Source organism: Mauremys reevesii, linkage group 1 (genome assembly GCF_016161935.1).
Source record: "Mauremys reevesii isolate NIE-2019 linkage group 1, ASM1616193v1, whole genome shotgun sequence".
Lineage (NCBI taxonomy): Eukaryota > Metazoa > Chordata > Testudines > Geoemydidae > Mauremys > Mauremys reevesii.
The window spans coordinates 13,129,461-13,196,444 of NC_052623.1; the positions used below are offsets into that span (position 1 = coordinate 13,129,461).

General features: G+C 56.2%; 6 protein-coding genes across 12 annotated transcripts in view; 4 read left to right on the plus strand and 2 right to left on the minus strand.

The window, feature by feature from the left end:
* Window positions 1-1,556: 1,556 nt before the first annotated feature.
* Window positions 1,557-10,656, plus strand: LOC120395298 (secreted frizzled-related protein 2-like). Of its 6 annotated transcripts, none has more exons than XM_039519595.1 (6): window positions 1,557-3,941; window positions 4,171-4,282; window positions 4,695-4,863; window positions 6,179-6,691; window positions 8,800-8,877; window positions 10,018-10,656. In XM_039519595.1, exons 4-6 carry the CDS (start codon window positions 6,199-6,201, stop codon window positions 10,320-10,322), a joined length of 876 nt encoding a protein of 291 aa, XP_039375529.1. In that variant the 5' UTR covers window positions 1,557-3,941; window positions 4,171-4,282; window positions 4,695-4,863; window positions 6,179-6,198; the 3' UTR covers window positions 10,323-10,656. The 6 variants fall into 6 exon arrangements, with proteins under 6 accessions (XP_039375529.1, XP_039375542.1, XP_039375551.1 ...); XM_039519608.1 differs by having other exon boundaries at window positions 4,833-4,863; XM_039519617.1 differs by lacking the exon at window positions 4,695-4,863.
* Window positions 10,657-12,486: 1,830 nt separating this feature from the next.
* Window positions 12,487-18,653, plus strand: LOC120401985 (protein mono-ADP-ribosyltransferase TIPARP-like). Its single transcript, XM_039532315.1, has 6 exons — window positions 12,487-12,537; window positions 14,679-15,052; window positions 15,600-15,771; window positions 16,010-16,203; window positions 16,292-16,564; window positions 17,622-18,653. Exons 1-6 carry the CDS (start codon window positions 12,487-12,489, stop codon window positions 18,136-18,138), a joined length of 1,581 nt encoding a protein of 526 aa, XP_039388249.1. The 3' UTR covers window positions 18,139-18,653.
* Window positions 18,654-24,725: 6,072 nt separating this feature from the next.
* LOC120402049 (transmembrane O-methyltransferase homolog) lies at window positions 24,726-30,388 on the plus strand. Its single transcript, XM_039532437.1, has 3 exons — window positions 24,726-24,987; window positions 29,358-29,554; window positions 30,068-30,388. Exons 1-3 carry the CDS (start codon window positions 24,726-24,728, stop codon window positions 30,386-30,388), a joined length of 780 nt encoding a protein of 259 aa, XP_039388371.1.
* A 3,794-nt stretch (window positions 30,389-34,182) lies between these two features.
* On the minus strand, window positions 34,183-39,870 carry ANAPC15 (anaphase promoting complex subunit 15). 2 transcript variants are annotated; one of them, XM_039519541.1, is made up of 4 exons: window positions 39,678-39,870; window positions 37,661-37,720; window positions 36,142-36,279; window positions 34,183-34,666 (listed from the first exon to the last, which is right to left on the minus strand). In XM_039519541.1, the coding sequence occupies exons 1-4, from the start codon at window positions 39,792-39,794 to the stop codon at window positions 34,619-34,621; spliced, it is 363 nt and encodes a 120-aa protein (XP_039375475.1). In that variant the 5' UTR covers window positions 39,795-39,870; the 3' UTR covers window positions 34,183-34,618. The 2 variants fall into 2 exon arrangements, with proteins under 2 accessions (XP_039375475.1, XP_039375467.1); XM_039519533.1 differs by lacking the exon at window positions 39,678-39,870 and adding an exon at window positions 39,378-39,645.
* A 7,193-nt stretch (window positions 39,871-47,063) lies between these two features.
* Window positions 47,064-56,917, plus strand: FOLR3 (folate receptor gamma). Its single transcript, XM_039487753.1, has 5 exons — window positions 47,064-47,298; window positions 51,356-51,497; window positions 52,042-52,230; window positions 52,965-53,100; window positions 55,100-56,917. Exons 2-5 carry the CDS (start codon window positions 51,360-51,362, stop codon window positions 55,372-55,374), a joined length of 738 nt encoding a protein of 245 aa, XP_039343687.1. The 5' UTR covers window positions 47,064-47,298; window positions 51,356-51,359; the 3' UTR covers window positions 55,375-56,917.
* A 6,768-nt stretch (window positions 56,918-63,685) lies between these two features.
* The window catches only part of LOC120372186 (folate receptor alpha-like), a 10,039-nt gene continuing 6,740 nt past the window's right edge, over window positions 63,686-66,984 (minus strand). Inside the window, exon 5 of the mRNA XM_039489075.1 lies at window positions 63,686-64,963. Coding sequence (XP_039345009.1) covers window positions 64,689-64,963 — 275 coding nt within the window. The 3' untranslated portion in view covers window positions 63,686-64,688. The remainder of the gene's footprint in view (window positions 64,964-66,984) is intronic.

The following is a 66,984-nucleotide window of genomic DNA, read 5'->3' on the forward strand; positions in this document are numbered from 1 at the left end:
GCATGCCCATCCCCTCTACTGGCTGCCGTGGAGAAGCTGCTTCTTCAGACCTTCCACCCCGCAATGGCTACACGTGCAAGACGCGCAGCCGCATTTGCAAATCCAGGATCGGACTCGTGAGAAGCCAGAAACACAAATAAACCCAGAACTCAAGTCAAGGCCGGCCGAACGCTCGTCCGTCGAAGCGACGGGCGACTGCAACGAATCGGACAGTCTCACAGCCGCAGGTTGCAAGTTCTGTTCCCCAAGGCTATGTGCATGCAGTCAGCTGACCACCTTGTACTGCAGTTACCTCAGTAGTTGTGCGTTGTTATGATACTAGGAGGTGGTTCCAGGCAGTAACTTGCTGTCGCAGCTGCCCGAGGCTGGGCAGTGGTGGTCAGAAAATGGCGACAAGATTGTCAACTAAGTTCCAGCGGAAGGGTCTTTACTTCCTGGGGATGGAGTAAACGACAGAAAGAGCCGCAGGGAGGTTTGATGTCAGCAGGAGCAGAACTGGAACCAAAGTGCGGGCTGTTTGAAAAGCTAGTGGTGCGATTTCCCCGCACGCAGGTCCTGCGCCTGAGCAGACAAGGGGGTTTATTGTTTGCAGGGGCATCCCCTCCCCGTTTGTGTGTGTAACCGGGGTGCAGGACAGGCTCTGTAGCTGGCAGCCTTGTGCTGAGGCCAATGTCTGACGAGGCCGTGGAGACTTCAAGCTCATTAGAACGGTGGGTACTTCTGAACACCCGGCCCAAAGCGTCTCACGCTGGGCTCCCCAAATCAATGGCTGCTTCTGAAAATATGGCCTCAGATGACTGGCCCGAGGCAACACGGTGCGTCAGTGTCAGAGCCTGGCACCATACACAGATCTCCTGACTCGGTGGCTCACCCTCAGGGCCATGGATACTTCTAGAAGCTCACGCCCTAAAGAGGCAGATGGATTTTTTACCCAGCAGTGCAACCCCCGTCCCTTGTTAAGCCCACCGCAGAGAGCCATTCCTGGCCCCCTTGTCTCAGAGGAGCAGCCGTGTTAGTCTGTATCCGCAAAAAGAACAGGAGCACGTGTGGCACCTTAGAGACTAACCCCGGGTGACCTGCTAGTCCCGCTCTGTCTCTAAGGTCTGTGATTGGCCGAAGCCGTTACCCAAAGGCTCTCCCTGGTTCCCAAGCGAGTCTCGGGGAGTGAGAGATTTGGACGAGGGGAAGCTCTCCCCCGCCTGGAGTTTCAGATTCACGATGCCTAAGCGGAGGGGAGTGTAACTGATGGCTTGGCTCAAGTTCATGACGAATTCTATAGCTGGCTTGGTCAGCCCTACTCCTCCAGCAGCCCTTTCCGTCAACTTCCCTTTCTGTCCCCGAGCCACCCCCTGGGCTGTTCCAGGTCACGGGGCAGGGGCACCACCGTGCTAAACTTCCCCTTCTCTCGGGTGGCGGCCGGCGTTCAGTGCGCTGGCCTGGTCGGCTCTGCACGGCCGGGCTCTCTCGTCCTGAATAAATTCCCAGTAAATGACATCTCTGGGCAATGGCACTTTCCTGCAGGTCCCCGTCTGTCCCTAAATGACTGTGTAATGAGGAGGCTCAGCTCAGGACAGGCTCCCAGCGAGGGGCTGAGTCAGGCTTGAGGTGCCGTGGCAGAACTGGGGTGGGGAGTCACAGCCTGGAGTAGCAGGGGGTGCCGCAGATGGGCAGGCAGGACAGGAACAGCTGGGGAGCCTGTTAGGAGAGAGAGGCCTTTTCAGAGCCCTGTGTGCATTCTACTGGTCCTAGTGGGCGGAGAGCAGGCGCAGGCAGATCTCCTGGGACTATGGGCTTCGTGCACTGGAGACGTGGTCCCTGCCCTGAGGAGTTTAAACAATCTAACCAGGCGACACACCTGTGAGGGAGACGGGAAAGGAGGCAGCTGCTCACAAGCCGAGGGATTCATTGGTGCCTAGGTGATACGGCCAGATCTAGCCTGACCCGCTGCACATCCCAGACCAGACAGTGTCAGCCAGTGACTCCTGCCTCCCACCCAGTAACCTGTAGCTGAACTAGAGCGGCTCTTGGAGAAAGAGCCAGGCAGTCGGGATTAAAGACCCAAGTGATGGAGAACTGACCGCATCCTGTGGCAATCTGCTCCCGTGGTTAATTACCCTCCCCATTCAAAACGCGCTCCTGATTTCCAGTCTGCAGCGGGCTGACTTCAGCCTCCAGCTAGTGGATTTAATACGCCTCTATCAGCCAAAGTAAGGAGCCCTCTGGCATCAGATAGCTCCTTCCCACCGCGGTACTTCCAGAGCAGGATTAAATGACCTCGTAATCTTCCCATCGAAAAACCAATCAGATTAATCTCCTTTATCTCCCTCCACAGCTGGTTTTCCAACCCACCCGTCAGTCTCGTAGTCCTTTGAGCCCGAGCAATTCCATTCTGACGAGTTCCTTTTCTGTTCCCTTTCAAACTAGAATCAGGGTTAAATGAGAAGCTGCTGAGGTTGGGGGAAGAGGGGAGTCAGTGGCCGGAAGGGAATGAGGCTGTTTGTTGCAGGCACAGGGAGAAAGAAATGGAGCTTTACTCATTGGAGTCTCTTGGTCGACCTAGCATTGCTGGGCTCTTTCAAGGGCTCTTTCTGCTCACTGGGGATATTACTCTTGTAATGAACTGCCTAGGGTGTCTACATCAACACTGCCCTCTACCAAATAGAATCGGAACTGCTCGGCTGTGTGCCATAGACTCTATACTGCAAGCAGTTGATGGAGATTCTCCTTTAGAACGAGTGGGAGAGGCCTGGGCTGTTGGAGCAGTAGGATCCGAGTTTCAGATGGTTCCAGCCTGGTGACAACAGTAAAGTTCCTAGCTGACCCTGCAGTTGTTACTCCAGCGCATCTCTGGACAGAGTATCGCTATAGTTGTAGAACTGTAGATTGTCTACTCTATCAAGTATAGCTTGGGGGGAGGGATAGTTCAGTGATTTGAGCATTGGCCTGCTAAACCCAGGGTTGTGAGTTCAATCCTTGAGGGGCCATTTAGGGAACTGGGGTAAAAATCTGTCTGGGGATTGGTCCTGCTTTGAACAGGGGGTTGGACTAGATACCTCCTGAGGTCCCTTCCAACCCTGATAGTCTGTGAAATAAATATTAGAAACAACTGAGTTCTGCTGCCTGTTTCCAAGCCCATAAATGAATCACATTCCAGCAAATCTGCAAAAAAAATCCCCATTGGCTGACATTCTGAGCACCTCCCCACTGTGTATAGATTTACCTGCTCAACATCCCTGTGAAGAAGGGGAGGAGCCCCATTTTTCAGATGGGGAAACTGAGGCACAGAGACACAAAGTGACTAGCTCAAGGTCACCCAAGGAGCCTGTGGCGGAGCCAGGAACAGAGCCCAGACTCCCTCCCCCCAATCCAGTGACTTCACGACAAGCCCATCCCCTCTTCCTTGCCTATGTCACTTCATGGGCCAAATTCATCCCCTGGTGGACATCCACTGACCTCAGTGGTGTGACCCCCTCCCAGGGGTGATTCCGACTCTCTTTTTATTTTTAAAGTGCTTGGAGATCACTTGGCTGAAGGATGCTGTAGAAATGCAAAATATATTCTAGATACCTCAGCAGCCTCGGGGGTCACCACCACCAGTTGGTTCTGAATTTCCTTGCGGCTACTTGCTTACAAACCATTATACAAAAATCCCCCTGCCCCCTTACAAACAATTCGTCTCGGTCCCTTTCTTTGCTGATTTCCTTTGCTGGCGAGGGGCCTTCGGCCCAGTGCTGTTGGTTGTTCTCTGGCCTCTCTTTGCAGCTCTGGATGGTGGTAACCCCCCCTCGCTGATGCCTGAGAAGATAAGGGTTTGGTTCGAACATCGGAACCATTGAACATTGCGGTGGCTCTTCGCCAGGGCAGCTGGAGCAATGAGGCAGGCGGGCGGCTTGGAGAAAGCAGTGCCTGCAGCGCTGCTTTTATTGTGCTGGAGAAAAGAGGTATAATTACATGGTAGGATTTTACAGCCCCTTCCTAGGCCTTGGATTTCCTGCAGTTAAATTCATGCACTTGTGTGGTCATGACCAAACACATCCCTGTGGTCTATGCTCCTGTTACCGAAACCTATAATTTTCGGAGGATAAACATCCTGGTTTCAGGCTCACAAAGCCAGCCGGAGCTCCCAGGTAAAGGTTTGTGGGTCTTATAAGAGGGTCGGAATTCCTGCAGGAGACGCGTAGAACGTCCAGCCCTGCAAGCCCAGGAGGGGAAGGATCTAAAGCAAGAGGCTAACGGTGCTGATCCGCTTCCAGATTGTCTTGCCTGGATCCCAGCAGAGAAGGTACCGTCAGGGCTGGAAACGGCTTTGCCCTGGGTTAGTCTCTTTCTGCTGCATGCGTGAAACCTCCAGAAGGGAACAGGGCTGCGGGGTTGAGGTCAGGACTCCCCTCCGTTGATGCTGGGCGGGAGAGCAGAGTGGAGATCAGGCAGCCAGGCGAGGTGCATTGCTCTCCGCAGGGAAACAATCCCCCTCGGGAATCAGCTGTGGGAGCTGAGAATAGAACAGGGTTGGGAGAAGCGAAAAGCCGGGCAGGCGGGATTTCTGTCCTTGCTCAGAACAATAAGAAGTGGCCTTTCTCCAGCCACTTGACCCGAGGATCTCAAAGCTCTTTACAAACATGAGCTAGTTATTCCTGGCAGATCCCCAGGGAGGGAGGTGGGGGGTTCAATATAATCTCCCTCTTGTTATAAAGGGGGAAACCGAGGCACAGGGAGGGGCCAGGCCATGGCCATGGTCTCACAGGGAGTCGGTGGCAGAGCTAGGATCAGACCTGGGAGTCCACGTCTTGACGCTCTCCCTCTTTCACGCCCACATCATTCCTGGTTGAAAGGAGACGAACAAAGAGACGGGCCATTCTGCAGGTACGAGGGAGGGAGGTGAAGAGGGAACGAGGTCCTTGTCAGAGCATGTTGCTGCACAGCCCAGGTTTGCTGGGGAACCAGTTCCCTTCGGCCTCGCCTAGGAGGCAAGTGTCCCTGTCCCAGCCCTGGTGCAGCTGGGCTCAGGTGTCCTTCCCACCCTGTCACGCAGGGCCTGAGGCCAGGCTCTGCTGGCACTTGCGCCACGGGGAGCACCAGTGCGGCTGCCCCTGGCTGAGGACATGTGTTCGTTTTCCTAGCACAGACAAGGCCTTTGTGAAGGGAGATTTGCTTCACGAGCGGTGGCGAGAACCACCAGCGTGCGGCAACCAGTCAGTCTGGTGGGTCAGGAGATGGCCCTCCGAGTCAGGACTGAAGCGGGGTGCGGGGCGGGGGGGGGCTAGGAGGAGCTGTGATACTGGAAGCGCTGGATGGGCAGTAAAACTGAGCTACTGGCTACCACTAATGGTGGTTAAAAGCCCAGAACATTTTTTGCAAGAGTCAGGGCGGTTAAACCCAGGGGTCCTGGCCAGATTGCAATTTGGGTGATTGGATTTAGCCTCCAGGTGCTCCTGGCTGGATCGTGTGGATCCAAGGCTACTCTTCCCTCCCCTTCCTGAATGTCAACGTAGTGCCAGTCTTTGCTGATAAACGGCTGGCGCGTTCCACCCCAGAGGTGACTGCATTTCAGTGGGGAGCAAAGTTAAAAGTGTTGATGAAACAAACTGCTTTGCCGCTCACCTGCCACGCCAGCACCTCCGTGCCAGTGCAGGAGGCCATGGGAGCTTCCACAATGCCATGAGTTACCGGAGGTGGCGTTTGATTCACATACTCCCCAGGCATGACAGCAGCAGGGGTGAAATCCTGGCTCCACTGAAGTCAATGCCAAAACCCCCATAGACTTCAGTAGGGCCAGGATTTCACCCTTAGTATCTAGGAGAAGCTTCCCCTAGGGTTGTCCCATCTATTATTGTTATTATTTGTATTGCAATCACGCCTGGAACCCCAGGCCAGGACCCCCCTGCGCTAGGCGCTGTACGTGTCCCATCGGGGGGAAGGGGGCGGAGTCACTATTCCAGCCTTGCTGAGATTGCCAGCAGTGGTGGGGCTGGAGGGAGCCGGTTGTGGGGATGGGCACCAGGCTGGACTGAAGCCTCCCGACACATTTCGCACGACGGTGGTGACTTTGGGCCACTAGTGACCCAAGCTGGGGCTGGGGCTCTAGGGAGGACGGTCCCATCTCACTGGCCGCCCAGATGTAGCAGCTCCAGTGAACTGCAATTGTCCTCAGTGACGAGGCCTCCTCTTGCTCCTACAGAGTCCCCGTCCCGGCTCCCGATGGACGTCCTGCCGCTCCTCGTCCTCCTGGCGTGCACGTGGCGCCCCCCTTCTCTGGCTGCTCCTTTCACCTACCAGCTGGCCCGGCTCAGCTCCCAGCGGAGCAGCTGCAAGGCCGTCCCCAGCAGCATGACTCTCTGCCACGGGGTCGGGTACAACGAGATGCGGCTGCCCAACCTGCTGGGCCACGAGAGCATGAAGGAAGCTCTGCAGCAAGCCGCCTCCTGGGTGCCGCTGCTCACCAAGCAGTGCCACGGGGACACCAAGAAATTTCTGTGCTCGCTCTTTGCCCCCGTGTGCATCAGCGACCTGGAGGATCCCGTCTACCCCTGCAGGTCCCTCTGCGAGGCGGTGAGAGACGGCTGCACCCCTGTCATGGCTGCCTTTGGCTTCCCCTGGCCAGAGATGTTCAACTGCAGCAGGTTCCCTCGGGGGAACGAACTGTGCGTCCCGCCGGCCGGCCCGGACGACCAACTCCAGCTCGCGAAGGAAGGTGAGGCCAAGCAGCCAGGTGGCACTCGGTGGTTAGCCCGGAGATCCTGGCAAAGGGACCAAAGGTTCAATGTCAGGTCATCACAATCAAGCTTTGGCTCCGGTTCAGGGTCACTGGATGCCTGTTCCTGTTTAACTGTGCGGCCTGCAGCTGTTTGCATGCTTGTGTATCATGTTACCTCCCCCCCACAGCCCCCCGCAAAGTTCAAGCATTTGATTAAATCTGTCTCCAAACGCCAGGGGCCAGACAGAGCGCAGTGGCCTGGAAGCGTAGTGCGTCTGTAAGAAATGCCCTGGTCTCTCGGTCTAGATATTTATACAGCCCTCGTCGCCAGAGCAGATTATAGATTTTAAGGTTAGCCGGGATCCCGTCGCAGCTCCTGCAGGCTATGGAATTTCATCCAGCGATTCCCAGATAGGACCAAATGCCTTGCGGTTGAATGAGAGCTTAGCTTGTAGGCTCGATGTCACAGCTCCAAGAATGGACCCTGTCCCATGAAAACCGGTTCCAGTGGTTAATGACCCTCACAGTTAAAAATCTGCGTCTCCTTTCCAGTTTGACCTTTGCTGACTTCAGCGTCCAGCCAGAGACTCTGCTGTAGCTTTGCTAGATTAAAGAGTCCTCCCGCATGGGCAGCCTTCTCCGCATGTAGGTACTTATAGACCATGATCAACTCACCCTTCTACCTTCTCATTCCTCTTCTCCTCACATTGCCCTGGTTGGGGCTGGCGGCTTTTATAGCCTTTCTCTAAACCTCCTGGTCACACGCCGGGCCAATGAGCATATCTCCTGGGCGAGCAGGACAGGTCAGCTGGCCACACCTGAGCCTCTGGTTTGAAATGGGGGTTTTCCTTCTCCCTGCCGAGGCTGTCCCGACAAGCCTTATTTGAAACCCCCCAGGCCTCGCTGAGAGATGTGGGTCTGCGACTGAGATTCACAGCTGAGCTGTCCCACATATCAAGCTTCTCACGGAGAAGCTGAACAGAGTGCGCTGGGAGGGGTGTTTTTCAGAGCATGACTCGTGCTTGGAGCTTTCCTCCCGACTCTGAACGCCAGTGTTTCCAGGCTTCATTCAGTGACGGGGGACCGACAAAAGGGAAAGCCTGGTTTCTTGCTGCCAGTTTTTGTTTCTCCGGGATGTACAAAGAAGGCCTGAGAGGTGGCTTTTAAAAACGATTGATTTCTCTCTTTGCGTTTTACCATAAAGTATCAGGAACGTTGTCAAGGTGTCCTCCCCCGCTCTGAACTTTCGGGGGACCCGCACACACTGAAGGGCTGGGGAATGTGGCTTGTGAGCTGTCTCAAGCTGTGTCTGAAAGCCCTGAGGTGCCGGATCCTTAACAAAGAGAAGTTTCCTCCAAGTGTTTTCCGGCAGTTGAGACACTTAGGTAGGGTGACCAGATGGCCTGGTTTTAAAGGGACAGTCCCGTTTTTTGGGACTTTTTCTTATATAGGCGCCTATTACCCCCCACCCCTCGTCCCGTTTTTTCACAGTTGCTGTCTGGTCACCCCACAATTAGGTGTTAGCAGAAGCAGGTTTACAATGGCACCAGTGGCACCTGGCCCATGCTCAGAAGGGGCCCCGGTGCCCGGACTGTGGCCACGCCCACTTCTCCGCCTGTGCTCCGCCCCCACCTGGCCTCTTCCCCATGAGGCCCCGCCCCCACTCTCTCCTCTCCGCCCCTTCCCTGCCTTGCCCACCACTTGCTCCTCTCTACCTCCTCCCCCCCAACTGCTGCCTGCGCCTCCCTGCCTTCTCCTCCCCGTGTGAGCAGTGGGCGGGGCCTTGGGGCAGGGCATGGGGCATGGCCACGGCCCGGGCTGACAGGGCCCACGAAAGGTTCATCCGGCCCTGGTTGTTAGCGAAACCAAAATAAAAGAAAAAGATTTACAAAATCTGAGTTAAAATCCCTGTGCCTCTCCGTTAATCAGGTTGAACTGCACCGAGCCCAGCTCTCCAGTCATCCACAGAGTCTTCCAGGAGAGGCAGATGTGATTTCTGCTCAGTGTAAAACCAGAGAAACGTTCTTCAGCCTTGATCTGGGCTGTGCCGTCACAGACGGCTCCTTGCTCGCGGCTCTCACTGCGGCTCTTTCTTTCCCTGCCAGACGCAGTGTGCGCAGCCTGTATCAGCCGAGGGCACAGCGAAAAGGAGTTCCTGGAAAACTTCTGCAGCCAAGGTTTTGGTGAGTCGAAAACGTCAGGGCTCCCCCGCAGCTGCCAGCTGGAAAATCAGACTCGTCAGCCGAGAGGAGAGGGGGCTGCTGGGGGCGAGGGGTGAAAAACAACTTGTCCCCTCCTAGAACAGACCCGTGTCTGCCTAGAGCAGCGGCTGGGCCCCAGACTGGCCATCGTAAGGCAGGCGTCCCTGCGATGTGCCTGATTCTGCGTCTCCCCCAGGGGTGGGGAGAGCTCCTTCCTGATCCCTGCCCATGGTCACGTTACGCCCAGAGGCACGCGGGATGGTCGCTGTAAATGAGTGGTCTCCTCCCGGGCACCTCATGGCCTCGGGGCAGCTTTTCAAGCGGCCCCTCGCCTCAGTTTCCCTGTTTGACCCCAGTAACTCCAGTACAAGCCTGCCCTCCAGTCCATCACGGGTTATTAGCAAAAGGCACTGCCTAAGTCCACAGCCAGCATCGTCCATGTCACCCCCCGTGCATGTGGGCTTTAAAACCTATCTTCCTTCTCCGTCCTGGTGTCTCCCACCAGACCTGGACCCTCACCAGTCCTCTTCTGCTGGGACAGCCACCCCAGTCCTTCCTTCTGGGGTACAGCCCTGCTCTTCCCAGCAGAAACCCCCACAGCTTCTCTGCTGGGAGCCTCCCAGGGTTCCCTGGCCCCCAGCCCCCCAACAAGGAGACCCAGCGGGTAAGCCCCTCTGCTGCTCCCCTACCTCCAGCCTTCTCTGGCCCTTGGTTCCAGCTCTCCGGCTTAGAGCCAGAGGGCATCTCCCTCTGCCGCCCTCCTGCCTCCACCCTCTCCCAGGACCCACCTTCTGTCTCTAGCAGCTCTCCCTGAGGCCTCATATAGCCCCCAGGTGCAGCCCTGCCCTCTTCATTAGCCCAGCTGGGCGCACACTGAGCCCTGCTTCATTAAATGGGCCGACGACAGTCGCCTTTATAGTTACATCCTAAGCTCATGTCACTGCAGAGTCAGACGCTCCTCTTAGTAACATCTCACTGCGCTGGCTGCCGCTGTACTTTCCTGCAGCAGCGAGTTCCACAGATGAGCTTTTGTCATTCCTTTGAGCCGCTTCTGTTTGGCCAAGCGCCCCCTTTGTTTCCCTGCATTCTGTTCAATGCCCACTGACTCCCTCTCTCCCGCAGCCCTGAAAATGAGCATCAAAGCGCTGTCCAGCGCGGACGGAGACTTGAAAGTGACCCCGGAGCTCAAGAGCCGGACCCTCTACAAGCAGGGAGGCTGGTCGGAAGAAGAGCTGAAGAAGCCAGTCCTGTGGCTGACGCACGGCGAGAGCTGCGCCTGCGAAGAACTCCGCGGGCAGGGCACCGTGGTCTTGGCCATGGGCCACAAGGCAGCTGGCCGCTTGGTCATCTCCTGGGTGAGGAGGTGGCAGCGAGGGGAGAGGGAGCTGAAGAAATTCACCCGGGCTGTGCGGAAGATCCAGTGCTAAAGGGAAGGGACGCGGCTTTGCGCTGAGGTCGTCTCCCTCCCGCACTCCAGCCGGAAAACATATTAGATTTAGCCAGGCTCTTACTGTGAAAACAGCCCCCCCTTCCCCCAGTCACTGACAGACCCATACGGCGTTCAGAGGGAATCCATAAACTCAGCCAGGAAGCAGCTGAATCAAGCATCCTCCGGAGGGTGTGTGCAGACCAAGGAGACCAGAGGCACAGACAAGCCAGCCCCCCTACCTCAGACCCATGCGGTTAGCTGTAGGGCAGGGGTGGCCAACCGGAGCCTGAGAAAGAGCCAGAATTTACCAATGTACATTGCCAAAGAGCCACCATAACACATCAGCAGCCCCCCCCTCAGCTCCCCTCCCCATCCCAAAACCTCCTGCCCACCGGCAGCCCCACCGATCAGCACCTCCCCATCCCTCCTCACACCTCCCGATCAGCTGCTTCCTGGTGCAGGAGGCTGTGGGGGGGAGGGAGGAGCGAGGACATGTCAGGCTCAGGGGAGGGAGCAGGAAGGGGTGGAGTGGGGGCAGGGCCTGTGGCAGAGCCAGGGGTTGAGCAGTGAGCCCCCCCCCCCCCCGCGGCACATTGGAAAGTTGGCGCCTGTAGTTCTAGCCCCAGAGTCGGTGCCTGTACAAGGAGCCGCATAGTAACTTCTGAGGAGCCGCATGTGGCTCTGGAGCCACAGGTTGGTCACCCCTGGTCTAGGGAGAAGATGCTGGTGGCCAGGAGAGAGGTGAGATCCCAATAAACTTCATCCCTGTGTCAGAGAAGGGCGAGCTTGTGGGGGGGACATGGGAGAAAGGGGGTGAGGGGTGCCAGCCAGGGACTGAAAACAGCAGCAGTCACGTGGGGGAATGGGTGCCTAAACCGACCTCCCAAGAGAGTCTGCAAATGCTCCGTCTCCACCTCCATCTCCTCGCCCTCCTGCAAATCTGAGGCCAGGTTTTTGTACCTCCAAGCGTTCCAATGTGTGTAGATAACGTCTGTGACTCTGTGCCAACTGACCAATTGCACGTCCAGTTAGTTACCAGCATGCACAGTTACTGCGGCTGTGCGTGCAACACTAATAACGGCCTGTGCAAACACCTGCATGCCTTGATGGCAAGTATACTGCCAGTTTGGGCTCAGCTTTGGAATTTGCTTTAATAAAAATATTCTGCTCATTAATCAGCGGCTTGTTGATCTTAGGCCACATGAGCCCAACAAAGGACTCCCCAGTGAACTGTCAAGCAAACAGTGTAAATGGAAAAGACCCGAATCAATGCCTAGTCCAGGGGTGGGCAAAGTACGGCCCGTGGGCCAGATCCGGCCCACGAGCTGTTTTAAGCTGGCCTGCGAGCTCCCGCTGGGGCACTGGGTCGGGGCCAGAACACGCGGCTCCCAGAAGCCACGGCATGGCCCCCTCCAGCACTCCAATGGGAGCTACAGGGGCAGTGCCTGCAAACAGGGCAGCGTGCAGAGCCTCCTGGCAATGCTTCTGTGTAGGAGCCAGAGCAGGGACATGCCACTGCTTCCGGGAGCCACTTGAGGTAAGCGCCGCTTGGAGCCTGCACACCTGAGCCTCTCCCCACACCCCAACCCTCTGCCCCAGTCCTGATTCCCCTCCAGCTCACTAAACCCCTCAATCCCACCCTCCTGCACCCCAAACCTCTCATCCCCAGCCCCACCCCTGAGCCCAAACCCCCAGCCAGAACCTGTACCCCTTCGTGTACCCCTGCCCCAGCCCTGATTCCCCTTCTGCCTGCAAACCCCCTGGTCCCAGCCCAGAGCACCCTCCTACACTCCAAACTCCTCATCCCCAGCCCCACTCCAGAGCCCCGCACCCCCAACCAGAGCCCTCACCCCCTCCCGCAGCCTAACCCCAATTTTGTGAGCATTCCTGGCCCGCCATACAATTTCTATTCCCCAATGTAGCCCTCAGGCCAAAAAGTTTGCCCACCCCTGGCCTATTCCACCTCTTCCAGTGCAGAACTGCCCCCTCCTGGGAGGTATTCTCCGCTGCTCTGGCCAGCGCAGCCAGTTTTAAATAAGTTCGAGTCCTGATTTTCTCACAACCCCATTCCCCTAGCCTGCAGCCTAGCAAACCTCCCTAGCAGGAAACACTTATGTAATCTCACGCCCGTTCTCAGATACGGCTTGAGACACGGTTTTGCAATGCGCACCGAGCCAGGCAATTTCTGGGGTCTCCGGTTTTCCGGCTGTCAGGTAGGTTAATAATAGGAGTGGGATGCAATGGGTTAAGTCTTGTTCCAGGTCGAGTCCGGCTGCAGCTTTACAGTCAGGCTCCAAGTAAAGACCCCCACAGTATCCAGGGGCTGAAGCAGTTAAGCAGGCCCATATCCCTGGCCAAAACAAAGCGGCATGCAAGGCCACTCAGCATCCAGGGATTGGAACTATGGGGGCAGGGGTTGGCTGGGCATCGTTTGGGTGGGGGAGTCAAAAGCAGGACAGTGAGTGGCAAGCAGTAAGAAAGCCAAGTAGCCAGAAGTGCCAGTAACACGGGCCTGAGAGAAAGCAAAGAGAGAGAGAGCTTTTTGGGCACAGTGCAGGCAGGAAGGGCAGGCGTGGAACAGCGAGCAAAGGAACCAGCGTCTCCTGCTGTTCAATTCCCACTGTGTTCAGGCAAACAGAACTCTCTGTATCATCTCTGTAAATAAACAAGGTAGAGGCAGGTGTTTCTGATGCTATCCTTGATTTCTCCTCCTGCCCGCACTACCCCAAATTTGGCTAACTGCTCAGTTCCAAAGGGGTGACATTTGCCCGGGGTCATCTCTGGAGCTCACGGCCCTTTACCAAGCTGGATTTCCATGTGTCGCCCCGTTGTACAGATGGGGGAACCGAGCACAGAGAGAAGGGGCGACTTGCCCAATGTCCTATTACAAACATGGGTCAGAAGAATCTGTGGCATTTCTAGGGCCCACGTCACCCTGACATCTGAGCGCCAGCGGCTGCGGGGGAGTGGCGACATTTGCCACATTGTTTCTGAAACAAATAGTTTACGTGGAAAGAGCTGTTAAAAAAAAAAGGTGCTTGACGCCAGTGGCAAAAAGCAGCCCCGGCAGTGCCTGGCCGCCTGGGGCGCTTGTGGGGTGACTGGGGGTGCTCGGCCGGAGGTGGCTTCGTGCGGCAGGACAGACCCACCAATCAGCGTCATGGGACACCCCGACGTTCTAAGAACTCTCCTGTTCAAAGAGAAACAGACGGCGGGTGTGGGAGGGGATGGGCCAGAGGATCTCCATAGGGATCTTCAGCCAATTCGGGGGTAGCCCCCAAAGGAAAATCTCCCCGGCTGATCCTGAGCAGGAGCCCGTTGCTAAGGGGACCCCCGCAATCCACCGCCAGCCCCAGCAGGTAAACGGTCCTCGTGAGCGACAGAAATGGCGGGAATTCCCCTCTCGGGGCCCAGGAGAACGGGTCCCTCCAGGGCAAGGCTGGGAGATGGGTTGGAGCCCAGGAGAGCTGGTTCTGACGGGGGGAGCCGCGCGGGTCTGTATTCGTAGAGGGGGGATGAAGACACGTGCTGATGGGGAGGGTGCAGTGGATAAGGGGGTAGGTGTGGCCTGAGCCCCAGCACCCAAGTCCCAGAGCAGCTTCGCATCTCCTTAAACCAGAGGTGGGCAAACTATGGCCCGTGGGCCACATCCGGCCTGCGGGACCCTCCTGCCCGGCCCCTGAGCTCCTGGCCTGGGAGGCTAGTCCCCAGCCCCTCCCCCGCTGTTCCCCCTCCCCCGCAGCCTCAGCTCACCCCGCCGCCGGCGCAATGCTCTGGGCGATGGCGCTGTGAGCCCCGGGGCAGCCCAGCTGCAGAGCCGCGGCTGGACCCGGTCTCTGAGCTGCGCCGTGGTGACGGCCTGGCTGGCTCCAGCCATCGGTGCTCCAGGCAGCACGGTAAGGGGGCAGGGAGCAGGGGGGGTTGGAGAGAGGGCAGGGGAGTTTGAGGGGGGGTGTCGGGGGCGGAGGTGTGGATAGGGGTCAGGATGGTCAGAGGGTGAGGAATAGGGGGGTTGAATCGGGGCAGAGGTCCCAGGGAGGCAGTCAGCAAGGAGGGGGTGTTGGATGGGGCGGCAGGGGGCAGTCAGGGGTGCGGGTTCTGGGGGCTGTCAGGGGACAGGGAACGGGGGGGTTGTATAGGGCAGGAGTCCCGGGGGAGGCTGTCAGGGGGGTGAGAAGCGGGGGGGTCGGCTAGGGGGTGGGAGCCAGGCCACACCCGGCTGTTTGGGGAGGCACAACCTCTCCTAACCGGCCCTCCATACAATTTCCGAAACTCAACATGGCCCTCAGGCCAAAAAGTTTGCCCGCCCCTGCCTTAAAGTGTCTCCATCTCTCCCTCTCCCCAAACTATCCAGGGTCTGAGGTCTTCCGACACTGTGAGCCCTGGCTCCCCTACGTCACCCAGGGCAGATGCAGCCCCCCAGAGTCCGTCCCCCCTGCCTGCCAAACGCTGGTGCAGCTTCCCACCCTCCACGGAGCGATGGGTCAGCGAGGATGGGGTCCCCTTCCACGTGCACCAGGAAGACGGCATCTGGATCTGTGACGGCTTCCTGCTCGGGCACTGCCCCCAGAAGGAGAACTGCCCGCTCCACCACACCCGCTACCCCTTCCACTGGCAGATCATGGGGAGCAGAAGGGTGGCATGGCAGAGTCTGAGCGACTCATCTCAGCGTCACTTGGAGAAACTCTACAGCGACGCTAAAAATGGCCTTGTGCGGTTCTTGGACAGGTACGGGATGGGAACGCTCCCGCTCCATCTGTCCCCCGATCTCCCAGCTGCTCCCATTCTGGCCAGGGCAGGAGCAGGGGTGGCTCTAGCTTTTTTGCCACCCCAACCACGGCAGTCAGGCAGCCTTCGGTGGCGCACCTGCGGGAGGTCCCCAGTCCCGTGGCTTCGGCGTACCTGTCGTTGAATTGCCGCCGAAACCGCAGGACCGGCGGACCTCCCGCAGGCAAGCTGCCGAAGGCTGCCTGACTGCCGCCCTCACAGGGACCGGCAGGGCACCCCCCGCGGCTTGCCGCCCCAGGCACGCGCTTGGAGCACTGGTGCCTGGAGCCGCCGCCAGCCAGGAGTGCTGGCAAGGCAGGTTCCCCGAAGTCTCCTGTCTCAGCTGCTCCCGGTCAGAGGCTCTAGGAAAAAGCGGAAGTAGCAGCGTACAGGGAGTGCCTCAGATTTTCCCCACTGGAGGTGTTTTGGGGAACAGCTACCCCGGTTCCGACCCCTCCCAGAAAAGGGCCCCCTAGGGCCGACGGGTGAGATTATTTTCCCCTCTTAGGAACCGCTTGTTTGGGATCCTGGACCTGGACACCATGGAGCTGGGCTATTGGGACGCAGTTAACAGAGTGAGGCGGCTGGGCAGCGCCTCGGACTGGAAGCAGAATCCCCGCTTCCACACCAGGTGGCAGGTGTACTGGAAGCACAGAGACACGTGGCAACGTTACAAGGAGGTGAGGGGAGGAGGGTGGATCCCAAGGGGGGTCGGGAGGAGCTCTCTAAAGTAGGGCTGGCGCATCCCGGGGAGATGGGATGGCCAGCCCAGGGTTGGATGAAGATGGAGACTGATTTCCCAGGATGGGACGGTTCCTCCAGGGAAGGTCTAGGTTCTGTGGCAAGGAACAATGCGTGTACGGGTCTTCCTCTTTCAGCCATGCTAAGGGTTCGACTCCCCTTCCTCTCTCTGCTCAGCCTGTCCCCCGCGACCTCCTCGCAGCCTTTGAGAGGGGCTCCCAGGAACCCACCTTTCGGTTCCAGGGCCAGCTCTACACCCTGGATCTGAGGCCCCCTCTGCAGAGCCCTGAAGGGCAGGGATCTGTCCAACCCATCCAGATTCAGCGCCGACCTGCCTACCGCTCCCTGAGCTGCATGGCACGGTATCTGCGGTAAGTGACTCCCTGGGCAGTTCCATGGCTGGAGGGATCTGAGCTACGTTCTGACTGGCCAGCATCTCCCATCTCCTTATCTCCTTAGAACAGTCCCTAGGGGCTCCCGGGGACTCTTCCATCCTTCCACATCCATCATCCCCGGGGAGAGACCCACAGACGGGTACTGTGGCCCATACCCAGCCGCCTGGGTTCCCCAGCCGCCCCGTGGCCAGGCCTTCCTTCATGCGGAGCTGGCCCCGTCGGAAGCGGTGTACCGCGAGATCTGTGAGCTCTTCCACGCGTCTCTACCCGAGAACGCGGTGCTGGTGCTGAGGATTTACAGGATCCGGAACGATGCCCTCTGGAAAAAATACAGCAGGTAGGAAGAGGAACGGCTGCTGTGAGAGATGGGGCAGGGGTCAGACCAGGCCACCGGCTTTAACCCCGCCATTAAGCCATTGACGCCGGTGCTGTGGGCATGACTAGATGGGTTATCTTCTCTGGGTGGGCCTAAGGGAGGTGTATCTAAGGGTTGGTTCAGGAGACCCATTCCAGGGATACAATCATCTGGCCTCAGAATTTTCCTCAGCAACGCCCACCCTGTTGTCTTGTGGCTGACCTGGAGCGTGTCCTTTCGGACTGTCTCTGGCTGGACAGAAAGACTTCAGAGGGCTTCAGGAAACAGGCGTGCTGTGAGGAGGGGCATGAAGGCCGAGGGGCTGGGAGCCGGGACAGCACAGCATCATGGGATGCCCAGGGGAGAGAGACCCCAGGGAAGGGAGAGATGCATCAAGGAGGATGAGGAGGGGCCCCTCGCCCGGGCCTGAAGGAGCCACCTGGGACCAGTCTCAGGGGCAGATTGGGGGGACTGAGGGCGGGATGAGAGGAAGAGGCACTGAGGAGTTTGGAGGCAAAGAGGAACGGGGCCAATCGCTGGAGAGCAGGTCGGGATGAAGGAACGTTCTGTGGTGAATTGGGGAGGGCTGAAGGCCGAGGGAAAGGAGGTGGAGGGTAGAGAGGCTGACGATGATGAGCGAGGGGGTGAGGGAGACAAGTGAGTGATGGGGTTGGAGGCTGAGAGAAGAAGAGACACGTCCCAGCCAGAGCCTGGGGTGGAGGAGAGGAAGCGGGGTGGGATGGACCAGGAGAGGAGAGGGAGCTGGGAGAATCCTGAGCAGAGAGAGGAGTGGGGCTGAGGGACTGAGTCCCTGAGGCTGGAGGTGCAGGATCTGACTGGGCAGGAGATGTCGAGCTGTTTAGTGAGGAAGACGCAGGATGGCAGGAAGAGAGAATGTCCGCGTCGTAGAGGGAATTGGGCTCGTGTCTGGATCCCCCGCTGAGGTGCTCAGTGGCCAGGGGAGCAGATACTGGGGGTGCACCAGGATTGGGGAGCAGTGACTCTAAACCCCCTTATTTCTCCTCTGCACCCACCTCAGCCAGAAGGAGCGAATGTCCCGAGGACTCTCGGCCCAGGAGAAGCGGCTCCTAGAGAGGCACCTCTTCCACGGGACCTCAGCCGACAACGTGGAGCCCATCTGCCGGCTGAACTTTAACCCCCGTCTCTCCGGAAAGCACGGCGCCCATTACGGCCGCGGCAGCTACTTCTCCTTCTACGCCAACTGCTCCCACAACTTCGCTCTGGCCAACCACGCCGGCCGCCGCCACATGTTCCTGGCCAAGGTCCTGGTGGGCAAGTGGGTGTTAGGGAGACCCGGGTACACCCAGCCGCCGGCGAGGGAGCCTGGCAGGCGGCGCTACGACTCCTGCAGCGATGACGCCCGAGAGCCCACCGTCTACGTGATCTTCGACAACTCCCAGTGCTACCCCTACTTCATGATCTGCTACAAACTGCTCAGCGACCCCGTGACGCTGGACGGCGTCAGAGCCGGTCCGTTGGCGGGGAACAGCTCCCCAGCGGGTAGGCTCATGCAGCCCGGCGTTTCCACGCTCTAACCACTGTCTCTGTAGGGTTCGCACAGCACGGTAACGAGAGAATGCGGAGCCCGTCCAGCATCCGTGATAAGAACAAGCAACCCAGTTCATGGAGGCTTCACCCCCTCCACTCCCCCATCATCCTAGTGGAATGTGATCTGTCCCCACGACCCCATTCCCTCCACCCCACTCTTACTGCCTGCCTGCCCCGAGACCATCCACCAAAGACTGCTCATGACTCCAGCGCCTGGGCAAACACCATTTGCTTCGCTGCCCTGACGGAGGCACCTCTCAGCTCCATACAACTGTCCCTCTCCTCCTGGTCTCGCAGAAGTGTCAGAAAGTGGAAACCCCATCTGGAAATCCCCCCCACCCCAAGTTCACTAATGCTGGGAATAGGCAGTGCTGGGGTGTGAAATTCATTTTGTTCTCACCCATCCCATCCAAACTTCCCCGTGGAATACCCCCGTCTCCTTGCCTAATGGCAGTAGTGGTATTGTCTAGGGATTAAATAGTGGGTGAACACAAATCCTCTCGTCTGTGACTCTGGGCGCTGCATTTGCTTGTGGGAAGTCACGGTTTAAGGGGCTGAGAATGACACCCCGAGTGGCTGGGGGCCGAGGTGTCTTGTTCAAAAAGCTTTTGAAATAATAAATAGAGTATCCCCCGCTCCATCGGAAGAGCCTGCGTCAGAGCCAATGAGCAGGGGTGTGTGCGCGACAGAGAGGGCCTGAGTGAGTCGGCGTGTGCGGCGGTAGCAGGGCTGCCTGGTTTAGTTTTCCTCCAGGAGGATGTGAGGTGTGGGCTGAAGTGGGAAAGCTGCAGGGGTTGCAGAGAGACCAGCAGGGCAATAATTTCCCATATTTGGGGGGAAGAGGCTGCATGGGGGGCCCCAGTTCATTTTTCACGGGGGGGGGGGAGGGAGTTTTATGCATCCCTACGTGTGACAGTCTCTAAGCTCCCCTCACCCCCCAGCAGCGAGAGCGGGGGTGGCCCAGTGTGGGGGCTCAGACATGGACGGCTCCCGCGTAAGGTGACCAGAACACAAGTGTGAAAAACGGGGACACTTTTTTCTGGGGGGAGGGGGCATGGTTGCCTATATAAGACAATGCCCCTAATACCGGGTGTGATGGGTTTGGCCCCTTTGGGGTGTCACCTGATGTGCAGGGGTGCCACTGAGTCAGCCTATTCTGCCAGCCTGGGTCCCCTTTACCCGGCCTTGCTGGGTTAGGCTCACCAACCTCTTCCAGCCAAGCGCCCGGCTGCACAGAGAGAGACAGACCCCGCTCGCCCCGACACTGCCCACTCCCTTTAAGGGGGACAAGCCCAAAGCTTTTATGAAATTCACCCCCTCCCTCAGTGTGGAGGGAGATAGGCACAACTTCCCCCCCCCCAGTTAGAAATGACATAAACTGGGTTACATGATAAAGAAGAAACACGTTTATTAACTGCAAAAGGTGACTTCTAAGTGAATATACGAGACAACAGGCAGAACGAAGCAGATTACTGACCAGATAAAGCAAAACACGCAAACTAAGCTTGATACACTTAAGAACCAGGTTACAAAATGGAAATTCTCACCCTGAATGTTATTTTAGGCAGGTTGCAAGGTTTCTGTGGTTCAGAGTTCCAGTTATATTCCTTTTCAGACCCCTGCCTCACTCTGGACTCCCCCCTGCCTTCCCTTCAGGTGGCTTTTGCAGTCTTTTTTCTTGGGCAGACAGGCCATGGAGAAGAGGAGTCCCGTTTGCCGTCCTTCCCACCCTTAAATAGGATTTGCACAAGGCGGGAATCCTTTGTTTCCCAACCTCCCCCCTCCCTTCCAGTGGAAAGTTACAAGAAGTGCCAGGTAATGTGCAGTATCAGGTGACAAGCCCTCCTGACTCTGCAGGATTACAGCGTCCATGAGTCAGTGGCAGTAGGGAGCCCTCAGGAAGGCCAAGTCTTTGCACAGTCCATTGTCCTCGCTGATGGGCCATCAGACCTGTCTGGCTTTTCCATTGTTGTACCTGCAGTGTGAGCAGTGGGTGTCACCCGAAGTAGCATAGTTGAAATACAGATCCATCTTCCTAACTTCAGCTACAGAAATGAAACGGGCACATGCACGGATAATCCCATTCAGTAAATCAGAACCTTCCCAATGATCTCTCACATGAGCCACCTGGCATAAAGTATATCTCAGTTCTGTCATATTCATACCGTGAGCATATTTTCATAAAGAATAAGGAGTGAAACATCCGGTCACCCTAATCCCGGGTTGCCTGGTTCTGTGGTTACAGCTGAGGTCCCAAAGAGGCAGTGCCTGGCAGAGATGGGGGTGGGTAAAGGGGGGGTGCAGCCCGGGGTTGGGGGACGGGCTCTGGGGTTACAGCTGAGGTCCCAAAGAGGCAGTGCCTGTCAGAGACGGGGGGCGGGTAAAGGGGGTGCAGCCAGGGGTTGGGGGACAGGCTCTGGGGTTGCAGCTGAGGTCCCAAAGAGGCAGTGCCTGTCAGAGATGGGGCGGGTAAAGGGGGTGCAGCCAGGGGTTGGGGACAGGCTCTGTGGTTGCAGCTGAGGTCCCAAAGAGGCAGTGCCTGGCAGAGATGGGGGGTGGGTAAAGGGGGGGTGCAGCCAGGGGTTGGGGGGACGGGCTCTGGGGTTGCAGCTGAGGTCCCGAAGAGGCAGTGCCTGGCAGAGATGGGGGGTGGGTAAAGGGGGGTGCAGCCAGGGGTTGGGGGACAGACTCTGGGGTTACAGCTGAGGTCCCAAAGAGGCAGTGCCTGGCAGAGATGGGGGCGGGTAAAGGGGGGTGCAGCCAGGGGTTGGGGGGATGGGCTCTGGGGTTGCAGCTGAGGTCCCAAAGAGGCAGTGCCTGTCAGAGATGGGGGTGGGTAAAGGGGGGGTGCAGCCAGGGGTTGGGGGAGGGGCTCTGGGGTTGCAGCTGAGGTCCCAAAGAGGCAGTGCCTGGCAGAGATGGGGGCGGGTAAAGGGGGTGCAGCCAGGGGTTGGGGATGGGCTCTGGGGTTACAGCTGAGGTCTCAAAGAGGCAGTGCCTGGCAGAGATGGGGGCAGGTAAAGGGGGTGCAGCCAGGAGTTGGGGACAGGCTCTGGGGTTGCAGCTGAGGTCCCGAAGAGGCAGTGCCTGGCAGAGACGCGGGTGGGTAAACGGGGGGTGCAGCCAGGGGTTGGGGGGACGGGCTCTGGGGTTGCAGCTGAGGTCCCGAAGAGGCAGTGCCTGGCAGAGATGCGGGTGGGTAAAGGGGGGGTGCAGCCAGGGGTTGGGGGACAGGCTCTGGGGTTGCAGCTGAGGTCCCGAAGAGGCAGTGCCTCTCTTGGACTATAGGAAATCTCGCTGTGGAAAACAGGGTGGAAGGGAAAGATAAAAGGGACTAGGTGACAGGCGACCCACCATAACCACCCGGCTTGCAGGGTGTGTGTGTGTGTGATGTGTGCCCTGGAAATACCACAAATCATTCAGATTCCTGTTTGCAATGAGGCCTTTGGGGCAAGTTTCCTCATCTCGCTGTGCCTCAGTTTCCCTATCCGTAACACGGGGCTACGCCTGTGACTCCATCTTTGTCAAGTGCTTTGAGCTCCATCGATGAAACAGTGCAACACATTGCTATTAGTCCCGTGGGACAGACAGAAAACCAAAGACACAGAGGCTTGTCTGGGAGACTGTGGGTTGTGGATTGACTCTCCTTAGGAGCCCCCACAACCCCTCTCATCGACAGCTGTGAGTTGTGGCCTGCCCAGGCGGTTGTGCCCTCCGGGACAGTGCAGCCCACAGAGCGCAGCAGTGAGAGGTACAGGGCCAGATGCTGACATGGTGTAAACCGATGGGACAGCAGTGGAGCTGCACTGAGACCCCAGCTGAGGATCGGGCCCAAACCATTTGCCCGGGGCCGGGGGAGGGATTTGGCTACGGAATAAGTTTGCCAAGGAAATGAGATGAATCCAGCATCTGGCTACTGCTGGGCATGAGGAGCCTCCTCCTTGCTCCCGTCGTGCCCAGGAAGAGAAAGGAGCAGACGCCTCCAGGAGCCCTGCTGGCAACCTTGCCAGGCAGATGCAATTCCCCTGGGAAGCACTTAGACACCAGGGCAAAGGATGCCGTAGAAACCCCAAAGATAGATACATAAGACAGCGGCTTCGTGACCTCGGGCAAAGCCCCTAATCTCCCTGTTCCAGACTTTACCCTAGGGACCCCAGACCTCCTGAGGGGCTGGCAGGCCATTAGCCCAGTTCTTTGAAATGCCAAAGCACCGTGAGTAGGATCTGCCCCCGCAGCGTGGTGCAAACCGGATGGACCATCGACATTCAGCAGCTGGGACAGCAACGTCTGCTGCCTGCACTCTGCCTGCAGCTCTTTGGCCCTCCACCCCGGGCAGTGGCGCACCATATGCCCGGTGCCCTTTCCCCAGGGCGTCCCTGGAAATGGCCGAGGTGCCCCTAGAGAAGAGGAACCTTTTCAGGGTGCCCGCAGCAAAGCGCCAGGGGGCTCAGCCCAGCGTCGCTGCCCCTGGCCCTCTCCGGCGAAGGGGTGGTGCGGCGGCCTGCACAGACGGGGCCAGTAACCCGAGCCGGGCTCCTGCAGTGTCTTAGGTAACGCGATCAATAATTGAGTGGGTAGCGAGGCTGAGGGAGGGCTGCTGGTCTCTCGCTGCCAGCGGTGCCCGGGCGAGCGCCGAAAGGCTCCGCAGAGCAGCCTTGGCTGCAGGCTGGCAAGGAACGGACAGGTAGGCGCTCGTCTCATCTCATGGGGGGACAGGAGCAGCCCCAGCAGGAAGATACAGCGGCAGCCAGGGCCGACGAGAGGTGGGGAGAAGCCAAATTACCGGGGCCCGGCGGTCTGGAAGGGGGCCCAGGGCCCGGCTTCATCGGCCCTGTTTAGCCAGTCCGCCCTTGCTGGGGGGCCTGAACCCACTCTCAGCAGCCCTGGCGGCAGCAGATACTGGGGCAAGGCCCTCAGACCAACTCTGGGGCAGGCAGCCGGAGGCTGGCTGAGGGGAATCCAAGAGGCGGCGTTTTCCTCTGGCTACACTTCATGCCCTGGTGTGAGTGGGGCAGGAGAGGGGCGTGAGACGGGGGTTTTGGGGGAAGGGCTGCGGCTTTTAGCTCATGGGTAGAGCCTCATGCACTAAGCTCCAGCAGTCCCAGGTTTGATCCCGCCTGCTGACGACCCGGGGTCTGTTGGCGGGACACCTGCACCATGGGCTGCAGTGGGGCTTGGCACAGCACAGGGACAGCCGGGGCAGCTCAGCACCCCCCTGGGGGGCCTCCGACGCTGGAGGAACTCCTGAGGAGCCTGGTCATTGGATTTCCTGATGGAAAGCCAGACTGGGAGCGGCGGGGGGCTGAGTCTTATCCGTGTGAAGGAGAATCTCAGGGTTGATTTAAACAGCTACCGGCAAGCTCCTGCTCTCAGACGCACCGTGGGCCGCGGAGTCTCTCGGGCCACTCGCTGCTGTAGCCGAGAGCAGACCCCAGGCTGAGCCGTCATCTCGCCCTTTCCTGCAGAGAGCCAGGCAACCTCTGCAGACGGGTCACACGGGCTGAAATCTGCTCCCCATCCCCTCACGCCTGGGAAATCCAGGCCCCGAGTTTTGGGGAAGCTCCCGTCGCTGTAGGGCCGGTGTTACCTGGGTGTAGGGCGGCAGGGAGCTTTCCACCACCAGCGAGCCAGCTCCCCTGCTGAGCAGCCAGCCTGACCTGGCCTCCCTGAGGGGCCGCTCGCCAGCGCCAGAGGCAGCACGGCTAGAGGGTGGAGCAAGGGCCTGAGCCCAGCGCTGAGGCTGGTAACAGTAACTGCTGGCGTCAGTGGCTCCCGACCCTGCTGTAAGGGAGACGATGCAACGTGAGCCTCTGAGCTGGGGCCTTCAAACGGGCGCCCAGAGAGAGGCTTTGAAATCCCGAGGGGGCCAAGCGCCTCCAGCTTCTCTCGGCTTTGGTGGGAACTACGGGGTGACCAGCCCCTAAGAAACCTCAGGGCTTTTGTGCCTCACTGCAGATGCACAAGTTTGGAGACTGTGGCTGTAATGGCCCTGTGCCTCAGTTTCCCCATCTGCAACATGGTGGGGGGGCGGTTGCACCTACAAGAGAGGAGTACAGTTACTGTCATATGTGTAAAGTGCCAGATGAGACCAAAGCAGACCCTTCCTGGGCTGGGAACCTAACCGCCCCCACAATTTATTCTGGCTGATTGTCCTGAAACGTCTCCACATGTTGACAGCTCTGCTCAGACGCTGACAGGAAGCTGCTGGGCTCTGCGTCTGCCGCAGGAGGCAGCGGCAGGGAGGAATGGGACGTAAAAATCCCCACACACCCCCGTTAGCTAGGTTATGCCTCAGCTGTATTCTGGTAGATCTCACAAGCTTTTCCAATGCTTTAGGAAGATACAATTCCCATCCCGGTGAGCTCACAAGCAGCAAGTGAAGGGTATGAAATCGCTGGTAGTAGTAGGCTGTTATCCTCTGATGAGGGCCAGCCACTCAAGGAGGATACATAACATCCCTGGCCCAGCAGGTTACACTCACCCAGATGGATCCATGCTCCGGCCCCCTCACCCACCCTTTGGTCTCTAGGTCTGTGGGGTTCCCACCCACTCTCTGCTCTGCGCTGCTGCTGAGATGGTCTCCCCAGCCATTGCTCTGGCCTTCATCCCCTTCCTGGTCACCTTGATCATCCGCTACCGGCACTACTTCCTGCTCTTCTACCGGGCGGTGCTGGTGCGCCGGCTGCAGGACTGCCTGACGGGCATCTCCAGGGAGGAGCGGGCCTTCCAGTACGTCCTCACGCACGCCATCCCCGGCGACCCCCACCACATCCTTGAGACCTTTGACCAGTGGTGCTACCACTGCGAGTACCTCAGCAACGTGGGGCCTCACAAAGGTAAGGACTCACCCAGCCCGGAGGGGGCGGGGCCCTGAAATGCAGCCGCCTCTGGGGCGGAACCCAGTAGTGGTTCAACAGCACACAGCAACATCACATGACCATTTGAGACCGGAAGAGAGGGGGAAATAGCAAATCCACTGGCAATGTAGGGAGGTGTAAAAAGTACTGTAATTACCCCAGATGGAATTTGGCCAGGACACAGGAGTTCAGTCCCATTCTATTCAGCACGCTCCCTGCTGAATCATATACTGTGGTGACAACAGCAGGGCTTCTGCCCCAGCACCAGCCTGGCCCTCTTACTACATTCCTGTGCTGCCCAGCACGATTGCTCAGAACTTCAACACTGGGCACAGAACGCAGCTCCTTCTGCTCCAACCTCTGCCAAGTGAGAATCCCCATTAGCAGCTGTGCAGTATAGGGCTTATGACACACAGGAGAGCAGACCTGACTCTAACTAGAACAGGGCAGTGGTGCACACTAGCTAGCTCATCATGGTGTCTTTGTGTTAGGGTTCTCCCTTTGAACTGGGTGGGCAGGACAGACCTGTGCAGGGGAATTAACATTTAGCACCCAGACGCTGGTCAAATTCCATGAGCCCGGCCTCAGACCCCACCCTGGCAGAGCCAGAATTAATGCATGTTCTGAGCTTTCTTTGGATGTCGGTTGAGCGTGCCAGGCCGGCGGAGGGATTCTTCCCTCTAAATAGATCTGGCTCTAGAATTGCTGCTGCGGGAGCTGCCCAACCTTTCCCCTCCAAGGCTTCTAGAGAGCGAGCTCTGTTAGCCAGGAGCGCGCTGCCTAGTGCTCAAACCAGCTGCTGTAGCTAAGCCAGACTGGGGGTTTGAATCCTCACTAGAAGGCTCCACGGGGAGGAGTTTTGCAGCAGAAGCCTCCATGCTGGGGGAAGAACAGACTCCTGGCCTCTCAACGGGACAGGATGAAAGTCTCATATAGACACAATCATGAATGAATAAAAGCTCCTTTAGCTCCCAAGCCCTGGGCAGCCACCCTGGAGCTACAGGGGAGCTCCTCTAGGCCCTCCCTTTGTCCTCTCGCCAGGCCTGGGCAGGAGAGCCCAGCCCAGCCCTAGCCCCAGCCCCACACAGCCAGGATGTTACAGTGAGCAGGCCAGCAGGGAGAGTTTCGGGTGAGGAGGCTGAGTCTGACTTCCAGGGAGCCTTCCTGCTACAGCCCCCAGCCCCCCAAAAATGAGCCAGCCCAGGGCTGCGGGTGCCTGAAGTAGCCAGCTCGGGCAGGGTCCCTGGTCCTGGCAGTGCCTGGCTCCCACAGAGAGAGCAGGATGGTGAAGCCGGCCTGGCCAAGCCTGCCCCCCACTCAGCCGCGCTCACTGTGGGAGGGTCCCCTGGTTTATAGCAGGAGCTGCAGGCAGAGAGTTAAGTTTCCAGCCTGCTGAGCCTGGGGGGACAGAGCAGCCCGAGGCTGCTGCCAGGAGCAGCCGCTCTGGGTGGGAGGTGCTGATGCCAGGGACGTGCCAGGAAACAAATACACCTGCTCCGGCCCAGCGCTGATTCACTATGGCCAGCCTAGACCCCGGCTTTCCTCAGGGGACCGGAGAGCAGCAGCGCTCGCCTCTGTCGGGACAGCCCGTGTCCCAGGGGGTCCCATCCACAGCTGCCAGGCCAGGCTTCAGGGAGGAGCCCTGCCAGGAAACTAAACAGCCCAGGCTGTGTCAGAGCCCTGGGGGCCAGTGAGAACCACAGGGTCTCTGTGTCCAGCAGCCACAGTGAAGTATCCCCCCTCCCTGCCCCGGACCTGCCGGAACCCTGATCTAGGGGATGAGGGAATTAGCCTCCCCGGCCGTTCAGTCTTCGGCTGCAATGACATATCTGTACAAGATGCATCATAATTATATCATAATCATATTCCTATGGTGAGTATGGGGTGTGGCATGTCACAGCCAGTACCCCAGGAGTCCCACTTAAACCCCATTTTGAGACTGTGTGTGGTGCCCGAGGTAAATCTCCCCCTACGTGCAGTGCACGCTCCCTGCCTTCTGAGACGCCGCAGCCCATCCTTTGCTCAGGCTGATGGCTGGCGCGTTAGGGCAGTGCTCCCAGTATTGCAAAACCCTTTGGCCTTTCACTGCCATGAGCCCACGGCACAGAGTAAAGTGCTCCATGATTACGGACCCGCCTGCCGGACGTGCTCTGAGAACAGGGCTGCGTCGTCGGGAGGCGCATGAGCGAGCTTGAGGGTGGGGGGAGAAATTGCCTGCTGTCTATAGGGCTAGCACATCACGTAGTCCCACCCGCAGCTGGGGTGGCGTGTGTGGAGAAGCACAGCTGTGCTTAACCCAGCGCCTCCCCTTGAACAACACGGGACATCAGCAGTGGGGGCTGCACTCCCTGTTAGCTGGTGGGGAGCCAGGGAAGGGAATCTCTCTTGCAGCATCACCTCCCATTATAGCTTTCCTGGGAGGAATGGGATATGGGTGGGAGGGATGGGGACTATTTATAAGAGCCGCTATGTATAGGTCATCATCGCCCCCTGCTGGACAAAAAGAACAGACGTACTTGTGGCACTTTAGAGACTAACAAATTTATTTCAGAGTCTGATCTACTCGAGGAATTGAGCAAAGCCACTTGTAAACGGAGTTCCAGACACAGCCCAGGGTGTAAAAAGTCAAGGACTGGGGGGGAATCATTTAAAGCAGTGAAGAAAACTCAAGAGTTTGCCTTATTCTAGCACCTGCCCTTCAAGGAGCGTCAAATGTTTATTATTATTCAGCACTGACACTGCCGTAGCACCTAAAGGCCCTGTACAAACACTAGCCTCTAACTACTACCTTCCTTGCAGACAGGGAAACTGAGGCACCAAGCAGGAAAGTAACTTGCCTGAGATCACTGTGGCAGCACTTGGGAGCAGAGCCTAGGAGCTCCAATGCCAAACCCTGCATCCTGACCATAAGGCCATTCTGCCTCCTTAGAAACAGCTGGGAGTAATGGGGTGAAGTGGGACTTTTAGCTATCCTCTCAAAGACATTGTCCCAAGAACAGGATCTCTGGGAAGAGTCACGCAGATGGTGAGGTTGAGAGCCAGGATGGATAAAAAAGGATGATTATTTAAAAAAAAAAAAACAGATTTTATTTTATTTAAATTAGATTTTTTAACATTTAAATTAATCCCAAGGTTTATTTTTATTTAAATAAACCCATTTAAAATTAAATTTGAAACTGGCAACCTATGTTAAGGCCTAAACTTATTATACTGTATTAGAATCTAATTAAATATGCAAAATACTAAGTACTGCATGTTTGCTGCCAAGTTTATAAAAAAGTGAAATTACTGAACTGGTGGAAGTCACCAGACCTTGGACTCAGGGTTTGTTGAAGGGCTCAACCGGCTTTTGACACCAGTAGCCTCTTCTACAGCTGCAACGAGAATATTTTCTTCATTTCAGTTTATTCGGCCAGTTCGGTTCAATGACTAGTTCATTCAATGTCCTAAACCAGGTGGGAATTGAAAAAGCAGGAAAGCTTGTATTCCTTTTCCAACCTCTGAATAAAAAACTAGGTATGTGAGAGGGTGAGATTGACTAGTTCTAAAATCCTGAAGGAGGTGGTGACCAGAAACAATCAGTTCAGTTCACTAACTCCACATCATACTTCCTTTGTTTAACAAATCAGTTAGTTTTACATAAAAATATGTTTTGATAAACTTTTTTTTTCTTATGTCTGCAGCATATGTTAGGTAGTTTTAGTTTAATTTTTTTTTGCACTTTTAATTGAATTTGAATTTCTATTCAAATAGATCTTCACACAAATCACAAGTAAAAAGTTAATCATCTAGTAAGAGGAAATGCATCATTCACAATTTTCTAACACAAAAAAACCTAAAAATGAAGAATCTAAATAAATGCCAGTGAAGCAAAGTCATTGCTTAAGTCAATGGGTACAGCTGTAGCTCAGCCTCTGGGTTGGCAAAAACAAGCACTCCATTTAGTTATAGAGGCTAGATTTATTTCCAGCTCAACATGTTTTAATGGTAACAAACCAGTGAGACACAATCTTTCATGAGGAAACGTAACTAAAAAGTACAAAAGCAAAACATGATTGAAATTGATTATTTAAATCAAGGTTTCCTCCTTGCCAATTAAAATTGGTGATTTACCTCTCTTTGATTTACATCAGTTCCCCCTGCTAGGAGCCGTGATACCCGGGGTGTTCAGAACTGGAGAGGACAGAGCCCTGGGGAACAGACCTCAGGGGACAATCCTGCCCTGGCCAAGGTTGGAGAGCCCAGATGACCCCATCAGGCTTTTCCACCTTCTGGGTGGGTTACCTGGGGCTGGAGGGGGCGCGTGTCTCCAGGTGAGCTGACCTGGCAAGGCTCCTTCTGCCCTCTAGGTAAGATCCTGGACCGTCTGATCTATGAGAACACGCCACTCACTGTGCTAGAGCTGGGCACGTACTGTGGTTACGCCACCATCCTCATGGCCCAGTGTCTGCCCATGGGTGCCCGGCTCTACACCGTGGAGATGGACCCACGCAATGCTGCAGTGGCCGAGAAGGTCATCCGCCTGGCGGGCTTCGACGAGGACACTGTGAGTAGCTCCCTCCCCCGGTGCCTTCCACGGCTGGCTCCCAGCTTATTCTGAGCGAGCCTCAGTGAAAAGAGGCTGCCAGGAGAGCGGCTCTGGGGGCAGAACCTGGCAGCTTTTCTGCTCCAGCACCGGGGGGCAGCAACCAGCTGAGGCCCCAGCCCGGGGAATTGCAGATGGGTGAACAGAATTCCTTGGCTTGGAATTTGGCCCAGACAGTAGTTAACGCTCAATCTCATAGCCTCACTTCCCCAGACTGTGCGATCTGAGTGCCCCCCATGGTTTCAACGGGCTGAGCTACTCCTCTCCACTTCCTGTCTCAAACAGCCGAGCAGTGTTCCTGTTGGCTGTTGAACAAGCTGCCGAATTCCGCCCCCGAGACAGCTGCATTTTAAAGGGCCAATCCCAGGCTGGTTGACCCCTCGGTTTGCACCATGCCCGTGAGATCCCGCAGGAGGGACATGCTGTTCATTGGGGGGACCCCCCCGCTGACCTCCCCACCTCTCCCCAGCACAGGTGGAGCTGATTGTGGGCGCCTCGGAGGAGGTGATCCCGCAGCTGAAGGAGAAGCACGGTCTGCTCAAGGCCGACTTTGTCTTCATGGACCACTGGAAGCGCTGCTACCTGCGGGACCTGCAGCTGCTGGAGGCCCACGGCCTGCTGCTCGAGGGAGCCACCATCGTGGCCGACAACGTGATCTTCCCCGGCGCGCCCCACTTCCTGCAGTACGTGAAGACCTGTGGCAAGTACCAGTGCAAGATGCACAGGACCAGCTTGGAGTACTTCCGGGCCATCCCCGATGGCATGGCCGAACTCACCTACACCGGCCTGGACTGAGCTCTCGCGGCCAAGGTGGGGCTGCCAGGCTGGGCCTCGCCCTGCCCTGCCAGGGCTCCAGCCAGTGCTGCACCAGAGCTGAGGGGTGTCTGGGCTTGGGGGCCATGTAGAGCTGTACAAAGGCTGTGGTGGGTGGGTGCCCACGTGCGTACAGCCTCGCCACGCTGCCCCAGATCTGCACGTGAGCCTGTCTCTGCTCCGTGTGTATAGGGAGAGATAGGGGCCAGAGGCTGTTCTCATTTCCACTGGCGTGAATCCAGAGTGACTCCAGAGTACTCTGCGTTTACACCAGCGGCTGTGAGAGGAGAATCAGGTCCATGCAAGCTGCACTGTTTGTGAAGGAACGTGAGTCTCCCTCCTGGGGCTGGTGCACTGTATGAATGAGTGGCGCACGCGTGCACACCCCCAGGCTGCAGCCACCACTCAAAGGTTTTGTTTGCCCTGCTCCTTTCGCCCCGCTCCCATTGCTCCTGTCTTCATGCCTTCTCCTACACCTGGGACCCCAGGCCTAGCCCCTCCCCCACAGGCATTAGGCCCCTCCCACCCCTTGAGATTTAAAGGGCAAGAAGAAAGCAGCCCCATCATCCCGGCCCTTCCTCTGGGCCTCCTGTTGTGTCCTGGGGCAGGGCCTTTGTCTTTCCAGGGTTCCTGTGCAGTGCTGGGCTCACCCTCAGCACACAGCAAAGCAGCCTGCAGGGGGCGTCCACCCTAGGAAGCAACCCCTTTCCCCCTAATGACGCCAAGCTTTCCTGCTCTGCCCCCCATGCCGGTTACTACAAGGGGGACAGCCGTTGTTACCCAGGGCCAGCAGAACTCTATGGCTCAGCTGGGATCGGGAGATGGGTCTGAGCACAGAGCATGGACTAGTGACTGGCTGGTTCTCCTGAGTGTAATCGGCTGGCTTCCCTGAGCCAAGCAGGCCAGAGCGCGTACCACCCGGGCCAGCAGAGAGGGTGGCAGGATGCCGGGGCTCTGTTCCTGGCTCCCTGGGCGAGTCATTTCACTTCTCTGTGCTAAAAAGTTCCTGAACCCCATTTACAAAAATCAGACAGTAAAGCCAGAGGGACACATCTCCTCTCTCAGGCTTCAAAAGTCACTTCACCCTCCAGACACAAGATTTAAATAAATCCAAAAAAAATCACCCTGTAACCTTAACTCTGACCCTAGGAGATGGTGATACAAGACAGAGTTTAGAGTGAAATATGGACTGATCTATCGTAGATGGAAGGTGCTAAGCTCCTACAGTGAGGAAGGATGGTCCAGGGGTTAGGGTGCTAACTTGGGACTTAGAGCTGAATTCAGTTTCCTGCTCTACCACAGACTTGCTTGGGCTAGGTCCCACTTTCCCCATGCCTCAGTTCCCCTTCTGTACAATGGGGATAACTGCACTGCTGTGCCTAGGGGGTGTGAGGATAAATCCATTGTGGCTCGTGATGAGCTCAGATACTATCGTATCTTACAGATAATAAGACAGAAAATATCATGTTGCCTCTATATAAATCCATGGTACGCCCACACCTTGAATACTGTGTGCAGATGTGGTTGCCCCATCTCAGAAAAGAAATATTGGACTTGGAAAAGGTTCAGAAAAGGGCAACACAAATTATTAGGATGAGAATGGCTGCTTTATGAGGAGAGATTAATAAAACTGGGACTTAAGTAAATCAGGAAGTGTTATTTACTCCTTCTCATAACACAAGAACTAGGGGCCATCAAATGAAATTAATAGGCAGCAGGTTTAAAACAAACAAAAGGAAGTATTTCTTCACAAAAACACACAACCTGTGGAACTCCTTGCCAGAGGATGTTGTGAAGGCCAAGACTATAACAGGGTTAAAAAAAGAACTAGAGAAGTTCATGGAAGATAGGTCCATCGATGGACCTATTAGCTGGGATGGACAGGGATGGTGTCCCTAGCCTCTGTTTGCCAGAAGCTGGGAATGGGCAACAGGGGATGGATCACTTGATGATTATCTGTTCTGTTCATTCCCTCTGGGGCACCTGGCATTGGACACTGTCGGAAGACAGGGTACTGGGCTAGATGGACCTTTGGTCTGACCCACTAAGGCCCTTCGTAAGTTCTTAACTTGGGGCAGATAAGTACCTAACCCACTGCACTGCCACTGAAAGTCCTTTGAAGTGTTTGGCTAAGTGCTAGGCATTTTCTGCCCACTGTAGTGAGCCTTATGAGATAGGACCAACCCAGCCCCACATCCATCCACCCCCCAACTTTGGGTCTGGACCCAAACTTGGTGTCTCGTCCCACCCTCTCTAATGGATGGAGCCAAACACCCGCCTTTGGGGCCTCGCAGATCCCAAAGTGAGCTTTATTACCGGGGCCCATTGGGACAGGCACGACAGGTGAATCTTAAGTGGTTAAAGGGATAGCAAAAGAACAAAGCAGATTACCGTAGGAACTAAACAAAAGCCCCAGACTGAGCTTCACACACTAGACAGGTAGGATACAAATGAACAACTTCTCACCCTCAGTGATAAACGGGCTGGCAGGTTCTTAAGGCACAAGTTGCCTTGGCTTTCCCAGGTTCTCTTAGCCTGGGACCATCACTTCTCCCAGATCAGTCCTTGCTCCTCAGGTGTTTTCAGCTGTGTTGTTGTAGGGAGAGTGAGGACCCCTCACGCTGTCATTGTCCCTCTTTTATATCTTCCCCTCACTTACTGGAAAGCTTTTTTGCTGTGACCCAGGACAAACAGTTCCCATTGTGTAGCGCTATCTGACCCGGGACAAACAGGTTTCCACTGCGTAGAGCTTTCTGACCTGGGACAAACAGGTTTCCACTGCGTAGAGCTTGCTGACCCGGGACAAACCGGTTCCCCGTGTGTAGCGCTACCTGACCCGGGACAAAGAGGTTCCCCGTGTGTAGCGCTATCTGACCCGGGACAAACCGGTTCCCCGTGTGTAGCGCTATCTGACCCGGGACAAACCGGTTCCCCGTGTGTAGCGCTATCTGACCCGGGACAAACCGGTTCCCTGTGTGTAGCGCTATCTCTGAGAGGTTTCTATTGCACACAGTTCCTGGGGTCATCCTCGTGCTTTTAGTGCATTTCCTCAATAAGCCACTAACATTGTTTGGCCTCATCCAACATAGCCCATTTGAAATACAGAGACATGGTCAACATTCCCAGCTTCAGATCCAACGACACACGCACACAAATCGGATAGACACATTCAGTAAATTGTAACCTTCCACTGATACCTTCCAAGACCCACCTTGCATGAAGTATCGTTTAGTTATACCATATTCACATCATAACCATATTTCTATGAACGTCACACCCATATCTGCACAACTCATGCACTGTGCTCCTGCCTCACGGCAAGCGGGGACCTACCTCAGGGCATCCTGACCGCACAGGCTGCTGACCGGATGTGGCCGTGTGAGCCAACCCACGAGAAACATGTTGGTTCCGTCTGTTATTTGGACTGTAACAAAGCCACCGACAGGCCACTTATTGCTGAGCTAAACTGCCTGGCCGCCGGGGACTTCCTGGGTCCAGCGCGATAGAACTGACATTACAGTGGGTTTCTAAAGCGCTCTCTGATGTGTCACTCTGGGAATGAAATGACGGGTGAGCATCCCGGTTACTCTCCATTGGGTGAAATGAGAACAGCTCCCTGGGCCACCAGCTTTATGCTAAGGCGACGCCCCTTTATATGAAGTGACAGAGACTATCTCTTACTAAATATACATACAGCACCCAGCACACTGGGGCCTTAATCCTGGGTGAACTTCTAGGTGCTACTGTAATACTACTAATAAAAAAACCTCAAAGAATTGTTTTGAAGTGGTATTTATTGGAAAACCCCCACATTTCTGTGAGAGCCAGAGACACACGAAGCCAGCCCCGGCTGCTCTGTCCCACCCCGGCCGTCCCATGATCCCATGCAGAGCTGTACGTTAACAGCAGCTGCCCTGGCACAGGTAACATGGGCAGGCGCTGACACCGAAAGCTTCTCTCCACCGTTGTGGGGCCTGAGGCTGAGCCAGATTCTGTTCCATGCACCATTCACAAAATAGTCACGAGACAGACAGCAGTGGGGACACTTCCCTAACCAGGGCTTCCAAGTGCCGCTGTCCATCAGACCCTGTGCTGACGAGCCGTCCCATCTGATGCCCGTAGGCAATGCCAAGCCAGAAGGGAGAGTTTTCCTCCCCTCCTTCAGCTCCAGCGGACGCCAGCAGCCTTTAACCTGGTCAAGACGCAGCCGGGTCAGATCATCCACTGGTCTTGGTCTTGTTCAGCTCCTTCCATGTCCACCTTGGGCAAATGACACAGGAAGGATAGTCCTTCAGCTTTCCCGAGCCCATTCCCAGCGGACAGCCCACAATGAGAGTGGCCCTTGGAAGGGACGCGTTGTGAGAGGCAGGACTCCTGGGTTCTATTCTCAACTCCGCTGCTAAGTGACCTGGGACAAACCAGCATCTTTGTGCCTCTGTCTGTCAGACTGGGGGCATGGCTACACTTGCAGATTTAGAGGGCTTCAGAGACCGCAGCAGGGAAAGCGCTGCAGTCTGTCCACACTGACAGCGCGCTGGCGTGGCCACATTAGCAGCTCTTGCAACGGCCAGAGAGCAGTGCATTGTGGTAGCTATCCCAGCATGCAAGTGCTGCAACGTGCTTTTCAAATGAGTGGGGTGGGGTGGGGGTGGAGTGTGTATGTGGGGGGAGAGAGTGGGTTTTGGGGGGGCTGAGAGCATGTCAGCATGCTGACTTGGAAGTTCAGACAGCAGCAGACCCCACCCCCTCCTCCTCCTCGCCACACACACACACACACACACACACACACACACACACACACACACACACACACACACACACACACACACACACACACACACACACACACACACACACACACACACACACACACACGTTTGCTTTGTCTCGGAGCAGATAAGCAGCCGGCTGTCAGAAACGGAGCTTTCAAAGGGCATATCCAAAGCAATGACAAGAGTGGCCAGTTGACTTAAGGGGATTATGGGACATTTCCGGAGGCCGATCAGAGCACAGTCATGCAACACCCTGTTCACACTGACGCCCGGGCGTTTCAGCCAATGTGCAACAAGTGTTAATCTTCTCGCCGAGGTGGAGTACCAGCAGCACTGTAGCCCTGGAGTCAGAGCGCTCTACGTGCCATGCCAGTGTGGATGGGGAGTGAGCGAGGGCGCCCGGGGCTGCTTTAATGCGCTCTAACTCGCAAGTGTAGCCAAGCCCTGGGACGGGGATATTCCCCAGCTCCCGGGGGGTGACTGGAAAAGTCACTGAGACAGCTCGGCATTGCTACCAGTCTCCGGAAATAATACCATTCCCTGGAGCTCTCCCGGCTCCCGACAGGGCTCCTGCAGCAAGGGGGAGGGATTTGCCAGCAGGGCTGAGAAAGTGAGAGAAGGCTGCCTGGAGACACCTGCGATGAGGGGTCCTGTGAGGCGCTGGGGAGGGATCTGTGCAGGTTGTTTCATCAGCCTGGTGTCAGGAACAGAGACTGGAGCTGGGGTTGGATGATCAGGCAGGCTTGTTCCCACATGGGGTTCAGGGGTGCTAGGGAAACTCCCAGATTGACCTGTCCTGCTCCCCTGCCTGGGTATCGCTGCCTTCCGTGCTGGGGGATGGACGTAGCTGGGTAGTGTGGCTCTCCCCAGCCACCTCTCTGCGTGTCCCCCCCCACGCACTGGGATCTGTGGACGCCAGAGCGGCTCAGCTGCTGAGGTTCACCAGGCCCCACCCCAACGTACCTCATTGATCTCCCCATCGTCTGGGGACTCGTTATAATCGTTCATCTCGTCCATGTCCTGCATGTCCTCGTCGTCCTCGGAATCCTCTTCACTGTCTTCATCGTCTTCGTCATCCTCCTCTTCCTCCTCATCGTAATGCTGCAGACGCCAGGGTAACCCACAGCCGTCAGCCCCCCTGTAGCACCGCTCCCCGGCCGACCCTCACGCCCCATTCCCCCGGCTCTGCAGCTCTTGCCTTCCGCGGCCAGGCTTTCCCTCCCCCAACCCTAGGAATCAACCCGTCCTCTGGCCCAGAACCCCCTGCACCAGCACTCAGTGCCCTCAGCTCCCACAGCACTCTCCCTCCTCTCCGCAGCCCTTCCGGCTCACCCACCCACATGCTGGGCCCACCGATCTCCCATAGCCTGTAGTTCGGTTCCGCACCCAGGGTGGTGAGCTGGTAAGGCGGGGGTGGGAGACACTCCCTCCCCACTCAGCTTCAGACCCATGGAGGAACCGCAGGAACACAGAAAAGTCACTGAGTACAGCAGATCACTCCCCATTCACCCCGCTTCCTAGCATGGAATCTCTCCCTCCTCCCTGCCAGGGTCTCGCTTTATGGAGACCTCCTTTCCAGAGGAGGTGGCTAGTGGGAACAGAGTGAGCCCCTCCACCTTGTGGGCTGAGCATGTGGCCTCCCTGGTGCTCCCAGCCTGAGGGAGGGGAGGAGGGTCTCGTCATTTTCCAGATCACTGGGAGCTTCTAAGGAGCTGAGCTGACCCCCAAGGAGCCCCTGGCAGTCACAGGTGAACAGAGTGTTCCAACGCCCTCTAGTGGCAGCTCTAATGACAGTGAGGGCCCCATGGTTTTTTTGCAAATAGGAACTGACACAAAACAAAACAAACTCACTTGCAGAGGCGGCTCTTTTCCCAAGGGGCTGAGCCCGGCTCCCTGCCTTGGACATTGCACCCAAGTACACAGGGCTGCAGCGCCACTCACTCAAATTTGACCTGGCCACCCCATTGTCATCACGACGGAGGGGCGGCCGGGCCAAACCTCAGCGGTGCTGACCCTGTGCGCCATGTTGCAACGCTCTGAACAGGTAACTGGGCCCAGTCACGCAGGACAGGAGGCGCTGCTGTGGGGTGGGCTTGCCCTGCAACCCCCCTGGGTTTCTCCCCACCATGCAAGACCCAATGCCCCGCCCCCTCCGGGTTTCCCACCTCCCCCCAGGGGCAAGACCCAATTCCCCCTGCCTCCCACATGGATAAAATGGAACACTACTAAATTCCCCCCCACCCCTGCAAAAAAACCCAATACAAATAATTTCATGGGGCTGTAGCTATAGTTCTATTTAGCACAGGTGAGCGCTCTACTGGACTACACTACCCAGAATCCTCAGCAGGAAGTTATGAGCACCTGTTGAGCCAGTTAAAAACCCAGCACATTGGACTGTTAACCGCACCACCTCCAGATCTGTCTCTTTCCTTCTTAACAACCAGAACCCTACAGCACAGGAAAAGGGCGTCAGGATTCTTACCTCGGAGGCAGGTTTTCCTATAGGGACCAAATTATTGTCTTTTTCGGCAATACTCTGCAGCTGTGGGGGCAAAACAGACAGAGGAAAGTCAGTTTGAAAAAGCTGATGCTACACAACGCCTCAGCACAGTACCCTGCAAATCAACTGTCTGAGGGGGATAAAAATCAGCCTTGGTTTTCCCTGGGAAGGTATTGCACAATAAGTCTATACACTTTATTTTAAAACATCCGGGAGCGGCTGTTGGCAGAGGCAGGACACCAGAGTAGATGAAGCAATTGTCTGATCCATTACGCCAGTTGCTAAGTAATCTGGAGCGCTTGGGTCACGAAATGCTGCTGAAATGCAGCCACTTCTGGGTGGCAGCTGCTTAAAAAGTTGCCTTGTGTTATGTGCTTAGGCCAGCAAGTGGAGAAGACTGTATCCAACTGAAACCACAGGCTGAATTTACACAGGTTTCAGAGTAGCAGCCGTGTTAGTCTATATCCGCAAAAAGAACAGGAGTACTCGTGGCACCTTAGATTGAATCTATTTACCCATGTTAAGTATCCTCACACCTCTTGTCAACTGTCTGAAATGGGCCATCATGATTATCACTACAAAAGTTTTTTTTCTCCTGCTGATAATAGTTCATCTTAATTAATTAGCCTCTTACTGTTGGTATGGCTACTTCCACCTTTTCATATTCTGTATGTGTCTTCTTACTATAGGTTCCATTCTATGCATTTGATGAAGTGGGCCGTAGCCCATGAAAGCTTATGCTCAAATAAATGTGTTAGTCTCTAAGGGCAGGTCTACACTATGGGGGAAAATCGATATAAGATACACAACTTCAGCTACGTGAATAACGTAGCTAAAGTCGAAGTATCTGATCTCGAATTACTTACCGTCCTCACGGCGCGGGATCGACGTCCGCGGCTCCCCATGTTGACTCCGCTACCGCCGTTCGCGTTGGTGGAGTTACGGAGTCGACATGAGCGCGTTCGGGGATCGATATCGCATCTAGATAAGACGCGATATGTCGATCCCCGAGAAATCGATTGCTACCCGCCGATATGGCGGGTAGTGAAGACGTACCCTAGGATGCCACAAGTACTCCCGTTTTTTTTTTGTGAATTTACACAGATTACCCACAGGCCCTAGGGCTCACAAAACAACTCTTATGAAAACTGCCAGGGGGAATCTAATGCCCACAAGTGCCCAAGACCTTGATTTTACATCTCATCCGAATGTGGGCTCCCCCTGCAGCCCAGCTCCCCAGCATCATCAGCTCAGCACTGGGTCACGGCTGCCCATCGCTGCAGCACAATCCCAGGCGTTCCTTGGAGGCCTCCCAGCCCCGCTAAGCAGGTTCTCGCCAAGGCAAAGACTGAAGCAAGGGCAGGAGAGGCCACAGAAGGAGGCAGGGCTAGACCCTGGGAACCCCTGACTCTCAGCTCTGCCCACTAACCCGTGCTGCTGGCTGGCTGCCCACGAGGGAGAAGGCGTTTTGCTCCAAGGCAGCACGAGGAAGGCTGCTCCCCGCTCTCTTCAGGACGGCTCCGTGGGAGGGGGAAGTAGGGCCGAAGATCTGCAGTCTAGGCTTGGCTGTATGCGAGCTCCAGCTCTGTAAAGCGGAGCACGGCCATTGGCGGGGGAATCCCTGTTAGGGGTCCCAGCTGCCCAGGCCTGACGGAGCCCCGGCCAGGGGTCACCGCCTCCCCGGGCCCCCGCTGCTCACCCAGGCCTGGTGCTGCTGCTCCTGCTGCTGCAGCTCGTTCTCGTCCACGCAGGGCCGGTCCAGGTTGAACCAGAGGGACTCGGTGACGCGCGGGAAGAGCGAGGGGAAGAGGGTGGACATGGCGGGGGGGCGGCGGTGCACGTGGTTTGGGGGGGGGGTCGCACCCTGGGGGGGGCTGCAGGGGTAAGAGGGGGCGGGGTTCCCGACTGAGAGGGGCGGGGCTTGTGGGGGCGGGGCTCCCGGGTCAGCAGCAGAGTCACGCGTGGGTCACGTGGAGTGGCAAGAGGCCGCTCCACTTACCGGACACCAGAGCCGCGCCCTGGCTGCGCCGGGGGTGGGGGGGCTAACCCGGAAGCATATCCTCCTGCGCGCCGGAAGTGACAGTTGGGAGCCGCGTAGTCCCCTCCCCTCACGCATGCGCCGTGCTAGGGAGGCTCGTCTCTGTAGCGAGAAATCACGTCCCCCCCACCCGCCTGGGGCACGGCTGTAGCCAGCTGGGGGGCTGGGCTGGGCTGGCCTTAGCCCCGCCCCTCGTCGGGCTACGTCTCTAAACGCGGATCCGCATATGGAGGGGGGGGCGGAAGCTCCTGTCAGGGGGCAGCACCGGAGGCCGGAAGTGGGGCGGCAGGTCCCGCCCCCAGGGCCTGCTCCGCTGCTGGGGTCGCCGGCTACGTGCCCCTCCCCCCCCAGACTGCGCTGCGCGTGACGGGGGCGCGATGCTGCGTTAAACCCCCGCAGGCTGGGGGGGAGGGGCGCGGCACCACCACTTAAATTATTATTAATGTTGATGTAAAACCATCTGTAAGGCCCAGCTTGACAAAGCCCTGGCTGGGATGATTTAGTTGGGAATTGGTCCTGCTTTGAGCAGGGGGTTGGACTAGATACCTCCTGAGGTCCCTTCCAACCCTGAGATTCTAGGATGATATGATCTGGTGCTCAGCTGCATCAACAAGGAATTCAGTGGAGCTCTGGGTATTTTCAAGGCGTATTCGTCATCTCCCCAGAGGCTGCGATAGAGCAGCAATTGGCCAGTGAAAGAGTTAACGGTATTTTAATACTTTGGGTAATTTCCTTTTGTTCATTAGCCAACCCCAGCAAAATGTTACTGCTGTCATAAAAAAGCCAGAACACTCCGCCGCAGGCCCGCAGCCAAAGCCATTGAGCAATAAATCCCATCAAAGTCCTGGGGAGTTCTAACACGGCAATCGGGACATTGTCAAAATTGATCATGGCTGGAATCTGGTGTCTTGTTTGCAGAAGGCGTGGACTGTGTTGAGACCTGATGTGCTCAGCTGCAAGTGAGCCAGGTGCACCCATGGAGGCATGGTCTCGTGAGCTTGGCAAGGAGCTGTATGCCCTCCCTGCCGGGCGGGTGGTGGAGATAAGTCAGTTAATAAAGTGTTTTTGACAATCCGGGCTAGTTATGAATAAATGTCTTGGCTCCTTTGGACAGAAACAGGCCCATGGGGTTTACATCGCTGTCCTTTCAGACTCGGGCAGCCCTTCTGGATTTGCAAGGTTAGGAAGGCACGATGCCTAAGGGGATGGTGTCTTGTCCAGAATGCTCTTTACTCCTCTGAGATGATTGTGGGGTTTGAACGTCCCCCAGTGGACATCTGGGATGAGGCAGGATGGTGCAGTGGTTAGGGCCCCTGTCTCTGGCCTGACACAGCCCTGCTAACTCCTGGGGGATCGCAGGGTGTTAGAAAAAGAGCCTGAGACATGAGGCCTGGTGTAAGGGACCTGGTCTGAGGCCCGAGGTTTGAATTAAAGTAGTGGTCAAGCCCGGCTGCTATGAAGCAAAGGTAGTAGGAGTCAGGCTGTGCGCAGAGGTCAGGCCCGGTTATGAAACATGCCTGCTGGCAAGTTCACAGAACCTGGCAAGAACAGGCTGGTAGTGCAAAAAACACAAACATTCCTGAGAAGTGGCAGGCACAGACCACTTGTGATGCTCTGTACCTCAGGGGAACACCCAGCACCCCCACGTTCAGCCTTATAATATGATTGTGTGGTATCCAATGCAGCTTGTCATGTCGGGTGTCTTCGGAAGGCTCATGATGCACTGAGCATGGTTGTTATAGTGATGTTGTAGGTTGTAATTTCATGTATATAGTTATGAGGCTGAAAATGTGTCCTCATGGCTTATAACAAGCCCAGGCAAAACTCTCCAGGAGCAGAGGGGCAGTTCACACCTCATCAGGGCACGTATGGGACAAACCCAGCCCAGCCTCTCAGGAACAAAGGACACTGGCCTAGGCAGCACCAAAGGATCTGTTGGACTCTCGAGTGAGTCACCCTCCTTCCTTTGGTCAGTTAGGGACTGCAATGAGGTTGTGCTCACTTGACTCTGAATGGGAGGAGGAGCAAAGCAAAGAGGGAAGAAAGAACATGATAAAAGGGAGAGACGTTTCCCAGGCTCCTCCTCTCTCTTCCACCTCCATCTACAGACACCACCACCAAGCGACTGAAGTGCTGATCAAAGGGGAGAGCCTGGCTGAAGGGCAACCAGCCAGCCTGGGGTGAGAAGCATCTAAGTCTGTAAGGGCACTGAAAGTATTAAGATCAGCTTAGAATGTGTTTTGCTTTTATTTCATTTGACCAAATCTGACTTATTGTGCTCTGACTTGTAATCACTTAAAATCTATCTTTTGTAGTTAGTAAATTTGTTTGTTTATTCTACCTGAAGCAGTGTGTTTGGTTTGAAGCATGTCAGGGACTCCCCTTGGGATAACAAGCCTGGTACATATCAATTTCTTTGTTAAATTGACAATAAGCTTGCAGTGTCCAGCAGGCATAACTGGACACTGCAAGAAGACAGTCCTAGTGTAGGTGAGTAGGCCTGATAAAGGCCCCCAGGAGCCCCCCTGAGGCCTGAACTGAAGTAATGAACAAGACTCTGCTAACATAAAAGCAAAGTTAAGCTGTGAGCCAGAAGCCGGCTTGGTTCACAGAAGCTGGCACGGAAAGGGCTGATGCTGCAGAAACACATATTCACCTAGCATAGAATCACAGAACTTAAGATCAGAAGGGACCATTATGATCATCTAGTCTGACCTCCCGCAAAATGCAGGCCACAAAAGCACCACCCACCCACTGATAATATCTCTCTCTCCCTTGACTCAGCTGTTGCAGTCCCCAAATCCTGATTTAAAGACTTCAAGTAACAGGTAATCGTCCAGCAAGTGACCCGTGCCCCATGCTGCGGAGGAAGGCAAAAAACCTCCAGGGCCACTGCCAATCTACCCTGGAGGAAAATTCCTTCCTGACTCCAAATATGGCGATCAGCTGAACCCCGAGCATGTGGGCAAGACTCTCCAGCCAGACACTCGGGAAAAAGACTTTCAATATCCCAACATTGACCCTCGGTACTAATTACCAGTGGCGGCACGTTATTGACCTATTGACTAAATAGTGTTATCCTATCAAACCATTCCCTCCATAAACTTATCAAGCTTAATCTTAAAGCCAGAGAGGTCCTTCGCCCCCACTGTTTCCCTCGGTAGGCTGTTCCAGAATTTCACTCCCCTGATGGTTAGAAACCTTCGTCTAATTTCGAGCCTAAACTTCCCGACTGCCAATTTATATCCATTTGTTCTTGTGTCCACATTAGTACTGAGCTGAAAAATATGCAAAGTCACGTCGACTAGGTTTATTGCGAATTCTGACACAATGGCAGTTCCCCGTAGATTACTTAGTCTACCGGGCGTACTACGAGAAAGTGCCTCTTGGCAATGGACCCGGCTCTGTCAGTGGCGGAACTTTCCACTGCCCCCTAGGCTGGGCACTTTCTCGTAGTATGCCCGGTAGACTAAGTAATCTACGAGGAACTGCCATTGTGTCCGAGGTCGCAATAAACCTGGTCGACGTGACTTTGCATCTTACTGGACTCTGTGGTTATTGGGGGTTCTCGTCGGGTCTGCTGTGTCAGCTATCTGCGCAGCGCTGGGGCAGCACACAGAGGAACACACACACGCAGCCGAGTGATATCAACATTGGAGAGAGCAGAGCACCACGCCGGTACCACTCTGACAACACTAGGGTTGTGCCTGGGACTGGAGATACTGGCTAGTGTCATTCGGTTGCACAATCCAAGCAGCAGCTCACTCACATAGCTGGGAGCAGCTTACAAGCCAGAGGCTGTGCGTGAACAGCCTGGGAGTGGGGTTCTCACAGCAGAGCAGGGTAAGGCTGGCTCCCAGAGTCGAGGATTGGAGTGACCTAGCAGATCACCCATCCTGATAACACCAGGGGAACGTCACACCACTTACGCAAACACATTCCAGAAGTGTGGTACCAGAACACCCCGATACCATGTATGGTACAAACACACTCCCCAAAGATAACAGGAACATGCTGACCCCTCTTAAAGATAAGGTCAGGGTGACAGGGAGATGGATAGAAATGTTTTTATTGAACCGACATGTACAAGGTGATGGGTGGTAACTAACCACATCAGAGAGGCAACACATAACTTGTTTGTACTGAGGAATAAAGAGGTCTCGGAGGGGGTGTCTTTGGCCTGGGGGGAACGGAAAATCCCACCATTCACTGGGCTGGTCCATTGTAACGGGCATACATGGCTCAGGGGTTCTGTAGAATCAATGGGATTCTAGGACCATGCGTCATCGATAATAAACCTGGCTGGGTGCCTTTGCTACTGAAACGGACCTGTGGTTTTACAGGGCCGTTTGGTCGAGGTGTGCCGCGTCGGCTGTCTGCGCAGAGCAGGGGCAGCACACTGAGACACCGCACATACACGCCTCCAGTGACTGACTACAGCCCGGGCATAGAGGTTTCCCATGACCCAGTCATTTCATGACACAATTTCACAGTCACTCCCAGTTCAGAAGCGACACAGCCAGAGCCCCCAAATCATCACCAGCTGTGCCCCTGAGGGGTGGCTTACGCCTCTTCCATTCTTTTCTGGCACCCATGTGACTCCTCGCTGTGCCAGCTGTGGTGGTGCCTGACTTTTTTGACAGGGGAGGCACAAATCACAAAATACCGACCCTCCCGCACCCCAATGTATAATGTAATAGCTACTTAGAAGGAAGAAGCAGCAGGCAGACCTGGAAGCAGGAGCTGCCACAGCTACCCAAGTTGGCATGAGTGGCAGAGCATGAGGTGGCCCTGGGGTGTTGGCATCGACTCCTTGTGCCCATGCATGGGGCCCTTTGAGGAGCTGCAAGCCCCATCTCTGCCTGCTGCACACTCCATGCAGCCCAGGCTTAACTGCTGCAATCCTGCTGTGGCCTCACCAAGCTGTGGTTAATACAGCAATGCCCTGATAAAGTGACTCCTGGGCGTGGTGAACTGCAACTACATGAGGCACTCTCCGCTATACCGAGATTTGAGCCTCACGCAGCCCTGCATGCTTTGAATTTTGGGGGTTGGCGTTTGGCTACTGCAGAGAGTGAGCTGTGACATTTAACTCCACCCCCAATTTACCCTTAAATCTGTAGATATTTATCAAGTCAATAAAAACAAACATGCAAAATGGATGTTGTGGCTTTTGGGAACTCTTGGGTGGACTGCACCTCACTTGCTGGGTCTGACGAGCCGCCCTTGCCAGACATCCGGGGTGCTGCCCTTGAGAAGATCAGCAATACTGCTAGCTGGAAGCCAGTGGCATAAAGCCCAGCGGCCAGGGAACATTAAGAAAAATAAAACGGAATAAAAAGGAACGATGGTCCCCTTATTGATTTGAACTGGGACCGTATAGAACATGGTTGCAACCAAGGTCCTGTAGTGGCACCAAATCTTGTACAAAGGGGGTCAAATGAGGTGTCTAAGACAAGGTTATCGTTTGCTGGTTATAATTATACTGTCTATATATGTGTGTATCAACTTTGTAGTTGGAGTTATGAATATTGGCTCTATACTGTCTGTATTTCAAATTTATGCTGTGCTTCTGGGAACATCCCAGACAAGTTGGTGTCAGCTCTGCCTAGCCTGCTTGATGGCCCATTAAGGACCATCAGCTACACAACTGACCCATGGAGAGAAGGCAGACACGCTTTGTAACTCAGCAAAGTATGCAGGGACTTGCCCATGTGACTCCAGACTCCATTTTGCTGTAATTTTCCACAGTAAGAACAAAGAAGTGTTTTTACACCTGGAAGAGACTATAAAAGGCTGATGCCTCATCTCCATCTTGTCTTCAATCCTGCTTCTTACCTCTGGAGGGACTTTGCTACAAACTGAAGCTCTGAGCAAAGGACTGAATGACCCATCCCAGCTGGGGATGTTCCAGAGACTTGATTTGAACCTACAAGCCTGAACCAAGACTTTGCCATCACTGTATGTAATTGATTCCATTTAACCAAGTCTAGCTCTCATCTCTATCTTTTTCCTTTTATGAATAAACCTTTAGATTTTAGATCCTAAAGGATTGGCAACAGCGTGATTTGTGGGTAAGATCTGATTTGTATATTGACCTGGGTCTGGGGCTTGGTCCTTTGGGATCAGGAGAACCTTTTTTCTTTTACTGGGGTGTTGGTTTTCATAACCATTTGTCCCCATGATGAGTGGCACTGGTGATGATACTGGGAAACTGGAGTGTCTAAGGAAATTGCTTGTGTGACTTGTGCTTAGCCAGTGGGGTGAGACCAAAGTCCTCTTTGTCTGGCTGGTTTGGTTTGCCTTAGAGGTGGAAAAACCCCCAGCCTTGGGCTGTAACTGCCCTGAATTGGCACTCTCAGTTGGGTCCTGCCAGAACCAGCTTCGTTACAATGACACACCAAAAAGTGTAGCAGAGAGGGGGACTTTACTGGGAGGAGAAAAACAGGACGAGCTGTATTCCCTAGAGACCACACAACCCGCTTAGCCAGGGGGCAGCTTGTCCTCTGATTATCCCTATATATGGACACATGGCTTTTAGCAAGTCCCTTGTCTTTGTAATCAGCCGCAGTGATCCAGATCCCATAGAGATTACCCTGAAGTTCACACAAGTGAATTGCTCCTGTCACTTTATCAGGTACTTTTGCTTGTGTGGTAACATCTCTGGAGTGAAGATAACCAGAACCGCTTGTGCTTCGATGGTGTTTTTCTCACCCAGAGCTCAAAGGTGAGCAGGCCAGCTTGCCTGTCAGTCATTCCGGGGCTCTAACCACTAGCCCACCGTGCCTGACGTATTCCCCATTATACGGCTACAGCGCATCCAAGGGGTTCAAAGTGGTGTCCACAGAGTAGGGTGACCAGATGTCCCAATTTTATAGGGACAGTCCTGATTTGGGGGTCTTTTTCTTATATAGGCTCCTATTACCCCCCCAATCCCGATTTTTCACACTTGCTGGTCACCCTACCACAGAGTTGCTTGGAGCGTTGCAGCATGGCCTAGTGCACAGGGGATTGGCCTGGCCTGGCCTGGGCTGCAGAAGTCCTGGGTTCACATCCCAGCTCTGGCAGGTGACAGTGTGCGAGTCGTACTATGCTAAACACTCCTCACAGCAAGCCTCTCTGAGCTGTACTGGGGCATCCCAGGTCAATGCAAACACAGGCTAGGTAGAGTCCTCAGGTGAGTGGGTTAGTTACTGAAAGATTAGAAGGAAGAGGCCTGAGCAAGAAGTTCTATGACTCCTTTATCTCACCTGAGATACAGCGCAAAGGAAAAGTGCCCAGGAGGTTGGACTATAATCATTAGCCAAGGGTTGATCAGACATCTGACCTTTGAAATGAAGAGCTGGATCATCCTCTTCCATGGCACTAAGCTACTCTCCGGGCAAACGCACCAAGCTCTTTGTTACTAACTCCGGAGGTAATGAGCACTGATTAAAACTAAGCCTTGTTAACCACAGCACCCGCGTTGCTCAAAAGCGTTCAGACCTGGGGGCTTTGTATTAACTCCAGAGGTGTAGCTGCCCTGCTAACCAGTTGCTTGAAGCTACTGAGAAGAACTTTTCTGGTTTGGCCTTTCTGTAAGGTACGTTCCCCTGACGTTTTAATGTGTTTTTCTGTTGTGATCAAGGCTGGCTGGTGTCTTCTGTCTAGAGTTTAGGTGTAAATGTAATTAGCTTTGACAATGCTTTATAAGGCTGCTGTAGGGAGGGGGCCCTTAATCTGTAGTTTATAGGCTAGTACCTGGAGATGGAGGAAATCACTTAATGCAGAAAAATGGGAGGCTGACAAATATTTTTATTGTTTTTTTAAAAAGGAGGGACGGCAATCTACGCGTTGCTCTCGGGTCTTGTATCTGCTGCCTTCAAAGGGCTGTAGAAACGAGCTCAGGGGATGCAGAAACCTGAAATGAAAAGAAATAATTTTTACTCTTTCCCTTTAAATCCCCCCCCTGAACTGGCTTTTGCGAGTGTCACATGCTCTTCTGGCTTGTGATCCTCACATCATAACATTGTGCTAGTGTGTAACTGACCAGTCTGGTTTCCCTGTCCCAGCTGAGTGGAAGGTAACAGTAACCAGACAGTGCTAGGTGTAAGATAGTGACTCAGTTTCCCTCCCTAGCCCAGTTAAAGGGCTAGTAAAATAACTTCTTGATACAGTAGAGCTGGCTAAGAGAAAAGCCCCAGGAGTGACTCAAGGACAGGAAAACCTGCCTCCCACAGAGAGACTCCAGGAGCTAGATCTGTTTGGTTTAATTAAGTGAATGCTAAGGTGTGACTTGATCGCTTCCCAAGTACTTACACGAGGAACAGAAATTTAATAGTAGAGGGCTCTTCAGTCTGGCAGAGGAAGGTCTACCACAACCCAATGGCTGGGGAAGTTGAAGAAGATAAATTCAGACTGGAAATAAAGTGTAAATTTACAACAGGGAGGGTAACTAACCATTGCAACAACTTACCAAAGGTCATGGTGGATTCTCCATCACTGGCAACTTCTAAACCCAGACTGGCTGTTTTTCTGAACAATCTGTTCTCGTTCGAGCAGGAATTCATTCAGGGCAGGTCTCTGGCTTGTGCTACACAGCAGGTCAGACTAGGGGATCAGGAGCGGATGATTTATAAATTCTACTTCTCCCCCTGTGTCAGCTTGAGGGATTCCAGCCTCTCCTGCATTCAGAGAGCACTGAGATGAGTTCAGCAGGGTCCCCATCGGTGAAAGGGGTGATGCCACAGGAAGAGGTGATAGGGCCTGGCGCTGGTGCCTGATTTCTCTCCCCACCCAAAGGCCGAGGGTGCGTTGGAGCTGTGTCCGGGTTATAGGCAGGACTGTGAATTTGTACATGGTAACAGTCTGCAGTACGTGGAGTCTGTGCGAAGACCTGCCTGTGGGAGAGCTGACGGTCAGTGTCTGTGCTTAACCTTTTCCCCATTCCACAGCTTTGGGGGGAGACTCGTCCCTACCTCACAGAGCTGTACAGCTGACCATGCTAATGTTCAGGAAGAGATTTGACTGGCTCTGATACTAGCTAACAGCCGGCCAGGAATCCACTGGCCCACTGCTCAGCCACATGAATCTCTGGGCAAGGGTCAGATGATGCAACAAGAAGCAAGTGTCTGGTGCTGTAATTCAGAGGGAATAGAATGAATGCACCCACGGGTGGGTGCTGGGTGGAGAGGCGCTCACAGCTAGGGTGGAAACCAGCAACTCTTGAGGCGAGACTGTGGGCGCTCAGCTCAGAGCGTCAAGGAGACTTTCAAGACCAAGGAGAAGTCAAAAGGGTGGGTGCATCACTTGTGTCTCACTGAGATGCCTGGGATATAAAAGCTGCCAGAAGGTGGCTTCGTGGTCTCCCTCTCTTGGGTTTTCATAGAGCACCAGGCTGTAGCACAGGGGTGGGGAACCTTTTTTCTATCAGAGGCCACTGACCCACAGAAAAAAAATCAATCACAGGCCACACACAGCCCTGCAGGGGGGGCGGAGGCTCGGGGCTTCCCCTAGGCTCTGGGGTGGGGCCAGAAATGAGGGGTTCAGGGTGTGGGAGGGGGCTCCAGGCTGTGGCACATTGTTGGGGTGCAGGAGGGGGTGAGGGCTCTGACTGGGGGTTTGGACTCTGGGTGGGGCTGAGGAGTGGACCCAGGGCTGGGGGAGGGGGTTTGGGGTGCGGGCTCTGGGAGGAAGTTAGAGTGTAGGAGGGGGTTTGGAATCCGGGATCCGGGAGGGAATTAGGGTGTGGGAGGGGGATCAGGGCTGGGGCAGGAGGTTGGGGTGCTGGTGGGGGTGTGGGGTCTGGGAGGGATTTAGGGTGCGGGAGGGGCTCTGACCTGTGGCAGGGGTTGGGGTGCTGGGTGTGGGGTCTGGGCGGGAGGGGCTCTGACCTGTGGCGGGGGTTGGGGTGCTGGGTGTGGGGTCTGGGAGGGAGTTAGGGTGTGGGAGGGGGCTCTGACCTGTGGCGGGGGGTTGGGGTGCTGGGTGTGGGGTCTGGGAGGGAGTTAGGGTGTGGGAGGGGCTCTGACCTGTGGCAGGGGTTGGGGTGCTGGGTGTGGGGTCTGGGCGGGAGGGCTCTGACCTGTGGCAGGGGTTGGGGTGCTGGGTGGGGTCTGGGAGGGAGGGGGCTCTGACCTGTGGCAGGGGTGCTGGCTGTGGGGTCTGGGAGGGATTTAGGGTGTGGGAGGGGCTCTGACCTGTGGCGGGGGGTTGGGGTGCAGGTGGAGGTGTGGGGTCTGGGAGGGAGTTAGGGTGCGGGAGGGGCACTGACCAGTGGCGGGGGGTTGGGGTGATGGGTGTGGGGTCTTGGAGGGAGTTGGGGTGCGGAGGGGCTCTGACCTGTGGCAGGGGTTGGGGTGCTGGGTGTGGGGTCTGGGCGGGAGGGGCTCTGACCTGTGGCGGGGGGTGGGGGGCTGGGGGTGGGGTCTGGGCGGGGGGTAGGGGGTGGGAGGGGGCTCTGACCTGTGGCAGGGGTTGGGGTGCTGGGTGTGGGGTCTGGGCAGGAGGGGTTCTGACCTGTGGCGGGGTTGGGGTGCTGGGTGTGGGGTCTGGGAGGGAGTTCGGGTGTGGGAGGGGCTCTGACCTGTGGCAGGGGTTGGGGTGCTGGGTGTGGGGTCTGGGCGGAGGGGCTCTGACCTGTGGCGGGGTTGGGATGCTGGGTGTGGGGTCTGGGCGGGAGTTAGGGTGTGGGAGGGGGCTATGACCTGTGGCAGGGGTTGGGGTGCTGGGTGTGGGGTCTGGGCAGGAGGGGTTCTGACCTGTGGCGGGGTTGGGGTGCTGGGTGTGGGGTCTGGGAGGGAGTTCGGGTGTGGGAGGGGCTCTGACCTGTGGCAGGGTTGGGGTGCTGGGTGTGGGGTCTGGGCGGGAGGGGCTCTGACCTGTGGCAGGGGTTGGGGTGCTGGGTGTGGGGTCTGGGCGGGAGGAGCTCTGACCTGTGGCGGGGTTGGGGTGCTGGGTGTGGGGTCTGGGCGGGAGGGGGCTCTGACCTGTGGGGGGGGGGTGGGTGCTGGGGGTGGGGTCTGGGCAGGAGTTAGGGTGCGGGAGGGGGCTCTGACCTGTGGCGGGGATTGGGGTGCTGGGTGTGGGAGGGAGTTAGGGTGTGGGAGGGGGCTCTGACCTGTGGCAGGGAGTTCGGGGTGCAGGTTCTGGCCAGGTGGTGCTTACCTCAGGCGGCTCCTGGTCGGTGGTGCAGCAGGACTAAGGCAGGCTCCCTGCCTGCCCTGGATCAGTGCTGCTCCCAGAAGTGGCTGGCGTCTGTGGCCCTTAGGCAGAGGGGCCAGGGGCTCTGCACAATGCCGCTGCCCTCGCAGGTCCCATTGACCGCGGAGCCGGCACAGGGGGCGGGGGCAGCGCACAGAGCTACCCTGATCGCCCCAGCGCCATGGGGCCGCAGGGACATGCCGGTCGCTTCCGGGAGCTGCGTGGAGCTGACTGGACTTTTAACAGCCTGGCAACCCAGCTCCCCTCCCGCAGTGGGGCGGGCCGGCCACTCATGGTGTGGAGAGTTGCCATAGCTTCCCCACCCCGCTATAGCACCTTAACACTGATGCTGTTACATGGGAGCTGTCGGCACAGCGTGCACTCAATGAGGGGAGCAAAGTCACATCTGGGCAGCTGCTCTAACGTGTCTTCTCTTCCACCCCTGGCCCTGGCTGCAGGGAGATGGCCGCGCGGTGGGCCGTGCTGGGGCTCTTGGTTGCCTGTGTGGCCAGTGCTGCGAAGGAATCTGTGCTCAACATGTGCATGGACGCCAAGCACCACAAAACCAAGCCAGGCCCAGAGGACGTGCTGCATGGCCAGGTAAGGCAGCGCTGGCCTAGTGACACGTCAGGCTGATGTCACACCACTCGGGGCGCTGGGTGACGAATAACGGAGTCACCTGGACCTGTCGTCCCTTCCAGTGCAGGCTTGTTCCTTTCCACTAGGGACTGCTGCCTCGGCAGAGGGTGCCTGGAGGAGCCAAAGGTGCTGGAGGGAAGGTTTTTGCGACGCACCAAGACTGTTTTCATGGGGCCTGGCTCTGTGGCCCTTTCCCATAGGCCTAGCCCCCCCCCCCCCACTTGCTGATCCCGCAGAGTGAGCAGCATGAGCAGATCCACCCGTCACGCTCCCCATTGCCTGGGCGTGGCCCCTCCATTCACTAGTCTTGTGAAGTGCTTTGAGAGCCTCAAAGAGAAGGGCAAAATGCTATCGCCACTGCCAGGCCCTGGGCCTGGCCTCGGCAGGAGCAGTCCCCCGAGGCACCACTCGAGGCCGGTGATGCTGCTGCATCCACAGCATCCTGTCTGCCCCCCGGGCGAGCTGCTGAAATCCCCTGCGTACCCCTCTCTCGCTGTGTTCGCAGTGTGTCCTGTGGAAAGACAACGCCTGCTGCACGGCCAACACCAGCACGGAGGCCCACCAGGACCAGTCCTACCTGTACAACTTCAACTGGAACCACTGCGGGGTGATGCCAGAGAAGTGCAAGCAGCACTTCATCCAGGACACGTGTCTGTACGAGTGCTCGCCCAACCTGGGGCCCTGGATCGACCAGGTCAGGGGGCGTTGGGGCTGGGCACTGGGGGTGGGGAGAAGGCTGGCTTGGTGCATGGGCTCACGGCTCCCTCTAGTGGCGGGTAACAGCTGACTGCATAGAGTCTCGCGCTCCTTCAGCTCAAGCAGTAGCGGCGTGTGCTTGCAGTGCTGAAGGTCCGGGTTCAACTCCCCCTGACAATCAGTGACCCTGTATCCAGCTGGGGCCCATTGCATGTGCGCAGGACAATCTCCTCCAAAGGCTCCTGGGGGCAGGTGGCTGCAATGAAGAAAACCTCCCTTGTGTTTTATGTACCTCCCGGGTCGCACCAGCACGGTTGTGACCCAGCACTCCAACAGGCTGCCTCTGTCCCGGCACGACAGGGCTCGGACTGGGTGCATACGGGGGAGGCAGTCTTAGAGATTGCATTGATTTGGCTTCTTCCAACCCCCTGGCTGGGAGCAGAGGAGCTCTCCTGGACACCGAGCTGGAGTGAGCTGCATGGGACGCCTGTTGGGCTGTGGATGCTGCTGCTCAGGTGTGCGGGGAGGCTGCTGTGAGGCTCTCTTCCCCCGGGGACTGGGCCTGGTTCTGCTGGGACCAGCATTGGCTCTGTTCCTGTGCAATGCCATTCCATGGAGCTAGATCACGGGGTGGAGAAGAGCATGTAGGTAACCTCTGCTCCCTGGGGTGGCTTGGGGGTGACTGTGGCCCAGAGCTGCCCCCTTGATGCTCACAGCCCCGTGTCCTGGCAGGCGGATACCAGCTGGCGCCGGGAGAGGATCCTCAATGTGCCGCTGTGCAAGGAGGATTGTGAGCTGTGGTGGGAGGACTGCCAGGATGCCGTCACCTGCAAAGAGAACTGGCACAAGGGCTGGAACTGGACCTCAGGTCAGTGAGCCGCTGAGAGAAAACCCACCGCACTCCGCGCACCTAGGGTTGCCAGGCATCCGGTTTTCATCCGAAAAGGGCCCTGGCAGCTCCAGTCAGCACCGCTGACCGGGCCGTTAAAAGTCCTCACTACCTGCCCCTGTTCCAGGCGGCTCCCGGAAGCAGCCATCAGGTCCCTGTGGCCCCTAGGCACATGGGCTGCCCACACCCTGAGTGCCGGCTCCGCAGCTCCCATTGGCCAGGAACTGAGACCAAAGGGAGCTGTGGGGGCGGCACCTGCAGGCGCGAGGCAGCGCGTGGAGCCTCCCTGGCTGCCCATGAGCCTAGGGGCTGCAGGGACCTGGTGGCCACTTCCTGGGAGTTGCGGTAAGCGCCACCTCCCATACCCAGCACCCGTTGCGTGGATAAAAAGCCGGCTAATGGGCAGGTCTCGCAATGGGGAATCATTGCTGAGTGGGTGTGTTCCCAGTGGGGTCTCGCAGGGACTGGTTCTTGGCCCTACGCTACTAAACATTTTTATTAATGTCCCGGAAGAAATGAAATTGTCCCGGATAAAGTTTGCAGATGACTGAAAAATTGGGGGAGTGGTAAATACCGAAGAGGACACGTCCCTGATACAGAGCGATTAAACTGGGCCCAAGCAATGGATGTGTGTTTTAATACAGCAAAATGTACACACCTAGGCCCAAGGAATGTAGGCCGAATTCCCTCAGTGGGGGACTCTATCCTGGGAAGCAGTGAGCAGGAAAAAGATTGGGAACGGTGCGGCAGGGAGGCAGATAGACAGACATGGATAATCAGCTGAACAGGAGCTGCCAGTGCGATACTGTGGACAAAAGGACTAACGTGATCCTGGGATGCTTAAACAGGGGAATCTCGGGTAGGAGCGGAGAGGTGATTTCACCTCTGTGTTTGGCACTGATGTGATCGCCGCTGGAATCCTGGGTCCAGCTGTGGTGCCCACAATTCCAGAAGGAAGTTGATTGGAAAGAGGTCCAAGAAGAGCCATGAGATTGATGAACGGATTAGAAAACCTGCCTTGTAGGGATAGATTCAAGGAGCTCAGTCTGTTTAGCTCAACAGAGTGAAGGTTAGGGGGTAACTTGATTCCAGTCTAGAAGTGTCTACGTGGGGAACGGATATTTAGTAACAGGCTTGTCTGTCTAGCAGAGAAAGGTCTAACACAGTCCAATGGCTGGAAGTTGAAGCTAGACACATTCAGGCTGACAATAAGGTGACATTTTTAATGGTGAGAGTAATTAACCACTGGAACAATTTACCGAGGGACATGAATCATAGAATATCAGGGTTGGAAGGGACCTCAGGAGGTATCTAGTCCAACCCCCTGCTCAAAGCAGGACCAATCCCCAGACAGATTTCACCCCACTTCCCTAGATGGCCCTCTCAAGGATTGAATTTACAACCCTGGGTTTAACAGGCCAATGTGCAAACCACTGAACTACCCCTCCCTCCTTTCATGAGGGAGTCTCCGTCACTGGCAGTTTTTAAATCAAACTTGGCTGTTTGTTCTGAAAACTCCGCTCTAGGGATTATTTGGGGGCAGGTCTCTGGCAGGAGGTCAGACTCACTGATCACAGTGGTTGGGTCTGGTCTCGGAACCAGTGAATGTTGTGTTAGCAGAACTCCCTAGGAGAAGGATCAAGGTGCACTGGTGCAGCTCTGGGAGGAAGCCAGCCCCAGCTCCAGCACTTCTAGGTGTCTCATTCTTACTGGCACTAAACCGTCCATCTTTCTTGCTCAGACAAAAGCAAGTCCCTCTAGCCGAGGGGGGTGAGAGCCCAGGCAGCCCCTCTAGGATAAATCCAGGCGGTGAGTGATGTGGCTACAAAGACTGTTTCTCCCACAAGCCAGCTGGGCCGTTGCCAGCTCAGCCCGTAGCCGGGGACTGGCGGATGCCTAGCAGCCAGAGATGGGGGAGGCTGGCTAGCGGGAGTCCAGCCACAGCTTGCTCACTGCTGCCCTCTCTCTCCCTCTCCAGGGACCAACCAGTGCCCCCGTGGCTTCATGTGCCAACCGTTCAAATACATCTTCCCCCGGCCGGCAGACCTGTGCGAGAAGATCTGGTCCAACTCGTACAAATACACCACGGAGCACCGGGGCGGCGGGCGCTGCATCCAGATGTGGTTCGACCCTGCCAACGGGAACCCCAACGTGGCTGTGGCCAAGTACTATGCCCAGAACGGGAGAGACGCCTCTCCTGCGCCGCGGGCTGTCCTGCTGCTGCTGCTGGCTGCTCTCCTGTCCCTGCTCTGAGCATCTGGAAGCTGCTAGTCCTTGGGTCTTGAAATAGCAGGGCTTGGTGGCCGGCTGAAAGCACCCTAGCTATGGCCTCTGACTCTGGCAGCTCCACTGGCTTATACAGGAAATATTTCTTCTCTAGGCATGGGGTGTGTTCACCCTGCGGCCCTGCCTTGGGCTCTGGCCGGCAGATGATTCAAGATTCCATCCAGCTGCTTCTAACCTGGACAAGACTCAATAGAACCAGATTATCCCCATCCTCTCCTGCCCTTGAACGTCACTCACTCCATGGTTTTATTGTCTCCGTGTTCTCCTGCCACGCTCCTCTCTTCCAGCGGGCTCTGCGGGGAGATCCCTCCATGGACCGTGTCCCTGGGGACTGAGCTCTGTAACATGCTGTGACTCATTGGCTGGGTGCACTTCCTCTGTTGGGTAGCAGAGCCAGGCAGGTCCCCTCTGACGATGGTGCCCGCAGTCATCTGCAGGGCTGGCTTTAGGCCGATTCGCCCGATTCCCGTGAATCAGGCCCCGCACCTACCAGGGCCCTGCAGCATCTGGAAGAGGGGCCCTGCAAGGTAAGGAAGGACCCTCCGCTGAAGTGCCGCCGGAAACAGCGGCAACCGATTGAGCTGCCGCCGAAGATAGTGGCAGCAATTCAGCAGCAGCTCAGTCTTCGGCGGCAGCTCAATTCGGCGGCATTTCAGCGGCGTTTTGGCAGCAGCTCTTTCTAATCGGGCCCCGCACGTCCTAAAGCCGGCTCTGGTCATCTGGGTGCTTGTGCCCCTCAGCCCTCCATTGACAGGATTGGCCACTGTCTTTGCACTTGAATGTGCAGAGCAGGAGAAACCCCAAAGGGAAGACGGCAAATATCTGGGGCTGGGCAGGGGAGAGGAGGGTGCAGGGGAAAGGCATTGGGACGCCTTGGGGGATGAAGATTGCGAAGAGAACAAGGCTTTTGGACCCTCTCATCCAGCCTTGCTCTGTCTCCTTCCCTGCCATCCTGCGCCCCCTGGAAATACAGGTGTCTCCTCCCCTGGCTTGCAGCCTGCCCTGGTGTCTCCGCTTCAGCCCACGAGACCCTCCTCGCTGTAGCTCTGGGGGGGAGGGGCCCCATATGCGCACCGAGGCATCACCACCCCTACCCTTGCATACCTTGCTGCTGGTTCTGCCGTGTGATTGGGTCTCTCCCTCCTGTGCCGCTGCTCCAATTCCTCTTCTGTCTGAGCTTCCCCAGCCCGAGCCTAGCTCCCGGAGGGGTCTCGGTTCCCGGCCCCTGCTCTGGCAGAAGACTAACTGGAAGTGCTGCCCAGCATGGCCGCAGGCAGGGCCTGGCCGGAGCCAGAGTCTCTGCACCCCATGGTGACTGATTGGGCTCTGACCGGGGTAGCTGTGTTGCTATGACGAATGCTCCCAACGCTGACACCAAGAGTTCCTACAGCCCGTAGAACCGGAGCAATGCTTGGGAACGCCGTCCTGCCCCCTGCTGGCCACCACGGGCCAGCCAGAATCCCCAGGGACCACCATGGGGAGTTGCTGGAAATCTGAGCCCCTCTAGCTTGCGTCTGTGACTCTGGAGAAATAAACTCTCCTAGCCCTGCTCTCTGTGCTCGTCTCCTCCTTGACACACAGATACGTGCTTCTGCTTGCTTCCCAGTGCTGCAGACACAGCTGGGCCCAGCTGGAGGTAAGGTAATAATTGGAGATATACCAATCTCCTAGAACTGGAAGGGACCTTGAAAGGTCATCGAGTCCAGCCCCCTGCCTTCACTAGCAGGACCAAGTTTTGCCCCAGATCCCTAAGTGGCCCCCTCAAGGATTGAACTCACAACCCTGGGTTTAGCAGGCCAATGCTCAAACCACTACCAGCTGGCTTGGAGTTAGGCCCCTCTGTCTAAACTGAGCGAGAGTGAGCTGCTGGGCCAGTGTGGAGTTGGTTCAAACACTGCCCATAACTACTGTTAGCAGGGACCACGTGCATGACTCTAACAGTCCAGGGGATCTCTGGAAACCAGCCTCTCTCTGCTTTGGCTTTAGATGAGTGTCTGGTTAATGCTGACTCCTGCAGGATCCTCTCCCGTCTAGGGACAGAAATAAACTCTGCCCTGCTCCCCTATGCACGCACAACTGTCCTGGAACGTGCCTGCGCAATGCTAAACCCACAAACTAGCCAAGGGCAAGTAACCTCCTCCCCTGAGCCAATGTAAACACAAACCGAGCTGGGTAAAGGAAGCACCTGCCGCCTCTGGTGACACGTTCTAATCCCATGGAATAAAGTAGGTCATAGATTCAAATCCATAAGGGTCGCGTGTGATCATCCAGGCTCACCTCCGGTGCAGCCCAGGGCGGATCCCTAGAGAAGATATTTTAGAAGAACAGCCCGTCTGGATTTTAAAATTGCCAGTGACGGAGAATGCACCACGCCCCTTGGGAAATGGATCCAATGGTTAAATACTCTCCCCGTTTAAACCCATGTAGCTTCTCTCCAATCAGGCCTTGTCTGCTGGGGCAGGCACAGTAGCTCCTGGGTGCACACTCCATTCCAGAATCACCGCTCCGCTCCCCAGGTGGAGTCATTATTCTGGAGTGAAGTTGCTCTATGTCAGTGGAGTGCCAACCAAGGGAGTTGTTCTGGAATAGCCATGTGAGCTTTCTCCTGTTACTCAGGAACTTTGCCTGGGGCAGCTCTGAGCTTGAGCTAAGCTTGGGCCAGGCGGCAGTCCTGTGTGCCGAGCTGGCTGGAGGACAACAATCCAGTTTTGCAACAACTGCCAAGCTTCTGCACGGAGACCGCCCGGCAACGAAACCAAAACCTGGGACCCATCGGGGTGAAATGGCGTTGTACCCAAATGGCTCTTGTCTGGTCAAGCAGCTGAGGGGGTTGAGTGGGACAGATGTGAACCCCAAAATCCTTCCTGGTGCAAACTCTGTCAGAACAGGACCAGCAGCAAACTGCCTTGGGTTTGACAAAACTGCCCAGTATGACGTCATTCCACATTGGCAAAGGTCCCAACCAGATCTCCCTGCATTCGGGGCTGTCTAGCTGTAGTGGGGGTTACCTGTGTTTAAAGAGGTGGGGGCCAGTCCCATGCGGACGACCTCACTTTTAGGAGCTACTGCTCTCTGGCCTCCGCTAATCTGGAAGGAGACGCTCAGGAAGACCAAGTTGCAGCTGAATGGGGAACGGCTGGGGACAAAGAACGCTGCTTCCTTCGGTTAGAATAACAAGAGCGCTGGCTGATGGGACCGGGGAAGGCAGAGAAATAACTTAGCTGAAGCGTGATGGGATGGGGAAGTGCTGGCAACAAGGAATGCAAGGTCTGTGTGAGCTCCCAGCCACCGTCTAGCAGCATGCACTGAAGCTAGTGTCTACAGCTGGTACAACTCTGGTTGTACGGGCTCCAGGCTGCTGTATTGGACTCCCTGTGCTTCCAAGCCAATGGGCTCCTGCTGGTGTCCAGACACTAACTCTAGTTCTGGCCTCTTGGGCACATTCCTGGGGTCCAGACTCCCTAGCTCTTTCCCCCTTCTTGGGATGTCAAACCCTGTGGTCCCGATGCCCTAAGAGACGTGCTGCAGCTCCCCAATAGTTTGTGCCCAGACCCCCAGAGCGCTACCCATGTTGGCACCCTGGTGTGCAGTCAAACTTTTTGGGGACTGCATGAGAATTGCAGCAGGGAGCCGGGGGTTGTGGTATATAGAGGTACCAATGACATGGGAGAAGGTAGGAGAGAGGTCCTGGAGGCCAAATTTAGGCCACTAGGTCAGAGATTAAAGTCCAGGATCTCCATGGGAGCATTCTCTGAAATGCTTCCAGTTCCATGCACAGGGCCAGTTAGGCAGAGCTGCACAGTCTCAGTGTGTGGCTGAGGATAATGGAGGGAGGAAGGTTTGTTAGGAAGCGGGAAACCTTTGGGGAAAGGGGGAACCTACACAGGAAGGATGGGCTCCACCCAAACCAAAATGGGACCAGATTGCTGGCATGAGAAATGAAAAAGGCTGTAGAGTTGTTAAAGAAAGAGCTGGGGAGAGCCAACAGGTACGGAGGAGCACATGGTGTGGACAGAGATGTCCCTTCTGGGAAGATCTATTGAAGGGGACTTAGTCTCTCTCTCGTAGAGAAGAGAGGCTAGAAGCTGGTAAAGTACACATAGGAAGAGAAACAGTCACAGGGAAAAGAGTCCCAGTCAGTTACATCCCACACGGGCAGCCAGCTAAAGGGTGACCAGTTCTGTAAGTGCAGGTGTACAAACGCTAGCAGTGTCACTACTCGGATGGGAGAAGGCGAGTGCCTGGTTTTAAATGAGGATATAACAGGAGTCAGGCAGGCTGGAGAGGCTCACGACCGTGGCTGTCACAAACCAGGGCACCAACCCCCAAGTGGCTGAGAGTTCTGTACTTAGATTTCACCCACCGAACAGCAAGCGTGAAATCCTCACGTACGAGAACAGCCTTCACATGGAGTCCCAGATAGTCCCTCTGGGCGTTCCAGTCTGTCTTGCAGATCTCAATAGCACAGCTTGGCCAGTATAAGCCGCGTCCGCACTAGGGGTACGTCTACGCTGCCGTCAGGAGGTGTGACTGCGTGTACACATACCCGAGCTAGCGTGGATCTAGCTTAGTACGTGCCCAGGCCACTCAAGCAGGTACCCAGGCCCTGGGCGGGCAGCTTCAGTGTTACTGCTGTGCTGGGAGCTGGCCAGATCAAAGCTGGCTGGGGGAGCGGGGGAGTCACGTCTCTGAGTGCCGGGTAGCCCCACCCTAGCAGTGCAGCAGGCCAGCCCGCCCACACCAGCAATGCACGCCCACGCATGGCTTGAAGCGCAGGGTGCGCTGCCCCAGCCTCTGCCGGGCGCTGACCGAGGGCTGAGTGCAGGTCTCCTGCCCGGCCCTGCAGGGCACCACCCTGGCTTACTGGAGACAGTGTCGCTCGGTGGCGAGGGGATGTGAGGCCGCCTAAGGACCCTGGCTACCCCCTGCCCCTAGCGAGAGGGCGCTTGCCCAGGGTGGCTGGGTATCAGCTCCCGAACACTGCGGGCCTGTCAGCCATTCAAGCGCTCTCCTCTGGGCTAGGCCAGGCCTGGCTTCGCCTTGCAGGTTAGCACCGGGTGCACCCCAGGCCCCGAGTCCCTTTGGATCGTTCCCCTGTGATAGCCACTCCCTGGCGCCTCACAGAAATCCCACCTCTCCTGCCCCCCCAAAGAGCAGTGCAGCACCTGTCAGCAAACAAAGGAAGGTTTGTTTAAGAAAATATAGAGATTCTACTGGAAACGAGCGAGAGCCCTGGAAACAAATGGTTCCCAGACACAACAAAATCCTGAAACACGAACCTGGGCCTACACTTACCGATAGCTCCCCTGCCTGGCTAATACAGTAGGTTTCCCCCTCACCATTGTCTGTTCCGGAGCCGGCTGGCTTCACAGGAGCCAGGATCCCATTTTTCATGGGACCACCCCCACCCCTCAAGAGGTCTGCATCCTTAGTGAAAGGATCGGGACCACCCCCCATTACAGTGGGACAGCCTTTGGGCTCTGTTCATAGGCAGGAAGATCCCCTGTCCATTGTAACGTCCCATTTTCACTAAGTGGTGCCAAAGCTTTGCAATGGTCTCTGAGGGTTTCCAGGATGGAGCCCTGGCATTACATCCCCGGCTAACCAGGGTGGGGTCACCCTGCTCGCTGCAGAAGCCAGTCAGCTCCGGTAGCTGGAGACAAGTCCCCACAAAAGTTGCCCAGGACAGGGAGAGGGGAGGTTGATTTGAACAATATGCCAAGGCCCCCTGGGGAGAGTGAAGACAGCCGGGCTGGGGGCAGGCCCAGAGGGGTAGGGTGAGGGCAGTGGAGAGGGAGATCCTGGCATGTGCTGAGCAGAGGGGTCAGTGGGCGGGAGCCAACCTCAGCCTTGCTCGAGGCTCAGCTGATCCTGTCTAATGCAGGGGAGAGTGTGTCCCGGAGTAATTCCTGTCTGAGCGACAGCAGAGCTCACAGGAAACCAGCCCATTGGGATTTAAACCAGCACCAGGGCTGCAGAATCCACCATGCACCTTGGAAAGTGATGTCACGGGTTAATTATTCTCACCGCTGAACACTGACACCTTAATTCCAGTTGGATTTTGTCCAGTAGTGGGAACACCCAGGACTCTCCATCCAGCCTGAACCCCGACAGAGCTCAGACCCAAAACAGCAGGGGGAGATCGGTGGGGGCAGGAGAGGACAACAGGGCTACACCCCGTTTCTCATAGAGCTGAGACTCTCTTCTGCTTGTCTACCCCGGGAGCTAGTCGGCAGGGCTGCTCCCGAACAGCTGTGGGGACAAGGCCTGAGAGCACAGGCCCTGTGCAGAGCCCACGGGCGGCTTGTTAGAATTGGCACAGGGGCAGAGTTGGAAGAAGGGGTGCTAAGGACAGAGTAGGGCCTAGGGAATGGGACCCCAGAGGCCAGCTGCCCAAGCAGGCGCATTAGACAGGGAGCCTGCAGCCCGGGCCCACGCCTGAGCAGCCAGAACCCAGAGCAACACCTGGAGCCAGGGGGCTTGGGAGCACCTAGGCCTGCAGGGTTGGGTCCAGTACCAGAGCCTGGTGACTGGCCACAGGGGACCCCACCCAGCGCTTGAACAGCTGCAGACAGGAGCATTGCTGGGCCTGGCACCATTCCACACACCAGCTCCCAGGAGCCTCCCCAGAGCTTTGTGCTCCTTCCGCCCAGCAGCTCCCCGTCTCCCCCCACTCTCCGTTATGTCTCTTCCCTCCCCCATGCCAGCGCTAGCCTAGGCCCACTACTTCCAGACCCAGGTTTCTTGTAGCCAGCCCCTGCTCATTGCCCAGTTCAGCTGAAAGCATGGCACACCCCTGCCAGGTCCACACTATGGCCCCATGCAATAAGTGCACCGCTCCTAAGCGCTGTCGTCATGCCAACCATAGCCCCTGGCATAGACAGTGCTAGTCAACTTAGCCCCTGCCCCTGAGCTAGGGGGATTAGTGAAGCCGAGGGGAGATGCTCTCCCAGCTGTGGGGTAGCAGCTTCCCGAAAGCCCCCCAGCTGCACTGTGCGGGGGGAGGAGTGCCACACTGCTACAGGGGAAGACAAGCCTGGAGATCATTCTTCAAGAGTGAGGAAAGCTGAAGGGCAATAGTTCATACCAGTCTTGCGGCCAGTATGGGACTGGGCCCTGCATCTTCCCGCAGAGGTCCCCCACGGTGGGCTATGCAGCCTGGGTGCAAGACTGGGCAGAACATCAGCCACCATGAGGTTTTGCCAAGCTCTGTCTAGACACAGCATCTGTTGGAAAGGGTGGGGGTGTGAAGGTCTCTAATCAGAAACTCTGCTGCCCCCCACAGCTCCTTAGCAAAGAACCAGCCCTTCTGACCTTGCCGTTCAAGGAACAGCAGAACACACGGTGCCTCCCCTGGGCAAGGTCTGAGCTGGTCGATTGCACATCCTTAGTCACTGCATGGGACTCTGAACACAGCTCAGCTGGCAGTCAGGGACCAGACCTGTCCCTTGCCAATGCCCAGGTTGTGGGTGGAGCATCTCTCCTGCCACATGAGGCAGGTGCACAGTGGATAGGGATGCAAGTGAGGGGAGCCAGATGGAGTGAGTTCCTAGCACCAGACAGGAGAGGATGGTGCAGCTGTCTTCATTGCCCAGACCCTGCTCTGGGGTCAAAGAATTCAGAGCCCCACATGGGGGGCTAGCAGATGCTGGAGCCAGGCCCACATGCAGCAATCATACTCTACCGTCCAGTGGCTGGGAAAGGTACCCACCTGCTAGGCAACCTGAGAGCCCTGAGGAATCATAGAATCTCAGGGTTGGAAGGGACCTCAGGAGGTATCTAGTCCAACCCCCTGCTCAAAGCAGGGCCAAACCCACTAAATCATCCCAGCCAGGGCTTTGTCAAGCCTGACCTTAAAAACCTCTAAGGAAGGAGATTCCACCACCTCCCTAGATAACCCATTCCAGTGCTTCCCCACCCTACTAGTGAAAAAGTTTTTCCTAATGTCCAACCTAAACCTCCCCCTCTGCAACTTGAGACCATTACTCCTTGTTCTGTCATCTTCTACCACTGAGAACAGTCTAGATCCATCCTCTTTGGAACCCCCTTTCAGGTAACTGAAAGCAGCTATCAAATCCCCCCTCATTCTTCTCTTCTGCAGACTAAACAATCCCAGTTCCCTCGGCCTCTCCTCATAAGTCATGTGTTCCAGCCCCCTAATCATTTTTGTTGCCCTCCGCTGGACTCTCTCCTCTCACCTCGGGCTGGGCCCACCTCTAGCTCTGCAGCCCTGGGCACCGAGCAGAAGGACGCGTCTATCAAGGAGGAGACAAGCACAGAGCAGGGCTGGGACAGTTTATTTTGCCAGATTCTCTCACAAGCTGGGAGGTCTCAGTTCCAGACAGTTCCCACCTGCAGCTCAGGGGCACAAGGGCAGGACAGCGAGCCCAGGCTCTGCTCTGGTGCTAGGGGCTGGCCCTGGTCACTGGGCCTGCAGCCAGCGCTGGGAGCACGGTGTGCAGCCACAGCTAGTCCTGGAGCAGGTTAGAGGCCAGGCAGTCACCACCTGGCAGAGCAGGAGTCCAGCTCCAGGCAAGAGCTAGAGCTGGGAGCATCCTGCCAAGCCAGGCAGCGCTTCCCATTGACCACATGCTGAGAGCCCCGCTGGGAAACCAGAGCCAGGCAGGACAGAGGGGGTGGGGGAGCTCTGACAGCAGGGGAGTTGAGGGGGGGTCCCTCCCTCCCCATGCATCTGCTCCAACTAGGCAGCAGAACCCTGCAGCTAGGAGCATAAGGGTGGTGGTGGCTGCACATGGGCTCACCCTTAAAGGGCAGGGTGTAGTTTGGGGGTGGGGGGTGCACTGGAGCCCCATGTGAGTGTCCAGTCTGCTGAAGCAGAGACACCAGGGCAGGCTGCGAGCCAGGGCAGGGGACCCCTGTATTTCCAGGGTGCGCAGGATGGCAGGGATCAGACAAGGAAGCTAGGTAGCTGAGGGCACCATAATTAGAGGGGACCTGCCCTGGAACCTGACAGAATAAATACACCCAGCCAGGGAGTTGCTGCATGTTACAGAGCTCAGATCCCCAGGACATGGAGGGATCTCCCCAGAGCCTGCTGGGAGAGAGGAGCCTGGCAGGAGAACAGACAATAAGATCAGAGGGACAATGACAGGGGAAGGGAGGGACTAATCTGGTTCTATCATGTCTTGTCAGGGTTAGCAGTAGCCAGACAGAATCCTGAATCTGCTGGCCAGAGCCCAAAACAGGGCAAACACACCCTGTGCCCCGAGCGGAAATATTTCCTGTATAAGCCAGTGGAGCTGCCAGAGGCTTCTGGATGCTCAGAGCAGGGCCAGGAGAGCAGCCGGCAGCAGCAGCAGGACAGCCCGTGGCACAGGAGAGGCGTCTCTCCCATTCTGGGCATAGTACTTGGCCACGGCCACGTTGGGGTTCCCTTTGGCAGGGTCGAACCACATCTGGATGCAGCGCCCGCTGCCCCGGTGCTCCGTGGTGTATTTGTAGGAGTTGGACCAGATCTTCTCGCACAGGTCCGCCGGCCGGGGGAAGACGTATTTGAATGGTTGGCACGTGAAGCCACGGGGGCACCGGTTGGTCCCTGGAGAGGAGAGAGGGCAGCAGTGAGCAAGCTGTGGCTGGACTCCCTCTAGCCAGCGTCCCCCATCTCTGGCTGCTAGGCATCCGCCAGTCCCCGGCTACGGGCTGAGCTGGCAACGGCCCAGCTGGCTTGTGGGAGAAACACAGTCCTTCCCTGTGAGGTGAAGTTCAAGGGCTTGTAGCCACATCACTCACCTGCTGGCTTGATCCCTGGCTGGTGCCCTGATGGGCTGGACAGACAGATGGACGCTAGTAAGAATGAGGAACCTACCCCTGCTGGGCCCCCGTAGGCTAGGCCCCCCCCTCCTCCCAATTCTGCCAATGCACATTAATCCTTCCCAGCCCTCCAGCACCCCAGGGTCTGTAGCTTATTTATCCTCAGGAAACTCTGAGGTAGGGCAGTGCTCTTCTCCCCGGTACGCAAGTGGGAAACCGAGGTACAGACTGAATTGAGGTCACACAGTGACTCTATGGAAGAGCAGTGCTAGCCAATACAGGATCTTAACGCTTTGCAAAACTGCCTTCAGCCTTGGCACTAGCTAATTGAGAACTTGTCAAAAGGCAAAACTATATCCAGTCTAGGTCCCAGTACGGCTAGCGTCATGGGCCACTGGGCTAGAACACGGTCTGCAAGAGACCGAGCCAAGGAAGAGTTACAGCCTGGTGGGTTGGGTCTTAGCCACATGTGGGGAGTTTAGTAACTTGTAAAGCCACACGGGAAGTGTAGGTAGTTCAAAAAAAAAAAAAAAAAAGTCAGTGGCTCTCAACCTTTTGACAAGGGTACAGTTGTCTAGAGAGAGAGTGTCTCATTTGCCTCATGTACCTTCAAGTATCCCCCCTCGTTACTTGCTTACCAAGTCAGACAAATACAAGTGTCACAGCACATGTAAAATTGCTGACTCATTTGTACCATACAATTATAAAATAAATCAATTGGAATACAAGTAGACTATACACTGAAATGCAAGTTCAATAGACCAGTATAAACAAGGCATGGTCTGAAATTTCAGTTTCTACCAGCTTCACTGGGGCTTTTTATGTAGCCTGTTGTAAAACTAGACAGGCTGATGCACCCCAAGACCACCTCTGTGCACCCCCTGGGGCACATGTACCCGTTTGAGAATCGCTGGTTTAACTCCACACACCTTCTGCCAAGGTGGACATGTTGCATAAAAACAAGAAAAGTGACATTCCTGCCCACTCCTGCAAAGCCAGATTTTATTGCACTGGGGTCTTTAGAAGGAACCACAAGGGTGACCTAGTCTGACCCCCTGCCAAGGTGCAGGATTGGTTGTGACCAGGTATTTGGCTCGGTTTGCTTATTTGGCCTCCTGAACATTGAGCGCCGTGAGTGTTGTCAGACAGTGGCCACCCTCTACAGTCAATAGCAGGGAACTGAAGCAGATCTCAAGTCACAGGCTCTAAGCACTGGGCCACTCTTCCTCTGGGCCACTCTTCCTCTGGGCATCATCTGCCACTGCTCCAGCCTAGGCTCTGAGCCCCATTCACTCCTCCGCCCACTGAAGGTACATGGGCATTCACAGCACAGAGCTGAGTCCAGGGCTCCTGCCAGTTCCTTCTGCACATCACGGGGAGCCCCATTTTACCCTCTCCAGCTCTGCCCCTGGGACTTCACTGCTGTGGCTGCCTCCAAGACCCAGACCCACTTTGGAGGCACGGGATACTGGCGAGCAGTGATGGGCTGTGACAGAGTGGGACTGTTCTTAATGTTTCCTCTGAATACTGTGTGGGGGCCTCAGTTTCTGACCAACCCTCTGTCTCAGTGGCAACTAATGGCCTGGGCCCTTCCCCCCTGCAAGGGGATGGCTAAAGGTGAACAGAGAGATCAGGTGACCTCCTGGCCCAGGAAAGAGACAAAGGCCAGAGAGGAGGGGCTGGAGGGGGCTTCAGTTTGGGGCTGGCTGGGGACGGGAAGTGAGGGCAGATGGGGTTGTCTGCCTCGCTGGGCCCCAGAATGGACCCAGCTGAGGGATCCTGTTCTCTGTACCTACAAGCTCTGGT

Excerpts from the sequence above, each read along its gene's own strand:
- LOC120395298 (XM_039519595.1), top strand. The coding sequence starts at position 6,199 with ATGGACGTCCTGCCGCTCCTCGTCCTCCTGGCGTGCACGTGGCGCCCC. Across the intron at positions 6,692-8,799 it reads ACTCCAGCTCGCGAAGGAAG|ACGCAGTGTGCGCAGCCTGT; the intron begins GTGAGGCCAAGC and ends TTTCCCTGCCAG. Across the intron at positions 8,878-10,017 it reads CTTCTGCAGCCAAGGTTTTG|CCCTGAAAATGAGCATCAAA; the intron begins GTGAGTCGAAAA and ends TCTCTCCCGCAG.
- LOC120402049 (XM_039532437.1), top strand. The coding sequence starts at position 24,726 with ATGGTCTCCCCAGCCATTGCTCTGGCCTTCATCCCCTTCCTGGTCACC. Across the intron at positions 24,988-29,357 it reads CAACGTGGGGCCTCACAAAG|GTAAGATCCTGGACCGTCTG; the intron begins GTAAGGACTCAC and ends TCTGCCCTCTAG. Across the intron at positions 29,555-30,067 it reads CGGGCTTCGACGAGGACACT|GTGGAGCTGATTGTGGGCGC; the intron begins GTGAGTAGCTCC and ends TCCCCAGCACAG.
- LOC120401985 (XM_039532315.1), top strand. The coding sequence starts at position 12,487 with ATGCGCACCGAGCCAGGCAATTTCTGGGGTCTCCGGTTTTCCGGCTGT. Across the intron at positions 15,053-15,599 it reads CTTGTGCGGTTCTTGGACAG|GAACCGCTTGTTTGGGATCC; the intron begins GTACGGGATGGG and ends TTCCCCTCTTAG. Across the intron at positions 16,565-17,621 it reads CTCTGGAAAAAATACAGCAG|CCAGAAGGAGCGAATGTCCC; the intron begins GTAGGAAGAGGA and ends CACCCACCTCAG.
- ANAPC15 (XM_039519533.1), bottom strand. The coding sequence starts at position 39,497 with ATGTCCACCCTCTTCCCCTCGCTCTTCCCGCGCGTCACCGAGTCCCTC. Across the intron at positions 37,721-39,377 it reads AGCAGCAGCACCAGGCCTGG|CTGCAGAGTATTGCCGAAAA; the intron begins GTGAGCAGCGGG and ends TTGCCCCCACAG. Across the intron at positions 36,280-37,660 it reads TAGGAAAACCTGCCTCCGAG|CATTACGATGAGGAGGAAGA; the intron begins GTAAGAATCCTG and ends TGGCGTCTGCAG.
- FOLR3 (XM_039487753.1), top strand. The coding sequence starts at position 51,360 with ATGGCCGCGCGGTGGGCCGTGCTGGGGCTCTTGGTTGCCTGTGTGGCC. Across the intron at positions 51,498-52,041 it reads AGGACGTGCTGCATGGCCAG|TGTGTCCTGTGGAAAGACAA; the intron begins GTAAGGCAGCGC and ends CTGTGTTCGCAG. Across the intron at positions 53,101-55,099 it reads GGGCTGGAACTGGACCTCAG|GGACCAACCAGTGCCCCCGT; the intron begins GTCAGTGAGCCG and ends CTCCCTCTCCAG.